This window comes from Oncorhynchus nerka, linkage group LG10 (genome assembly GCF_034236695.1).
Source record: "Oncorhynchus nerka isolate Pitt River linkage group LG10, Oner_Uvic_2.0, whole genome shotgun sequence".
NCBI lineage: Eukaryota > Metazoa > Chordata > Actinopteri > Salmoniformes > Salmonidae > Oncorhynchus > Oncorhynchus nerka.
In genome coordinates this window covers 26,056,248-26,128,336 of record NC_088405.1, presented here as the reverse complement: position 1 = coordinate 26,128,336, position 72,089 = coordinate 26,056,248, and the positions used below count along the sequence as shown (strand labels likewise).

Genomic DNA, 72,089 nt, shown 5'->3' with positions numbered 1-72,089 from the left:
GATAAGGTAGAAAACAATAGGCCTATCCTGTGTTATTGAATATTATATTGTTGGCATTGTTGCACACCTGTGGCCAAATGGGCATAGATAAAAGCACTTGGCTGAAGATAGGCTGATAAGTCTAAACCTGACCTCTACCTTTCCTGAAAAGGGTTAGGCCTACAATACAATTTCACATATTTTATTGCAACAAAGGTATGTGGAATACAATGTCAGCAATGTTGCTGATATAGGGCATCAGGACTTTAGTTGAGGAAATCCAAAACCCAACCAAGGCATATGCCTACGTGTTAGGCAAAATAAGCCCCAGCCTGGACTTAGGGTTAGGTGTAACATAGTAAATGTATATCCGGGACACTTAATTAGTATGATATGTATTAATTTGTGGATGTCCATCATCCATTTAGTATGATATTTTACGATTTACGATTCGTATGATATGTTACAAATGGCAATTCAAATTGGAATTTGTAGCATATGTTAAGAATTTGCGAAATGTAGGATATGTTACAAATTCCAATTTGTTGTGGCTAACATTAGCTAGGATAGGAGTTAGATTTATGGGTTAAGGTTAGGGTTAAGGTTAGAAGTTAGGTTGAACATTTAAGTGTGGTTTAGGGCTGGGGAATGGTTTGCTAACATGCTAAGGTACAAAGTGGTTCAAAAGTAGTAAGTAGTTGATGAGATTCTAACACACAACCTTTGGGTTGCTAGACATTGTTAAAAAAAAATAAGCCCCTTTCTCGGCAATCTGGACTCAGGGGTAGACGTAGCATAGTAAATGTAAATCCGGGACATGCAAATTAGTATGATATGTTACAAAATGCAATTTGTACAAAATGTTACGCATTTGCAAAACGTATATGTTCTAAATTTCAATTCGTTGTCGCAAATGTTAGCTAGGCTAGGGGTTAGGGGTTAAGGTTAGAGTTAAGGTTAGGAGTTTAGGTTAAAGAGTTAAGGTAAGGGGAAGGGTTAGCAAGCATGCAAACTATTCTGAACATTCTGAAATCTAAATGCAACAATTTTACTGAGTTATAGTTCATGTAAGGAAATCAATCAATTTAAATAAATTCATTAGGCCCTAATCTATGGATTTCACATTACTGGGCATGGGCGCACCCACTGTGGAGCAATGCCCAGCCAAGCAGAATTAGTTTTTCCCCACAAAAGGACTTTGTTACAGACAGAAGTACTCCTCAGTTTCATCAGCTGTCTGGGTGGCTTGTCTCAGACGATCCCATAGGTAAAAAAGCCGGAAGTGGAGGTCCTGGGCTGGTGTGGTTACACGTGGTCTGCGGGTTGTGAGGCCGGTTGGATGTACTGCCAAATTCTCTAAAATGACGTTGGAGGTGGCTTATAGTAGAGAAATTAACATTACATTCTCTGCCAACAGCTCTGGTGGAATTTCCTGCCGTCAGCATGCCAATTGCACTCTCTCTCAAAACTTGAGACATCTGTGGCATTGTGTTGTGTGACAAAACTGCACATTTTAAAGTGGCCTTTTATTGTCCCCAGTACAAGGTGCATTGTGTAATGATCATGCTGTTTAAACATTTCGGGGCGGCAGGGTAGCCTAGTGGTTAGAGCGTTGGACTAGTAACCGGAAGGTTGCATGTTCAAATCCCCAAGCTGACAAGGTACAAATCTGTCGTTCTGCCCCTGAACAGGCAGTTAACCCACTGTTCCTAGGCTGTAATTGAAAATAAGAATTAGTTCTTAACTGACTTGCCTAGTAAAATAAAAAAAATATTTAAAAAATATGCCACACCTGTCAGGTTGATCAATTATCTCGGCAAATGAGAAATGCTCAGTAACAGGGATGTAAAGAAATTTGTGCACAAAATTTGAGAGAAATAAAGCTTTTTGTGCATACAGAACATTTCGATTAGAAGATTTGATTAGTCTATAAGACAAGGTTGTTCTCGGTTGAACAGGTCCGCCAAAATAGTAGACCAACCCTTTGGCCTTTCCACTGCTGTTTCTTCGCTGCTCGTGTCCCCTTTAACATGTAGGCTACCACTTTTCAATTGATTTGGTTCAAATTCAATCAACCTATTATTTTTCAGATTGCTTTTGTGTGGGCGGCTTTAAAAGGCCTACACACGCAACGCTAACCCCTCATCTGGCATCTAGGACTATTAGGCTACATATCTGGAACCTATCCTATTTTGGTGAATGGTTTGTTTACTTTAGTTACATTGCTTTTGACTTTACATCTGCCTATAATAAATGCAAACCCATAGGCAAAGCCTACTTGAGTTAGAATCTGATATGCTGGTGGTGGCCTCTAGTCAACCACTACAGGCAGGTATTCAATCAATTGCAGATCGTGCCTTATAGCAATTTTGGAAGGGTCCGTGCTATCTGAGATTTGCTTGAAGAACAGTGCAGATGACGGTTTGTAATGTTTGTGCCATCATGCTGTTACCAAACTTTGCATCTGCACTGTTCTTTATGTAAATGTGTTTTTGTAAACTTTTCAATGGAAAGGCATATCATCAGGATAATGAGAATTTAGCACGCTATTTAGGCAAGTGAAGTTAAGGCTTTGTCTGCATCATTAACATAAAATGTGCATCTTTGTGCAATCAAATCAAAGGTTGATTATTATTAGGGAAATTATGTTGAGAAGAATATGCACAGTAGGGCGATGCATAAACTGTAAGGCAATATAGGCTTTTGAATAACCCTTAAATCTATTTTGAAGCTCCTCCGGTAGGCTACTCAGAGTTTTATATTATTTATTTCAAAGTGCCTGGATATTGATTATTTCACAAGGAAAATGACAAATGGCAGCAGGGAATGACACGGTCAGCAGGTTCTATTAGAGAAATGATAGTATTGCTCATGGTTTGTTAAAAGGTCCAGTTTAGATACTTTATAGGTTTACATCCATCATCGTCTAATGACCTATATGATGAAAAACAGGCGCTCCGGTGACGACGGCCCTGTGCAGCTAACTTCACTTTGTAATTGCCCCCATATTAAATATAGATTTTTGTTTTGATATCTTGTGAGAATTCCTTTCTTCGGGTCAAGATTGTGATAAAAGACATAGATTTAGAGGGGGGAAAACAAGAAACAATAGGTAGCCTATATAAAGATGGTGGCTTCTCCAAAAATGGTAGGCCCTCAGTACTGTTGTAAGCTACTGTTAGCATTTTGTCGACTGAATCTTTAAGTAAATGCAAGTCAACACTGAGTTTATTCAACCATTTTAATTACACTTTTGATGAGGATGATGATAGGTACCTTGACTGTTTTGCAAACTGTAGGGCTCATGGCTCTGTAACTACTACCTAAACTAAAAACAAAACAAGGCACAGCATCAGAGAAGACTCAGGTCAAAGTAAGAATGGGACACTGCTGTATCACATTCTCCATTTAGAGAATTGCAAAGCTTAAATCCAGCCAATCTCAGTGACCTTCACTAGTTTAATGGTTCGTTCAAACAGGCAAGGCCGTTAAAAGCCAGAGGGACACGTGATGGTCAGGTTACATTGACCGTTACTACTGAGATCATGTGCAGCTGAATATCTTTAACTTTACTGAACGACTGGGGTGAAGGTGCTCAGAAACGTTTCTAAAAGCACATGATCTCAGTAGTAACGGTCAATGTAACCTGACCATCACGTGTCCCTCTGGCTTTTAACGGCTTTGCCCGTTTGAATGAACCATTAAACTAGTGAAGGTCACTGAGATTGGCTGGATTTAAGCATTGCATTTAACTTCTAAAGGGTGGCCCCTCGATGACCTGGGAAGCCTTAATTGGGATTGTGCAGGTATTGATTGTTGAGTGGTCAACGAGGCCTGAGTTATAGCCTGATTAAGAGAAAGGTGTCTACTGCTTTCATCTGCCCCCCCACCAGGCTACAAACAATGGAGTAAGCTGGGAACTCAATGTCATTCAGAAAGTTGAGGAGGCTCTTACCATGCATTAGGACGATTGAAACTCTAGTGATGAAAAAATGTAAACAGGAAATTACATAGGTTGCCCAGTCAATGTTAAGTTAATCTATTGAACTGAACCTTAGCTTTGCTCTCCTTATATATGTTGTGGTGCGGGTCTGAGGTGAATTTATTGGGGATTTGTATAGTTGTGGCCTTGTTCCCTGCTGACAAAGCTTGTGGTGGATATTGAGGTCCTGAGATCATTTGTTGTACTCAGACTCAAAAACATTTCAAGTAATTCAAGTGGTAGTTCTATGAGGTAACTGTGGGGAATCATATTGTAAATAAGAATAACACTTTTCAAAAACTATAGGTATACTGAGGTAATATAGAGGGGTATGGGCTGAGCCGGGCATTCCACCCCTTTATCTGTCCTTCACTCTCTTTCTCACGTCCTCTTTCCATTTATCGCTTCTCCACAGAGATGATGACCTCTATGGGTTTCTGATGGACACAGTCAGAACGATGTAGTCCTATTTCACCATTATGAGCCGCTCTGACAGAGCCCTGCAGGCTCCCAGGCTCCCAGGCTCCCCCCCCCCCCCCCCCAAATGCCTCGAATCGCCACTGAGCCCTGGCTTTTACCCGCCCGCACTCAACCTGCCTCGACGTGTCATTACAACCCAGTAATCTGGTGCGGGCAACAGAAAGGTTCTCATCAGTGTCAGGCTGAGATATAGATATGGGCCGAGTAACAAATGGCCAAATGCACAGGCAGCAGAGCAGCCCATCAATAAAGCAATTTCTAGTGTCATAACAGCTGCGCTTTTCCTAAAGCCAACCTTTCAAAAACTTTTCCCTCTGCAAATCGCTGCAGCCCCACCATTAGAGTCCTGCCTTGTGAATTTAATGGATTCCGTACAAATAATATTCTACCATAATGGAAAAGGTTGAAGTCACTGAAGACAGATGAAGTCATAAACACGTATAATTGAGAATCAAAGACCGATAAATTTTAAACTGCTATCCATTTTCTCTTTTTAGATGATGATCTATGTCGTGGCGGTGGCTGGAAAATGGAAGAGATTATGGGGGAAAATTATAACAATACATTTTCTAAACATACACCTTGATTATGCTTCGATTTTTTGGGTGCGAGACGAAGGCTGGGATTGCTGATAGCTTGCTGGCTAAATGGCACCATAAAATAGGTTCCCTGCTCTTTTCCCTCCCAAGCACAGGCATGCCTGGAGGTGTGATTTTCTCCCTCTAAATGGGGGAAATGAATTGTGTAATTTATTGCAAACTCGAGCACAGTGAGATAAGATCAGCATATCCCATCAAAGGAACAAGAATCAATCAGCTTCTAGTTAACAGCTTGAAACGCATAAACCACAGCACCTAATGGCTTTCCAATCTAACAGATTGATAGACTTATCTGCTCCTAGGGGATGAATTAAGAAAATCGGGTACTTTCACACAGGCACTGACACTTTTGACAGGACCCCCCCCCCCCCCCTGCTTCCAGGCTTACTCCCCATCTTTAGTTTTAAACAAAGAGATATGCGTAACCGAAAGTTACGAGGAGTCTATTTTTGAGACAGCACTCCATACCTGATTTGTTATTCAGATGAGCCGCGACTGGAAGTGTGTCAGATGTGGGGAATGGTTTCATTTTAATGGGCTGATTATCGCGGGTCATTTGGAACTGTGAAATCGAGGGAGCTATTCAAAGCCACTTAACAAAGTCTAGATGTGACCCAAGCGACCTATTCAACCGAGTGTGTAGTAAAAAAAAGAGGCCCCATTTGGTTCAGTTCTCTTTAGTCACACCAAGGATTCGTTAGTGTATTGATCAAGTGAAAAATAAGCCAAACCACAGACCACTTCAGAATAAGAGACATTGCATGGGGCACTTAGCAAGCGTGTAATTAGCCTTTTAGTCATTGTGAAGAATTTCTAAGAAGAGTCTTAGCAACTAGCTCATTATGGGCAATCAATTTAGTAACATTAGTAACACTAGTGCACACTTTCTGATCTATCTGACCACAGTTATCTGACATACGGGACATTCAATAGTCACCTGCTACAGAGCTTGTTTGTGCAGGACTTGACATAGAGAACCAATGACACATGTACTCAATGTCACTATGTACCGAGGGCTAGATTCACTGGGCTAGATTATCTCTCTTTTGCACTGCATAATGAAGGAGTTGTTGGTATCAAGGATGTGATCCTGGGGAGTATAGGAAAGTGTTATTTTAGACTCACAGAAGTAGAGGACCTGAGCTGAGTGGTAGGGCCAGGAAAGGAGTGGGTATGAGTCAACACACTCAAGACAGTGACTCAGGACAGTTCACTACAAATAAGTGGCAGTAGTCCATAAAACATGTGACTGCACTCCACATTAAAATGGAACCAGATCTTCTTATTTGAACTAATTTGAAGAGGTCGAGTCAATATTGTCTAAATACAACTCTAGAATTAGATTACATTCATGAATTGGAGTGGTTTATTTAAGTGATAATGCCAGAGAATATATTGGCAAAGAAGTTGTTAGGCCCGACACGAAGTTGAGGGCCAGGCAAACCGTGCCAATATATCCTCCAAGGAATGGCTTCGAGGGCATTATCACTTTTATACAACTGGTTAACAACATATTCAAATAATGATTGACATATTTTCATTAAAAACATTATTATTATTTTATTTTTTAATATATATATATTTTTAAATGTGGTATCCAATTGTTAGTAATTACTATCTTGTCTCATTGCTACAACTCCCATATGGGCTCGGGAGAGACGAAGGAAACACAACCCAACCAAGCCGCACTGCTTCTTATTAACACAGCGCACATACAACCCGGAAGCCAGCTGGAGTAAACAACGTGCACCTGCCGACCTTGGTTAGCGTGCACTGCGCCTGGCCCGCCACAGGAGTCGCTGGTGCGCGATAAGACAAGGATATCCCTACTGGCCAAACCCTCCCTAACCCGGACGACGCTAGGCCAATTGTGTGTTGCCCCAAAGACCTCCCGGTCAAGGCCGGCTGCAACAGAGCCTGGGCGCGAACCCAGAGTCACTGGTGGCACAGCTAGCGCTGCGATGCAGTGCCCTTGACCACTGCGCCACCCTGGAGGCCCCTAAAAATGTTATTTTGATGAATTTATTCATACTATTTTATCCTTCCACAAGACATACGCCCGACACAAATCTAGGGTTGCTACCCAAACCTGCTGATCGTTGGTTCTATCGGCTTGGTTGCTAGAGACGCGACCCAGTCATTCATTTTTTTCTGTATCTATGGACGCGACCCAGTCGTTCTAAATGTTCCATTGCCATACTGGCTGGCAACATTCTTATCCCTTGCTTGCTAGCTAGCCAACTACGGCTAACTTACAGTCACATCAAAAAGTGCAGCCAGAATAACTGCAAAGTAGCTGCATTTGCATTTGTAACTCATTTCAGGAAAATAGGCATATGTAGGCATATGTCACTACTTCACAGAAATGCCTGCTGGAACATGTGAACTTGCATGTGCCTTAATAACAAACTTGTATGCCATCTGTAAATACAAATACAATTGTTAAATTACGAGCCTAGTCGGTTTAACCACAGAAAAAGACAGCAACCTTCCCGCTAGCCATGATTGGCTGAGATAATGAGTGGGCTGGACATAACAAGAGATGAGTTTGGATTGGTCTGCCATATAGCACCCTTCTGTCTATTTGAGCTGGTCAGTATGTTTGGGTAATCCTGTCTTACGCTGCTTTAAAACATATATATTGCGTAGAACTGCATAAGTGTTGCTCTCCACTTTCTGGTGGACCGAGTTTTAAAATCAGTGGAGTTAGAGTATGATAGCTAAGGAGATGGAGAAAACACCTATCTCCGGATTACATCTTCAAACTAAGGGAAACCATGGTATCCGTTACAGGGAGAAGCATCCATCCATGATGTATACGGGTAAGATAGTCTAGATGGCTACATTTTCCGATATTACAAGTTTCTAATTTTGACAGAAAGTCGTTTTCATTTCAAGTTCAAATGTACTGTTAGCTAGCTAGCTAACGTTAGCTGGCTGGCTCGCTAGCTAACATTACGTATATGATCTTATTATTCGTATTTCAGAGCCATTTTATTTGCTAGTTATAGCCTAATGTTAGCTAGCTAACATTGAACCTGGTTGGTTAGCTACCTGCAGATTCATGCAGGCTAGTAATGTCATGAATTTCTCTGGTCCCTACTGTTGCAGCCATGATGCAAGTGGCACTATACTGTCTCTAGAGAGACAGACAGCAAGGTTTATACAACTCTCCACTGGTGAAAACTAAATGTTAGTCTAAAAGAAATGTGAGATAATGTCCAGATGCCTTTTATAGTGGAGATCAAGTTTATAAAGTGCCTTGGTGGGGCTGATGGGATTACGCAGTCAGATGGAACAGAGTAAATAGGCATTTTAACATCATAGATTTAGCCAGTGGTAACTTGTGGAATAGACACCGGCTGGAGTGCGGTTTTAACCAATCAGCATTCAGGGTTAGAGCCACCCGTTGTATTACATTTATTATACCACAGCATTGTTGAATATTCGTTTCTGATTGGCTAGAAGGGTATTCTAGAATGGATATTAAAACGAGATAACGGGACAGTTGGAAAAGATATCGGGACAGTTGGAAAATATATTGGGACACCTTGCAATAATGACACAATATGTGCCTACACATGCATACTGTACTTGCTACAAAGTTACAGAAAGCTAAACCAACAACTTCACAAACTGAAATTGGATACATTATAAAGGCAGGTCCAACGAGGAAAAAAACTTAGCTAGCAAGCATTGATTTTTGCTGCTCCCGAGTGGTGCAGCAGTCTAAGGCACTGCTTCTCAGTGCTAGTAGGGGTCACTACAGACCCTGGTTCGATTCCAGGCTGTATCGCAACCGGCCGTGATTGGGAGTCTCATAGGGCAGCGCACAATTGGCCCAGCGTTGGCTGGGGTAGGCTGTCATTGTAAATAAGAATTTGTTCTTAACTGACTTGCCTAGTAAAATAAAGGTTACATATATATTTTTTAAATAACCTAATGTGGTGAGTAATGTGAAGAACATGAATTTCTCTGTTCCCTACTGCTGCAGTCATGATGCAAGTGGTGCTATACTGTCAAATCTTTCCACATTTCTAGTTTGACCAGCTGTTTTCAGCAACTGATTTTTAAAATTTGGTTGTCATATTGGCAGGTTTGCTAGCAACAAACTATTTAGCTAGCTTCTAGCCTAGTGTGTGATGTGCAATGCCATATCCTCGTAATTAACAGTCAGTGATGACGAGCGTCCTCATAAGAATGCAAACTTTTTTAGCTATGCCAGGCAAAATCAGGCATTATCAGCTCATTTTTATGGATGTATCCAAATTAATGTCAATAAAAAACAGCTACTTTGCTGTTATTCTGGCTGCAGAGGTCGTGACTGTGTTAGTTAGCTTATATAAATGTAAATATCAACAAAAAAAGGTTATTTCTACCAGTAAATGTGTGCTTAGTATTGTTTTCTTTGGTAACTGTGGTATAAGCTGGATAAACGCAACGGAATAAACGGTGCTGTTATTATGGCTGCAGTGGTTGTGACTGTATAGCCATAGCTAGTTAGCTAGCAGCAAGCAAGAGATAAGAAAATTGCTACTGGGCATGACAATGGAAAATAAAGAACGAATGACTGTGTTGCGTCCGTAAATATCAAACTAAGCTAATGAACAAATGGGTCACGTCTCTAGCAACCAAAAGATAGGTATGAATTCCCTAAAAAATGAAAATATCTTCTTTTTTTTACCAGTAAAATGTGTGATTCATATTGTTTTCTTAGGCAACTGTATAAGGGGGATAAACACCTCCATTCTGAACATTACCTTGGAAAAATGAAATGACTTGGCTCTGCCTCGTCCTGCTGCTTCGTCCATTATTTACAAGGTAACGTACAGAACGTCAGCGTTTATCCCTTACTTATTAATCAATTATTGATAGATTAGTCAGAAGTTAGTTATTAATACAGAAAATACATAACTAACAATACTAGGTGGTTCGAGCCCTGAATGCTGATTGGCTGACAGCCTTGGTATATCAGACCGTATACCACAGGTATGACAAAACATTTATTTTTACTGCTCTAATTACATTGGTAACCAGTTTATAATAGCAATATATATTGGCCATATACAACACCCCCTCGTGCCTTATTGCTTAAATATAGATCTCCCTCTACTGTCACCAGTTATGAAGGAAAGAGGACAATACAGAATAGTTTTAGTGTTTATATGACACTCATACTTATCTGTGGATTCAACTCCAACGACTAAGTCTGTGGAGAGCAGGGAGTGTATAGGATCACCCCACGCAGCAAAACATGATTGTCTCCTCCTTGGGAAAGACAATAATTGGTGTTTGTTCGGCTCTCTTGTCCTGGCGCTGTGTTAAAAGTCCTGTTTATACCTGGTGCTAACATGGTACTGATCTTGTCTACATTTTGATTGTGCCCATGTCTGCACTGTGACCAGATTTCCTGGTCCCTTCCTTTATGTAAATTATTTCACAGCTTTTTTTTCAAAATAATATTTATTTATTTATTGTAAGATTCATATTGATGTAAGCAGTCAATGGTGCCACCTGTCAATGATTTTAGAGTGTGGAATAATGATGATTCCAATGGTTTCTCTGTCCAGATCTGTCTACGCTTGTAAGATATCCAGACAAAATGCGTGTCTGACTACCTCTGGAGGTGGGGAGGATGATCTGATCACCAGTAGATCACAATGTGTATTTTGAGTGTGTACACCTATCTAAAAATGTGTGCACAGTCAGAATGTGGAAAAGATCAGGATGCAAATTAGAATCAGGTATAAACGGGTCTAAAGAGTGCTATTACAGGCAGCTGATTAGCATGAGGCCTCTGCCTCTTCCAGCAGCTGTCAGGACTGCCTAATGATGGGAAACTTGAGTGGAGACAAAACACACACACACACACACACACACACACACACACACACACACACACACACACACACACACACTTATACTTTTAGTATACTGAAATTACAAAATGTTTAGTGTCTAACCAGTCACCTTCATCTTCACCTTCTTCTACTGTATATACATTTTTTCTACTTCAATCCTGTGTCCAATCCTTAATTATGCATGCAATTTAAAAAAAATCTTTACAATAGGGAATGCATTTCAACTATTATTAATCTTTCAAAATCATTCTCTTTATTAATCATGCATTCCCACCGTAACTTCATTCTCACAACCAATTCACTACAAAGTCCTTAGGCAGCGGGGAAAAGTAACCATTTGATAGTCATAAATAAGTATTCTGGCTCAGAAGGATCCCAAAACGACCAAACAGACATACAAGTCATCCACACACACAGTATGACTGCCCCTCCCTCTCTCTCAGTTCATTAATATGAACATAAATCTTTGGGGAAAGGCATTACAGTAATAGGGGATCTTCTGAAAAATTCAGCATAACTTCAAGAGAAGGAAAAAGATGCTGTCTGTTTTAGGCTACAAGTCGTGTGGCGGCAAAAACCATACATCCTGGTACTTACCCCTTTTCTGTCTTTTGTCTGCTTTTACTTCCTCTCTCATTTCTTTCCCCTCTCTTGTTTCTGAGTAGGTGTGTTATTAGTGGTGCTCCTGCTAACCAGTCAAAACGGAGCATTGATTATTTGTAAAAACATAAGTGCAAATCAAATCAACATTGCACAATAAGAACAGATGAGGTCCTGCCTACCTGCACACACACAGGAAAATGGGGGCAGTTATTGACCAATTGATTTTGTATGGGGGCCATTATTCCCCCCCCTGGAAAGACCTTGACTGTAACGTTAACCCCTCCCTCCATCCCACCAGCATCACCACCACTAGCACCTAATTATGTTCTCAATCTCCCCACGCCAGAGAGGAATCCATTCCCAGGCCCCAGAATGTAACTTTTCCCATCAGCAGCGTTATATATTTGGCTTTCTATTTCACTTTAATAGCGAAAAAATTGGTTACATATTCTTTTACAACCCCCCGACACCATTAGAAGCCTGTTGTCATTTGGATTATTTATGAAAAACTATTTCATGCTTACTTACATTTCCTGCTTATTTTCCCCCAGTGCGACCTGCAGCAGATTCGGTTTTATTCGAAAGCCTTAAAGCCAATTATTTATGTCCATAGGTCGCCCCTCTCGATTCAGTCGGGATTTAAATGCTGCTGTGGGGGAGAGCTATGGAGAGGGAGACAGAAATATGGACATTGCAGTAAGAGTAAGGTAAGAGAGGGATGGAAGGGACACTTAAGAGCATGGGGTACAGGACAGGAGCCACAGGATAGATAGAGAGTGAGAAAGAGTAGTGAGAGATGGGAATGAAGGAAGGGTAGGATGAGGGCAGTAACAGAAATACATTGAAGAGGGAATATTTCGAGAGGACAAAAAGAAGAATAGAGGGATGGTGGCGGGTCAACAGAGAGAGGTCAAAGAAGAGGGAAAGGTTATGAGGAAAAATAACGTGAAACGAAAGTAACAAGTGAGTAGAAAATATCGACTGTAAAAGCTAAGACAGTAGGCCAACAGAGAAGGGCTAATACCAACAATGGGACGCAGGAAATGATGGGGCACATTACGATACAAAGAACACATGCTGAGGAAACACTGGGATAGGTTTACAGTGACTTAAATTTCAGTTACCAGATTTCCTTTGTAAATGTATCAGCATATTATTCTCCATATGGGGAAAAAAACTGACCACCACAAATATATCAAAATAAACAGCCTCAGTCATGTCTTGAAGTTAATGGTAGGGCCAGACCAAGCAGTGTTTACAATCCCCTGCAGAGGATGCATCTACACATTCACTATACAAACAAACGTATGTGGACACCCCTTCAAATTAGTGGATTCGGCTATTTCAGTCACACCAGTTGCTGACAGCTGTATAAAATCGAGCACACAGCCATGCAATCTCCATAGACAAACATTGGCAGTAGAATAGCCGGTACTGAAGAGCTCAGTGACTTCCAACGTGGCACCAACATAGGATGCCACCTTTCCAACAAGTCAGTTAGTCAAATTTTTGCCCTGCTAGAGCTGCCCTGGTCAACTGTAAGTGCTGTTATTGTGAACATGGAAAAGTCTAGGAGCAACAACGGCTCACAGAACGGGACTGCCGAGGGCTGAAGCGCGTGACAATCATCTGTCCTTGGTTGCAACACTCACTACCAAGTTCCAAACTGCCTCTGGAAGCAACATCAGCAGAACTGTTTATCGGGAGCTTCATGAAATTAGTTTCCATGGCCGAGCAGCCGCATACCAGCCTAAGTTCACCATGTGCAATGCCAAGCGTCGGCTGGAGTGGTGTACAGCTCACCGCCATTGGACTCTGGAGGAGTGGAAATGCGTTCTCTGGAGTGATGAATCACGCTTCACCAACTGGCAGTCCGACGGACGGATCTGGGTTTGGCGGATGCCAGGAAAATGCTACCTGCCCCAATGCATAGTGCCAACAGTAAAGTTTGGTGGAAGAGGAATAATGGCCCGTGGCTGTTTTTCATGGTTTGGTTTAGGCCCCTTAGTTCCAGTGACGGGACATCTTAATGCTACAGCATACAATGACATTCTAGGCGATTCTGTGCTTCCAACTTTGTGGCAACAGTTGGGAGAAGGCCCTTTCCTGTTTCAGCAGTACAATGGTACAGAAATGTACAGAAATGGTTTGTCGAACTTGACCTGCCTGCACAGAGCCCTGACCTCAACCCCATCGAACACTTTTGGTATGAATTGCTTGAGCAGGTGTGTTCACATACTTTTGGTCATGTAGTGTATAATCCTATACTGTATGTGATGAATCTCAACACCCCGCACACACACACACGCACACACACGCTCAAGGTTTGGTCTGTGTTTTATACAGTGACCCTAATAAACTGTGGTGTGGCGCGGCAGGTTTGTCACTGTCACAGGTAAATGATGTAATTAATGAGCGCGTATGGGAGCGGATAGGGGCCGGGGCGTTAGCTTTTAAACACCTCTCCAGCTCACTGGGTTTGGGGAGGCCCAGCTGGACACAGCCAGGGGATCGATCAGAGGTCAGGGGTACCATTATGCTCCGGGCTGCTCCCATCATCGCCTGGCTAACGATGCCTGCAGCAGCCTGGGCAGGGGCTGAGACTAGGGCTGGGGCTAAGCCTGGGTTAGGTTTGAGGCTTGGCCCTGACGTTAGAGTTAGTTATTCCGGGTTATGTGGTCGGTATGTGAAAAACTGCTGGTCCTGTAGGAGTGTTGACGGTTTTTATGTGTTTTAAAAATCACAGCATGACTGTGTCGACTGGATAAAGGCCTTGGGCAAACTTCATGAGTCATTGGATAGAATGGGACAGAGAGCAGCAGGGGAGCATGGGAAATCATTCCAGTCCAGATTGGCTTTGATCAATACACTCAAAGGGCAGAGCCCTCATTAATCTACAACTTCCCTTACATTAGGAAGACTGTCCAATTCAGACTACTCTTTCTTTACCTACCCTGACTCATTGACCACTCCATTCAATCCATTTAGTGATCCCCACAAAACTGTTAATTTAAAGCACACATCACGTGAGAGATGATAGCAACACTTTACATTTGGCCAAGGTGTCTCTGGCGAAATAACTTATGGAGTGTCTTATCTTGTACCAGGTAGGCAGCTAAGTGAATAGTGTATAATCAGTGCAGGCTATACTAACTATAACGGTGACTTGTTTCATGTTACTTCCGTAGGTTATATTACCATAGTAACACAACAATACATCAATGTACACCCATTTAAAAAAAATCTTAATTCATCAGTGTTGTATCATTGAAAAAATACTTTGTCCATTATATATGACCAAGAAACTAGGATTTGTTTGATGAATCCATTGGATTCAAAGGGATAGAACGAGTCCCCTTTTGTTTTGAGCAGTGTAGCTGACATGTTGTAAGCTGCTGCTTCACGAGTGACCAGAAACCTGCAGAGCATTGGTGTTTAAGGATGTGCCAGTGGATACACTATATTACCCTCCTATGGACAGGCTAATCCATTACTATCCTTCTTGCGGTGCGAGTGAAATGCTCATATTAGGGCAACTGTGCGTTCAGAGGCATCATTCAGGACAATGAGCTATAGCCACAGAGTGACAAGCTAGAAAAATGCCCCCACTTTTCAGGCTGTACAAATGATGTTTGGCCACGATAACTCACAACTGGACACTTAATTTCATGTCGGGTGCGAGCTGGCCAGTCAAAAGCTATGATACCATCTTCTTTATTTGTGGCCCATGGTTTTGGTAGTCAGGCTCTCAAATATATACTGCTAAAATGCCTCTTCAGTCAAAAATATTGGTCAATTCTTTATCTGACTTGACTGGGTCTGGATGGCAACCTGTTTCTGATGTTATAAACCTTTAAGAGTCATGTGATCAGGCACCAGGACATCAGTCCATACGACATTATAAGTATTAGGCTATGCAAGAGAATAGCAGTGACCAGTAGTGGTCCTCTGTGGCTCCTCGCCAAAGCCAGATAGTCAAATTAATTGATTAACAATTTATCATTGAAGAATTGGTCTCTTACAGGAATAATCACTCGCCTATGAAGAAGAAATGGCTTTGAATACATTTACAGAATGACAGTCTTTCAAGAGTAATTGTACAATATGTCACTGGTGACAGTCTATTTGATTGTTTTCAATATTTCAGTCCTTAGAAAAATCAGACAGAGCCGAACTGGGCTGTCACGGGTGAAGTGTGAATTCTTCTAGTGGGGCCTTTAATGCGGTAATAAGGCAGTCACAAGAACATTCAGACTTCATAAGGTGACAGCGGCTTTATCGCGCATCGCCTCATAAAGTCACATCATCTCTGTTCACCGCTATTATTAAATGTCTGTTTAACGCATGTCTGTGTTGCTGTGTCTGTGATGGGTGTTACAGACATAAACAGCTTCCTGTTGAAACACAAGGAGCATAGTCAGGTTTACATGATGCATAATAGTGTAGAAAGGATGCATGGCTGTGGCTGTTTGAATCACAAAACTAAGTCCTTTCACTGTCATAGAAGTGTCACATTTCTCTTTTTGCTCATTTCCCCTCCCAAAGCCTTGGCAGCTTTGGTCAAGCTCAGGTCAATAAAATGTCTGTCTGTCCACTGAGTTGCCTCATCTATCAGAAGTTGAAGGTTTGTCTTTTTCGAAAAGACAATTTAGTGAGCACTGAGAGAGAATTTTATTTGGCACAGGGAGGAAATGAATCAAGTAAATTGATTTTATGGTGTGCCTAAATAAAATATAATCCGTCCTGTTTGCAGATGTAGACGGCTCCAAACCTCACTCAACAAGGGCTACACAGTAGCTTTGTGAAAGACCACTTGTCCCCTGCATAATTGGGGGGGAGGGGGGGGCTTGTTTGCCCATGTAAAGTGTGATCCAGATAATAGCATTCTCATCAAAGGCGGCAATTATATTCATTACAGTGGTGCAAGGCGCTCCTGCAACCAAATTAAGCGGTGAAGGAAAACAAAAGCTTAATATATACCTCCTTTATCCTATTCCCCACCTCTTCACTCTTTTTCAAATGCTCCACTCAGAGCCAGAGATCTTCAAGAAAGGACTAGTCTCACTAGAAGAAGAAATCCTGTCAAAGTCCCCCTTCACCTTTCTGCCATAGTGACGGCTCTGGCTATCGTTACTATGGCTGCACTTGTCAGGGATTAAAAAGCCTTTCTTTGAGGCTAATGTCCAATGCAGCTTTTACAAGAGCCCAACATATGACTGAAGTCCTAGAAAACTGTTTAGGGGCCTTCTCCAAATTAAATTCCAATTTATTTCAGGAGGAGAGAAGTCATTGTTTAATGTTCTATACAACTACAAACAGCACATAAACCAAGCCGGTGAGAAGAGAAGGAAGTCTTCTCATCCAGCCATTTTAAATGTGAATTAGGGCAAGTGGATAACTCTTCAATCTCCTCAAAGGCAGGTGTTGACCATAGGTCTAGGCCTGTTTCATCCTGCCTACGCATGAGTAGCAGTGGCCTGGCACACAATGCTATAAACTACATTATCGGGTTTGTCTGCATGCAGATCATCCACTAAACAATAAGTATTCCTGGAGCACATGAAGTCATTACCATTTAATTTTCCAATGTTACCAAGTGCCTGGCTTAAGTATTAATGGCTGTAAATGTCAACCTGGGCATCAGTGTAGATCTGCTCTAAACCTCATTAATACACACTGCCCTTTACCATACAGCCTACTACATCATAGTGGGCATATCATTAATGTGAAATGAACAAGCATTTGGCTAATCATTCTTCCTGGGAATGAGACATGTGCTCCCCTAAGTCAAACTTTGGGAGGGGTCTCTATTGAACCATACTCCTATTTGTTTGAAATGTAATTTTGTACTGTTATAGTGGTAAATATGAAAATAAACTTATTCCAAATGAAACCAGTGACAGTTGGTTAAGGTTCTTTCATCCGCAGTCATCTCTCTACCCCGTCTGTTCGCCTGTCTGTCTTGAGCTTTCACTAGTAAACTTTCAATATTATCAACTGGGCCCTCTGTTTCCAGCGCTGATGAGCTCGGGAGAAGACACAGCTGTGTTTGCCTCCGATATTTGAGCCCCTTTTCAAGTGTGCCGACATTACTTTTGACAAAAAAAGGTACATTTGTCAGCAAGAGGCAACAGTTAATCCAGGCTACAAGAGTGTTGGCCTAATGACAATCACAGAATGTCATGGCACTTTATGTGTTTTGTAACAGATGTCTTTCCATTCAACAAATGGCAGGTTCTCTGCGCACTTTTTGGATGCTGCAATTATTTTGGAGTGGAAGAACGTGCACACTCGTAACCTATGTTTTGAAGTGATTTATTTAACAATCGGATGAAAACATCATGACTGGTTATGTTCATGCCATATTAAAAGGTACTACATGTTTAACTTTAAAATACATGTCTTTACTATTAGGCCCATATTTTTTCCCGCACAAATAGCAAGTCCTGTGAAATAATAGACCCCGGAATATCACGGTAGCCTATATTTGCACTCTGATTACCAACAAAGACTAGACGGCCTACAGGGAGGAGGTGAGGGCCCTCGGAGTTTGGTGTCAGGAAAATAACCTCACACTCAATGTCAACAAAACAAAGGAGATGATCGTGGACTTCAGGAAACAGCAGAGGGAGCAGCCCCCTATCCACATTGTTGGGACAGTAGTGGAGAGGGTAGTAAGTTTTAAGTTCCTCTGCGTACACATCACGGACAAACTGAATTGGTCCACCCACACAGACAGCGTTGTGAAGAAGGCGCAGCAGCGTCTCTTCAACCGCAGGAGGCTGAAGAAATTCAGCTTGTCACCAAAAGCACTCACAAACTTCTACAGATGCACAATCGAGAGCATCCTGTCGGGCTGTTTCACCGCCTGGTACGGCAACTGCTCCGCCCACAACCGTAAGGCTCTCCAGAGGGTAGTGAGGTCTGCACAACGCATCACTGGGGGCAAACTACCTGCCCTCCAGGACACCTACACCACCGATGTCACAGGAAGGCCATAAAGATCATCAAGGACAACAACCACCCAAGCCACTGCCTGTTCACCCCGCTATCACCCAGAAGGCGAAATCAGTACAGGTGCATCAAAGCAGGGACCGAGAGACTGAAAAACAGCTTCTATCTCAAGGCCGTCAGACTGTTAAACAGCCACCACTAACATTGAGTGGCTGCTGCCAACACACTGACTCAACTCCAGCTCACTTAATAATGGACATTGATGTAAAAAATGTATCACTAGCCACTTTAAACAATGCCTTTTAACATAATGTTTACATACCCTACATTACTCATCTCATATGTATATACTGTACTCTATATCATCTATTGCATCTGGCGATCTTTATGTAATACATGTATCACTAGCCACTTTAAACTATGCCACTTTTATGTTTACATACCCTACATTACTCACCTCATATGTATATACTGTACTCGATACCATCTACTGCATCTTGCCTATGCCGTTCTGTACCATCACTTATTCATATATCTTTATGTACATATTCTTTATCCCTTTACACGTGTGTGTGTATAAGGTAGTAGTTGTGGAATTGTTAGGTTAGATTACTGCATTGTCGGAACTAGAAGCGCAAGCATTTCGCTACACTCCCATTAACATCTGCTAACCATGTGTACGTGACAAATAAACTTTGATTTGAAAATATACATATTTAATCTTGTAATTTGCTACATATTTTATGGAAAACATCTATAGTAACTGCAGTAGGTCTACTACACTCGTCTAACTACACTTAATTTTTAGTGTTCACCGATATTAAAGTGTGATAATGTTTCACGCCCATCGTCCCTTATAGCCTGCTGTAGCCAGATGGCGCTATTAGCCTATTCCTTATGTTTGTCATTGCCATTGACTTTATGCGTTAAACTGCACAGCCGGTAATACACTAGCGTCCCCCAGCGACTGGTTCGCACATAAAACGTCCTCCATTCAGGCTGCAAAGGCTTCAGTTTCCTACTTAACTCGATTTAATGGCCCGCCGACCCAAACAAAAATGGGGAAAATATGCATACTGTCTTAATAAAACAAAATGTTACACCATTATGCTAGAGTGGATAATGCTACCTCCTTATTTTGTGAACTATGTTCAGCTAGGCGTACAAAAGACTGCTGCATGCGCTGTGCAACAAAACCCGAAAATGGTGGTGGGAAATTGTGTTTTACTAAGACACTACGGATATTTCACCCATTTTTCTAGACCGACGGGCCATTAAATCGAGTTGAAGAGACAGCGAAATATTTGCAGCCCTGAATAGAGAATGTTGCATGTACAAACCGGTCGCCGGGGAAAACCAGTGTTTTACTGGCTGTGCAGCTTAATGCAGGACATCTAATGGCAATGACAAACGACATAAGGAATAATAGCACCGTCTGTTGAAAGCAGGACGACGTTTCTTTAAAAAAAATACTGCTAAATGCATTCCCGGATTGTTTGTTAACTCGAGCTGTCGTGTATAAGTGAAGTTGCCTATTTATTCATGTTCAGATAAGAGCTTGTATTTGTAGCCTATAAGTTACTATGCATAGTGCTTCTTTAAATTCATGCTCAATTTGTCAAAAAACAACAGCTAAAGTAACTAAACAGCTTGAGAGTCTACTAGTGTTTGGGTACCTGTGTCGTGCGCACTCATTGTGCGGGTTAATCCATTCTGAAATGTCAGTAACATAGTAGCCTATGTTTTGTGCTGGTTAAAATGTATTATACTATTTCCAAATACAATTATTTGTTTATGTAAAATAAATGTATATTGTAGACCTATCTCGTTTTGAGGTGTAATTTGGTTTCATATGTGGATCCAGCCGTCGTTGGTATCTAGCCTAAGCTTACCTGGGACCCCCTGTTTCTGAACATTTGCTCTTGTTAGTCGAGAGGGCTGGTCGTATAAAGACAACTTCCTGTTCATTTAGTTCTCAGGTATTATATTAATACCTACCTAATATGATGATAATAATAATAATAGTAGTAGTATATGAGTTGTGTGGGTCTTTCTGCAGTGTTTGGGTGTTTTGCACAATAGCCATTAGGTTGCTACAGTAAGTAGCCTAGCAGGCTAAATAGGCTAAATAAAGTCTACATTGTATCCTTTTAGTCCACTACAGTTTTCTTGTCAACTTGAAAACATTTTTTGAAACTAAAACTATTTTTTTTGACCAACCTACATGTCCAACCTACAAAGCCGGTTGTCTAAGTAGGCTACTCCAAAACCACAACTAACTATGCTGCCAGGTCTCTTTTGATTAGGCCTATCTGGAAAACATGTAAATGTGGAAGAACTAAAAATGACACACTGCAAAAACAAAAACAGTTATGACTAAACAAATGACACACCCTAAAACAAAACTGTAATTCATCTTTACCAACTGACAAATTACTGTCAGTGTGTACATATCTTAAAGGCATCTGCCCCTATTAGAAACCTGATCATAATGAAATGGCAATAAAATAACTTTAGTGTCGACAAGCCATTAGAAGGTGATGTAATTGTCTGCTCTCTGGGTAATAGTTTAACCCAGTGAGATGGACTGTCATGTCTACCTTGGGCCCACGTCCCCTGGGACTGCTATTGTCAGTTGACTTGGAGAAGCCTGTCCAACTCTGTACAGGCGCAGACCTATTACCAGACGTTTTGATTCTCAATACACCTAATATCAACGATTGTCTTCACTAGTTTTCTATGGTGGAAGTTGATCTCAAGTTATAACCTTGTGTTTATGTACATGTCAAATGAGTGGATGGATGCATGCTGGACAGTTTGCTGACTTATGGACAATATATGCCATCTAGTGTACATAGACTGAACTGGAATGTAAAACAACAATGGAACTGTGATTGCATGTTTTCATCCATTGTATTTCTTAATCTGCTAAAGATAGTGCTGCAAGGGATAGACTTTAGATTTCATTGTAAGATTGAATTCTAAGTGGTCCCTTGGTACAACTTTAACAGGTCACAGTGGAGTGTATGACAAAGTTGTGGAGGTCAACTTTCTCTCTCTCACACACACCCACACACACCCTACAGTAGTCATGTAACTCTCATTGCAATGTAGTTCACGGTGTACATTACTTGCTGTACTGCTCTTGTAACACCACAAGGTAATGTGCCATTGAAAGGACACTGGCCTCAATCATACCGGTCGTTTAACACTCTTTTCTCAATGGTTTTCCTACAACTTGACACAAATGGAGCAATGAGATCTTGTCCAAACTTCTTAACTGTTTAATTATTGATAGTGATGAAACATAAATTAGTCAATCTAGCTATTTAAAGTGATGTAATTGATATGGCTTAGATTTAGCACTTTGGGTGTAATTATAGGCCTGTGTTTGGAAGTGTGGGTGGTTTTATCACCTAATGTTATGGGTACAAAATAGTCCACATTTTTTATTTGGTGGACACTTACATATTTAGGCAATTGTTTCCATAATTAAATGACAAAGTAATGCAATGAATGCAACTGAATGCATTCAAAAATCAATCTTATGCCTATCAAAAAAAAAAAAAAAAAAAATATTTTTTTATTTCACCTTTATTTAACCAGGTAGGCTAGTTGAGAACAAGTTCTCATTTGCAACTGCGACCTGGCCAAGATAAAGCATAGCAGTGTGAACAGACAACACAGAGTTACACATGGAGTAAACAATTAACAAGTCAATAACACAGTAGAAAAAAAAATGGGCAGTCTATATACAATGTGTGCAAAAGGCATGAGGAGGTAGGCGAATAATACAATTTTGCAGATTAACACTGGAGTGATAAATGATCAGATGGTCATGTACAGGTAGAGATATTGGTGTGCAAAAGAGCAGAAAAGTAAATTAAAAAAATTTAAAAAACAGTATAAAAACAGTATGGGAATGAGGTAGGTGAAAATGGATGGGCTATTTACCAATAGACTATGTACAGCTGCAGCGATCGGTTAGCTGCTCGGATAGCTGATGTTTGAAGTTGGTGAGGGAGATAAAAGTCTCCAACTTCAGGGATTTTTGCAGTTCGTTCCAGTCACAGGCAGCAGAGTACTGGAACGAAAGGCGGCCAAATGAGGTGTTGGCTTTAGGGATGATCAGTGAGATACACCTGCTGGAGCGCGTGCTACGGATGGGTGTTGCCATCGTGACCAGTGAACTGAGATAAGGCGGAGCTTTACCTAGCATGGACTTGTAGATGACCTGGAGCCAGTGGGTCTGGCGGCGAATATGTAGCGAGGGCCAGCCGACTAGAGCATACAAGTCGCAGTGGTGGGTGGTATAAGGTGCTTTGGTGACAAAACGGATGGCACTGTGATAGACTGCATCCAGTTTGCTGAGTAGAGTGTTGGAAGCCATTTTGTAGATGACATCGCCGAAGTCGAGGATCGGTAGGATAGTCAGTTTTACTAGGGTAAGCTTGGCGGCGTGAGTGAAGGAGGCTTTGTTGCGGAATAGAAAGCCGACTCTTGATTTGATTTTTGATTGGAGATGTTTGATGTGAGTCTGGAAGGAGAGTTTGCAGTCTAGCCAGACACCTAGGTACTTATAGATGTCCACATATTCAAGGTCGGAACCATCCAGGGTGGTGATGCTAGTCGGGCATGCGGGTGCAGGCAGCGATCGGTTGAAAAGCATGCATTTGGTTTTACTCGTTTAAGAGCAGTTGGAGGCCACGGAAGGAGTGCTGTATGGCATTGAAGCTCGTTTGGAGGTTAGATAGCACAGTGTCCAATGACGGGCCGAAAGTATATAGAATGGTGTCGTCTGCGTAGAGGTGGATCAGGGAATCGCCCGCAGCAAGAGCAACATCATTGATATACACAGAGAAAAGAGTCGGCCCGAGAATTGAACCCTGTGGCACCCCATAGAGACTGCCAGAGGACCGGACAGCATGCCCTCCGATTTGACACACTGAACTCTGTCTGCAAAGTAATTGGTGAACCAGGCAAGGCAGTCATCCGAGAAACCGAGGCTATTGAGTCTGCCGATAAGAATATGGTGATTGACAGAGTCGAAAGCCTTGGCGAGGTCAATGAAGACGGCTGCACAGTACTGTCTTTTATCGATGGTCAGTGACCTTTTGATGTCGTTTAGTACCTTGAGTGTGGCTGAGGTGCACCCTTTGAGGGGGATGACTGGAAACCAGATTGCATAGCGATATGAAAGAGAGGTTGAACAGGCTGGGGATGGCGGCAGATAGTTTCAGAAATAGAGGGTCCAGATTATCAAGCCCAGCTGATTTGTACGGGTCTAGATTTTGCAGCTCTTTCAGAACATCTGCTATCTGGATTTGGGTAAAGGAGAACCTGGAGAGGCTTGGGCGAGGAGCTGCGGGGGGGGCGGAGCTGTTGGCCGAGGTTGGAGTAGCCAGGCGGAAGGCATGGCCAGCCGTTGAGAAGTGCTTATTGAAGCTTTCGATAATCGTGGATTTATCGGTGGAGACCGTGTTACCTAGCCTCAGTGCAGTGGGCAGCTGGGAGGAGGTGCTCTTGTTCTCCATGGACTTCACAGTGTCCCAGAACTTTTTGGAGTTGGAGCTACAGGATGCAAACTTCTGCCTGAAGAAGCTGGCCTTAGCTTTCCTGACTGACTGCGTGTATTGGTTGACTGTGAGTGACTGAATAAAAACAAATTAAAAACTGGTTGAAAACTGCCTATGTGGCAATGTCAGTCAGAAACATCTATTACACTGTCAGAATTGACTACAGGATGATTTTGGTCATAAAATCAGTATCATCCAAAACTGAGATTTGCGATATGGAACCTAGGATAAGTAACAGTTTTCCTTGGGTTGGGTTTATTTAAATCCTGCCCACAGCTGGCAGCACTCAAGTAATCATCAGTTCGAAGCGCAGCTGCACATGACCCAATTGTAATGCCCAACAAAACGTGAGTGTCGACTTTACACCGACCGTGGTAAATTTGGTGTGACTATTTAGGGACTTTCAGCACAATATTTGTTCATGTCAATAGCTCCAAATTTCAATAACTTTACCTCAAACCAACTATATAGCGCATTCGGAAAGTATTCAAACCCCTTCACATTTTGTGTAAGAATGTTGTTCATTGATTGTAGCTCAGCATTCAACACCATAGTACCCTCCAAGCTCATCATTAAGCTCAAGGGCCTGGGTCTGAACCCCGCCCTGTGCGATTGGGTCCTGGACTTCCTGACGGGCCACCCCCAGGTGGTGAAGGTAGGAAACAACATCTCCACTTCGCTGATCCTCAACACTGGGTCCCCACAAGGGTGTGTGCACAGCCCCCTCCTGTACTCCCTGTTCACCCAAGACCCTCACAAACTTTTACAGATGCACAATTGAGAGCATCCTGTCGGGCTGTTTCACCGCCTGGTACGGCAACTGCACCGCCCACAACTGCAGGGCACTCCAGAGGGTGGTGCGGTCCGCGCAACGCATCACCAGGGGCAAACTACCTGCCCTCCAGGACAACTACACCACCCGATGTCACAGGAAGGCCAAAAAGATCATCAAGGACAGCAACCACCCGAACAACTGCATGTTCACCCAACTATCATGCAGAACACGGCGTCAGTACAGGGGCATCAAAGCTGGGACCGAGACAGAAGCTATTATTCAACAGCCATTTAACAGCCATCAGACTGTTTAACATCCATCACTAACACATAGAGGCTGCTGCCTACATACACAGACTTGAAATCATTGGCCACTTTAATAAATGGAACACTAGTCACTTTAATAATGCCACTTTAAATTGGAACTCATCTTATATGTATATAGTCACTTTTTACTGTATCTTAGTCTATGCTGCTATGGGTCCAAATATTTATATATTCTTAATTCCATTCCTTTATTTAGATTTGTGTGTATTGGATCTATGTTATGAAATTGTTAGATATTACTTGTTAGATATTGCTGCACTGTCAGAACTAGAAGCACAAGCATTTCGGTATACCCGCAATAACATCTGCTAAACACATATATTTATTTATTTATTTTTATTTCACCTTTATTTAACCAGGTAGGTTGAGAACAAGTTCTCATTTGCAACTGCAACCTGGCCAAGATAAAGCAAAGCAGTGTGACACAGACAACAACACAGAGTTACACATGGAGTAAACAAACAAGCTAATAACACAAACAAGTCAATGGCACAGTAGAGAAAGGAAAGTCTTTATACAGTGTGTGCAAAAGGCATGAGGAGGTAGGCAATAAATAGGCCATAGGAGCGAATAATTACAATTTAGCAGATTAACACTGGAGTGATAAATGAGCAGATGATGATGTGCAAGTAGAGATACTGGTGTGCAAAAGAGCAGAAAAGTAAATAAAATAAAATCATTATGGGGATGAGGTAGGTAGATTGGGTGGGCTATTTACAGATGGACTATGTACAGCTGCAGTGATCGGTTAGCTGCTCAGATAGTTGATGTTTAAAGTTGGTGAGGGAAATAAAAGTCCAACTTCAGCGATTTTTGCAATTCGTTCCAGTCACTGGCAGCAGAGAACCGGAAGGAAAGGCGGCCAAATGAGGTGTTGGCTTTGGGGATGATCTGTGAGATATACCTGCTGGAACATGTGCTACGGGTGGGTGTTGTTATCGTGACCAGTGAACTGAGATAAGGCGGAGTTTAAATAGACTTATAGATGACCTGGAGCCAGTTTGGGACAAATATTAGCGAGGGACAGCCGACTAGACTATACAGGTCGCAGTGGTGGGTGGTATAAGGTGATTTGGTAACAAAACGGATGGCACTGTGATAGACTGCATCCAGTTTGCTGAGTAGAGTGTTGGAAGCTATTTTGTAGATGACATTGCCGAAGTCGAGGTTCGGTAGGATAGTCAGTTTTACTAGGGTAAGTTTGGCGGCATGAGTGAAGGAGGCTTTGTTGCGGAATAGAAAGCCGATTCTAGATTTGATTTTGGATTGGAGATGTTTAATATGAGTCTGGAAGGAGATTTTACAGTCTAGCCAGACACCTAGGTATTTATAGTTGTCCACATATTCTAGGTCGGAACCGTCCAGGGTGGTGATGCTAGTCGGGCGGGCGGGTGCGGCCAGCGAACGGTTGAAAAGCATGCATTTGGTTTTAGTAGCGTTTAAGAGCAGTTGGAGGCCACGGAAGGAGTGTTGTATGGCGTTGAAGTTCGTTTGGAGGTTAGTTAGCACAGTGTCCAAGGAAGGGCCAGAAGTATACAGAATGGTGTCGTCTGCGTGGAGGTGGATCAGGGAATCGCCCGCAGCAAGAGCGACATCATTGATATATACAGAGAAAAGAGTTGGCCCGAGAATTTAACCCTGCGGTACCCCCATAGAGCCCGCCAGAGGTCCGGACAACATGCCCTCCGATTTGACACACTGAACTCTGTCTGCAAAGTAGTTGGTGAACCAGGCGAGGCAGTCGTCAGAAAAACCATATTCGACCAATACAATTTTATTTTATTTTATTTTATTTACAGCCTTATTCTAAAATGGATTTGATTTTTTAAAAATCTACACAGAATACCCCATAATGACAAGGCAAAAACAGGTTTTTATAAATTTCTGCAAATTAAATTTACAGAAGTATTCAGACCCTTGACTCAGTACTTTGTTGAAGCACCTTTGGCAGGGATTACAGCCTTGAGTCTTCTTGGGTATGATGCTTCAAGCTTGGCACACGTATTTTGGGGAGTTTCTCCCATTTTTCTCTGCAGATCCTCTCAAGCTGTGTCTTTTTGGATGGGGAGCATCGCTGCACAGCTATTTTCAGGTCTCTCCAGAGATGTTTGATCAGGTTCAAGTCCGGGCTCTGGCTGGGCATCTCAAGGGCATTCAGAGACTTGTCCTGAAGCCACTCCTGCTTTGTCTTGGCTGTGTCCTTAGGGTCGTTGTCCTATTGGAAGGTGAACCTTCACCCCAGTCTGAGGTCCTGAGCACTCTGAAGCATGTTTTCATCAAGGTTCTCTCTGTACTTTGCTCCTTCAACCTTCCCACGATCCTGACTATCCTCCCAGTCCCTGCCGCTGAAAAACATCTCCACAACATGATGTTGCCACTACCATGCTTCAGCGTAGAGATGGTGCCAGGTTTTCTCCAGATGTGACACTTGGCATTCAGGCCAAAGATTTCAATCTTGATTTCTTCAGACCAGAGAATCTTGTTTCTCATGGTCAGAGAGTCTTTAGGTGCCTTTTGGAAAACTCCAAGCGAGCTGGCATGAGCCTTTTACTGAGAAGTGGCTTTGGTGGTTCCAAACTTCTTCCATTTAAGAATGATGGAAGCCATTTTGTTATTGGGTACCTTCAATGCTGCAGAAATGTTTTGGTACTCTTCCCCAGATCTGTGCCTCGACACAATCCTATCTCGGAGATCTATGGACAATACCTTCGACCTCATGGTCGCTCCCCATACAATCTGACAGAGCTTGAGAGTATCTGCAAAGAAGAATGGAATAAACTCTCCAAATACAGGTGTGCCAAGCTTGTAGCGTCATACCCAAGAAGACTCAAAGCTGTAATCGCTGGCAAAGGTGCTTCAACAAAGTACTGAGTGGGCTTCCCAAGTGATGGTGCGGTCTAAGGCACTGCATCGCAGTGCTTGAGTCGTCACTACAGACCTGGGTTCAATCCCAGGCTGTGTCATAGACGGACATGATCAGGAGACCCATGAGGCATCATATAATTGGCTCAGCATCGTCCGGGTTAGGGGAGGGTTTGGCAGGCTGTGATTTTCTTGTTCCATCATGCTCTAGCGATTCCATGTGGCGGGTCGGCTGCCTGCACACTGACTTCGGCCGCCAGCTGTACGGTGTTTCCTCTGGCACATTGGTGCGTCTGGCTCCCAGGTTAAGTGAGCAGTGTGTCAAGGAGTAGTGCGGCCTGGCAGGGTCTTGTTTTGGAGGACGCATAGCTCTCGATTTACGCCTCTCCTGAGTCTATACGGGAGTTGCAACGATGGGACAAGACTGTAACTACCAATTGGATATCATGAAATTGGGGAGAAAAAGAGATAAAAAGTACAACAAATAATTTAAAAAATTGAGTACAGGGTCTGAATACTTATATAAATGTAATATTTCAGTTTATTTTATATTTTAGACATTTGCCAACATTTCTAAAAGCCTGTTTTTGTTTTGTCATTATGGGGTATTGATTGTAGATTTTATTTTAAATAATTGAATCATTTTTAGAATAAGGCTGTAACGTAAGAACATGTGCAAAAAGTCAAGGGCTCTGAATACTTGCTAATGCACTGCCTACCTATATCTCCTTATTAAAAAACAAGTCATCTTACTTACAGGTTCATCTTACTTACATGTTCGCTTGAGAACCTTGAGGATCTCGAAATGGAGTCAATCAGCAGTGGTGAGCGCTCTAAATATGAGCCAGTCCAGGATGTAGTGGGCCTACCTGTGGGGACAGGTGTGGTAGAGACTTCCAACATTTGTCCTGAGAATCCTACCAGACATGATTTTGAACTGGTAGGAGTGAGATTTTTGGAAAAAGTGGATTCCTGCTTTTTGGCTGACCCATACAGTATGTTGTGTCAGGCTGGGTAAAGGACAAACTGGGAATGGTTACATTTGTGAAAGTTTTTAGAAATGGAATTGTTTAGATTTTTTGTGTATCTTCCTCCCAGAGGAAGCAGGCACTTCGAGTCACGTGGCTCGAGAAGCAGGGCACCGCTAAAAGGGTTGATCAGTGGGGTAGTGTGATTCCTGCCATTTGTTGAGACATAGACCCGGTAGCAATGGTGAGGCTGAGAATACCCTCTCTGTCTTGTTGGGCTTTCACACAGAGTTTCTACCTGATAAGGTCAGGTTAGGTTATATTTGTAATTCTGTGAGGGCCTTTGTTCCGAAGCTGCTTCAGTGTTTTAGGTACCAAGGATTCGGACATGTTGCAGCTGTGTGTAGAAGGGAGATCCAACGATGTCAGAAATGTGTACAGTTGGGATAGAGAAAGCACTGTGTGACAACTGTGGGGGTGCCCATGAAGCTGGGAATCCAAAGTGCCCTCTGAGAGAGAGAGAGAGAGAGAGAGAGAGAGAGAGAGAGAGAGAGAGAGAGAAGAAGACCGCACCACCCTCTGGAGAGCCCTGCAGTGCAGTTGCCGTACCAGGCGGTATTATCTGTAATTGGGGCCAAGACACATTTCTTCAGCCTGCTGGGGTTGAAGAAATGGGGCCATACGGGCCCTCACATCCTCCCCATAGGCTGTCTCATCATTGTTGGTAATCAGGCCTACAACTGTTGTGTCGTCTGCAAACTTGATGATTCATTTGGAGGCATGCATAGACACTGAGTCATGGGTTAACAGGGAGTATAGGAGGTGGCTGAGCACGCACCCTTGTGGGGCCCCTGTGTTGAGGATCAGCGAAATGGAGGAGTTGTTTCCTACCTTCACCACCTGGGGGCTGCCCGTCAGGAAGTCCAGGACCCAGTTGCACAGGGCGGGGTTCAGACCCAGGGCCCAGAGCTTAATGATGAGCTTGGAGGGTACTATGGTGTTAAAGGCTGAGCTATAGTCAATGAACATGAATCTTACATAGGTATTCCTCTTGTCCAGGTGGGATAGGGCAGTGTGTAGTGAGATGGCAATTGCATCGTCGGTAGGTCTATTGGGGCAGTATGCAAATTGAAGTGGGTCTAGGGTGTCAGGTAAGGTAGAGGTGATATGATCCTTAACTAGCCTCTCAAAGCACTTCATGATGACAGAAGTGAGTGCTACGGGGCGATAGTCATTTAGATCAGTGAAATTTGCTTTCTTGGGTACAAGAAAGATATTTTGAAGAAAGTGGGGATAGGGAGAGATTCAATGTATCAGTGAACACTCTAGCCAGCTGGTCTGTGCATGCTCTGAGGACACGGCTAGGGATGCCGTCTGGGCCGGCAGCCTTGCAAGTTTTAACTTGTGTCTGAGCAGTTGAATCGCAACTCCACTTTGTCTATGTACTGATGTTTTGCCTGTTTGATTGCCTTATGGAGGGAAAAACTACACTGTTTGTATACGACCATATTCCCAGTCACCTTGCCATGGTTAATTGCGGTGGTTCACACTTTCAGTTTTGCGCAAATTCTGCCATCTATCCATGGTTTCTGATTTGGGTAGGTTTTAATAGTCACAGTGGGAACAACATCCACTATACACTTCCTGATGAACTCAGTCACCGTGTCAGCATATATGTCAATGCTATTCTCGGAGGATACCTGGAACATATCCCAGTCCGCGTCATCAAAATAATCTTGAAGCCTGGAGTCCGATTGGTCAGACCAGCGTTGAATAGACCTTAGCACTGGTATTTCCTGTTTGAGTTTCTGCCTATATGAAGGGAGGAGCAAAATGGGTCATGATCTGATTTGCCAAAGGGACGTTGGGGGAGGGCCTTGTAGGCATCCCAGAATTTGGAGTAGCAGTGGTCAAGTGTTTTAGCAGCACCAGTACTACAGTCAATGTGTTAATAGAACTTCAGTAGCGTTTTCCTCAAATTTGCTTTGTTAAAATCCCCACTACAATAAATGGATATGTAGTTTCTAGTTTACACAAGTCCAGTGTAGTTCCTTGAGGGCCGTCGTGGTATCGGCTTGAGGGGGAATATACACGGCTGTGACTATAAACAAAGATACTTTTCTTGGTGAGGTAATGCGGTTGGCATTTGATTGTGAGGTATTCTAGGTCGGGTGAACAAAAGGACTTGAGTTTCTGTACGTTATCACAATCACACCATGAGTAGTTAATCATGAAACATATACTCTGCCTTTCTTTTTCCCGGAGAGTTGTTTATTCCTGTCTGCGCCATGTACTGAGAAACCCAGCTGGCTGTATGGACCGGGACAGTATATCAGAGCCATGATTCCGTGAAACAGAGTATGTTTCAGTCCCTGATGTCTCTTTGGAATGAGATCCTCGCCCTGAGCTCGTCTACTTTATTGTCCAGAGACCGAACATTAGTGAGTAATATACTGTGAAGCGGTGGATGTTGTGCACACCTCCTGAGTCTGACTAGAAGCCCACTCTGAATACCTCTACTTCGCAGTCAGCGGCGTCTTGGAGCAGCCTCTGGGATGAGTTCAATTGCCCTGGGGAGTACAAACAAAGGATCCAATTTGGGAAAGTCTTATTCCTGGTCGTAATGCTGGTGAGTTTCCGCCACTCTGATATCCGAAAGTTATTTCTGGCTGTATGTAATAACACAAAAAACTCTCTGGGCTAATAATGTAAGAAAAAAACACAACCCCCCCCCCGAAATACAGCCAAGTTGCTTAAGAGCTCGAAGCAGAGCTGCCATGTCTGTCGGTGCCATCATGTGGCACCATCATGCGGAGTGTCTCGGATGAAATTGTAATGACCCTGGGTTTATAAGCACGGATATCGACTCTGCTGTTTGAGCATACTTTTGCTGCACAGTCGACAGTGCGCTGGACTTCGGGCTAGAAGGTCAAGGGTTCAAGACCTGCTCCCTGCCTGTGTCATTACACTGGTGTCAGAAGTGATCGGACCTTGCATCCATGACAGTGCGTGGGCTTGGTCAGTGAGCGTGTTCCTATAAGACTTAGAGTCGCAAACTAGTGCGAGGACGCACTCTTTGAAAGGAGGGAGTACTGTAAGGACCCTGGGTTTATAAGCACTGATATCGACTCCACCGCCCAGTTGACTTAGGGCTAGAAGGTTGAGGGTTCGAGACCTGCTCCCTGCTGTTTCATTACAAAATGTTCTGAGACCGGGTTGCAACAAGAGACACAGATCAAAGCAGGCCTCCAAGACCCAAATATTGTTCTCAGTCGCAAACCGAAGCTAAATAAGTCAGTTCAGACCCGTTAAGGTGATTCATTACAGGTGACTATTATTTAGCCCTGACAAAAATATATATAGATATTTTTAGTATCTAGTTAGTTAGTGTAGTCTACTTGCATTGATTAGATCTTGAGAAAGAATTAAAGTCACCCTACAGTTCTACCACAGATTTTATTTTAAAGAACTAGGCTACTAGCTACAGCAGTTTACACGTAGGAACAGAACTTCGTGACATTTTTGCACATCAGGCGGGAGGAATTTCGCAGGTGCACTGGATGAACTTTCACCCCCACAAACGGATTCATTGTTTTGATTCAGCTAGCGTTGCATTGCATATTTATGTGCTTAGAGACCACCCGATTGATAGCTTCCATAGGAACAGCCGTTGTTGAGTGATGCCTATATAGCTAGACGGAACCGTTGTGTTGTCCGAAAGACGAACAAAAACAATGTCTCTGGAACGATATTATAGCATAGCTAGCGAACTGGCTAACCTGACCTTTCGCAACAACAACATGGGAACGCTATTACAACGGAGCTGATCAATAATTTGTCGCCACTGGTCAATTAACGTTACTTAGTACAGACAAATTCATGCTTACTTACACTTTGCTAACATTTTGAAAAGGTAAGTTGATTCGCCAGCAAACTTGACTAGCTACGAAAGTTAGCTCCTTGGTTACCAGGTTACGGTCAGCTGTTCCAGCAATCAATGGTGGATGATGTTCCAGCAATCAATGGTGGATGATGTTCCAGCAATCAATGTTGGATGATGTTCCAGCAATCAATGTTGGATGATGTTCCAGCAATCAATGTTGGATGCTCTCACAATGATCGATGACATTGGTTAGCTAAAAGGAACTGCTAAATAATACGTTATGTCAATATGTTGTCATGTTTTTCTGTCATCTGTCTGCCAATTGATAATATTTAATAATGTGTTGTGATGGATACAGTTTTATTAACGTGATTTCACCTGAAACAGTCACTAACTTCCAATGTGCGAGGAAAAGCCAGAGACGTTGGACTTCGTCAAAGACTTCCAAGAGTATCTCAGTCAGCAGACTCAACATGTGAACATGATCTCAGGCTCTGTCAGTGGCGTCAAAGAGGTGGACGAGTTGCCAGCAGGTAGGCCTAGCCAAGAATGTCCAAGGAACTCTGTTAGTTTGAGGTAGACTGGCTCTGGCACTCTAAAGAGCCAAATACTCCACGAAAACAATGTAATTTGCGATACAGTTCTAGGAACATAAAGCCATTTACTTTCATATCACATCCAGGCTTTATCACAGTTGCAGCCAACAGTATTTTTCAGTTATAACACATTTCTGATTGCCTTCTTCCGTTACCCACACAGGTGGTCACCTTCCATCTGTCTTCCATAAACACTCTCTGTAACATGGAGATATGGCCATGTGGGAACTCTAACTCTATACATTTTTTCATCACTAATATTTCTCACTGATATGAAAGATACGTTCCTTATGTTTCCAAAACTGTACCGTAAGCGATGTGTGTTCCCGTTCAGACCGAGCGTAGGAACTCTTAACAAATGTCCCCCAGGAAGAAGATAGCTTTATGAACAGGCGCGAAAGGTAGTTGGCGTCTATGAATGGTGTACGGTAGGCCTAACTATGGCATCAACACGCAGACCATAATTTGACTATCCAAACTGTTATATCCATGTCTCTGTTATCATTCTAAAATCCATTAATGTGAGCGAATGTAATTATTTCTCTATAATAGATATTTCCCTTGAAACTGTGTGTTGTGATTATTCCTGTACCTGTGCAGACTGCAGTCGGAATGGGCTGGACCACCCCTCAGCAGATATGTCCCTTGACGACGGCTCAGGGATGCTGGTGGATGGCTTCGAGAGAACATATGACGGCAAACTCAAGTGCCGTTACTGTAACTATGCCACCAGAGGCACAGCACGATTAATTGAGCACATCCGCATTCACACAGGTGAGCTTGAATGGACCCGATAACACCATGCACATGCTACCAGGTGATATGACTAGATTCATCACTAGTTGAGCATTTTCCCTTATACAAAGCTGGCACCCTTTATTTTCATTAGGCCTAGTTAGAGCAATCAATGCCAAAAAACATTTCATCCTAAGACCTTATTCTTCCTTCTAATTCTTTATCTCCCTCTTTCCTCTTCTCAAACAGGAGAGAAACCCCACAGATGCCACCTGTGCCCCTTCGCCTCTGCCTATTTGCGCCATCTAGAGGCCCACATGCGCTCCCACACAGGAGAGAAGCCTTACAAGTGTGAGCTGTGCTCCTTCCGCTGCAGTGACCGTAGCAACCTGTCACACCACCGCCGCCGCCGGCACAAGCTCTTACCAATGAAGGGTGCTCGCTCCTCTCTCTCCCACAAGAAGATGCTGAGCGTCTTGCAGAAGAAGACCAGCCTGGGGTACGGTCGCCGGCTCCTCATCAACTTCAGCCCCCCCTCCATGGTGGTGCACAAGGCTGAGCACCTGGATGACTACTCCCACGAGCTGCCCCACCTGCGCCAGGAGACCTACGACAACCAGGGCGCTGGTGGAGATGGTAGGTCAATGGACGACCACCACAATCATCACCACAACCTGGTCATGGAAAACCCCCTCAACCAACTCTCGACCCTGGCCGGCCAGCTGGCCAGCCTGCCCTCGGAGGCTGAGGACCAGACCCAGCAGCCTCCCATGTCTCCAGGTGCAGAGTCCTGTGTGGACGAGAAGCCCTTCCTCATCCAGCAGCCTCACCCAGGCACTGCTCCTGCTGCTGTGTCAGCCAGCACTGCCCATGCCTCTTCCTCCTCCATCACCCCAGAGCCCAGGCCCCCACCACACAGCAACTGCAGCCCCGGGGCAGATCCCCGCAGTGAGCATAGTGGGCGCACCAGTACCCCCAGCATCACCAACAGCCAGCCCAGCACACCAGCCCCGGGCCTGCCCTCGTTGCATCAAGACCCCCAGATGCTGCACCACTGCCAGCACTGTGACATCTACTTTCCTGATAACATCCTGTACACCATCCACATGGGCTGCCACGGCTACGAGAACCCCTTCCAGTGCAACATCTGTGGCCACAGGTGCAGGAGCAAGTACGACTTTGCCTGCCATTTTGCCAGAGGGCAGCATAAGCAGTGACTTGTTGCCGGGTCAGTGACTGGAGGGAATGAATGGAGGTTGTTTTTATTTAATTCCATGATGGTGATTTTATTTATTGCTGTTGAACTTTCTGAAATTGGCCTTGATGTAGCCTCTGAAAATTCCATGTAGTGAATTAGATTTTATAGGGGGATAATAACACATTTGACAGTGCCCATGCATTTGTAGCTAGAGTGTAGGGATGGAGTGGTTTTAGAGGTACATGTCACTTGGCCTGTTTGATCATGAACATTCCTCATGTGGGTTTTTGACATGAACACTATTTTCCGCCTTACGAACATAGTTCTAGATGATGCTAACCCCTTTGTGAGAGTGCTCTTTAGTGGCTGTAACCATAACCAACTAAACCATTTCAGAGTGAAAGACTGCACCATTCATGCCTCCCAACAGTGCCTGCGATATTCACAATCTCTTTACCCGTACTGAAATGGACACATCTTATATGTTGAGATGTTTTTGCGTTCGTTTTCTTCTTGTCATTTGTGATGGATCGGTACACAGTGCCCTACTTTAACCACCGGTAGGTAGCCTAGCGGTTAGAGCGTTGGGCCAGTAACTGAATGGTCGCAGGTTTGAATGCCGAGCTGACAAGGAGAAGAATCTGTGCCCCTGAGCAAGGCACTTAACCCTCATTTGCTCCAGGGACACCGTACTACTATGGCGGACCTTGTAAAACAAAACATTTCACTGCACCTCTCCGGTGTATGTGACAATAAGTGCTTTTCTTATTTGAGCAACTTTTTGTTATTTGGATGTTGCATAGAATAAAGCCTAACCTATACATCATGTTATATTCTGACCTTTAAATAACATATGTCATTGCGAGATCTAACACGTTTACTGTCAAAGCAGTATCACCATATCTCTCTCTTCTCCTTTGTCATGTCTACTGAGTTCAAAATTGCCAAGTAGCACCAGAGATGCCATGTTTTAGCATACATGCGATGCCTTGGGATTCCTCCTGTCCTGCATTAATCAAGGCATTGCATATTGTGGATCTCAATGCTTTTTTTGATATTTATTGAGTATTCTATTCTACATTTTCTGGCCTGATGGGTGTTGTCAATGACATTGACATTATGCTGAAGTGAAGACTACTGCCTTAGCAGGGTTGTTTTATATTGGAAACTGTTGTCTGTTGCATAGCAACATTTGTGAAGAATAGTTACTTTTACTAGGACTAGTTGCATGTCAACATGCGTACAGGCATCCAATGTTGGAGGGGGAAGTTCACAGAAGAAGAAACACCTGTAAGGAAATTTGTTTGTGTTGTGTCTTTTATGGGACAGGTGAATGTTGAAGTGTTTTGGCGGTCAAATTTTATGTGAGAGGAAATATTAACACATTTCTGAGTAAAGTGTTTTCTAACAGATCGTTTCTTTGTCTCAACTGTCTTTTGTCCGTTTTCTTGGTGTCTCTGAATGAACATTCTGTCAGAATGCAAAATGTCACATATTTGATCTGTTTCAATGCTAGCACATGGAATAAGATGTTCAGACACCAATAATTGTCTTTTGAGAATGCTTTTAATCATTTTGCCAAAGTAGCAAAGACATACATGATTGTGTACAGTAGCAGTGAATATACTTCATTGCCTCAGGTGAACTGAATTGATAGTTTAAATAATTATAGTTTGTTGAGGCTGGTCAGCTTTGTCTTACGCTTCCACCTTAGCCTGGAACTCTTCCTTATCAGACACTTTCTGATCTGGCTTCTCCAGGTCTGAGGAAAGGAAGACCTGTTTATGTCGACATTGTGTCTGAACCAGAGAGATAACATGCATAACATTCAGAAGATTATGACGGTGCTCCTAATTGTTTGAGATTTTTCAACAGCCTAAAGCAAACATCAGCAGCAAATATTAGCCCATACAGATCTGTGCCCAGGTTAGTATGTCCATGTATGTCTAGAGAAATCATGACTTCATGGCCCTACTAAGAGTTGACTTCTGACCTTTGAGCTGGATGGGTCCTAGGACCAGGGTGTGGCTCTCCTGGGAGGGTCCCTGGCCTTACGGCTGCGGTTGTCTCGGCGGCAGCTGGAGTTTGTAGTCGGTGGCTTAACAAATGGTGACCTACTGCAGGTACACAAACCTGTGGGCTCACAGGAACTTGAAGGCCTGGAAGGTGAAGCGGGTGTCGCCACTGGTACCAAAGGTGTAGCTGCGGGTGTATCAGAAACAAACTTTTATTTTATCAAGATCCTTGAAGAATAAGAACTTGTTGATAAAGTATAGGACCCAGAATGTTTCCTTCTCCACGATATCTCATGGCTCTGCAGGTCAGCAGTCTGTTTCTTACCTGTTGCTCACCAGGTTGTAGGATCTGGTTTGGAAGTCATGAGGGGAGGGAGAGGCCACACAGGTGTCCAGGAACATGTAGGCTGCTGTCGGACCCCCTCAGATGGACCTGGATGTACAAGTTCTGGTTGAGGGTAATTTCATATGGAGTCTGGGCTATCTGGGTGTAGAAGTTGCTGCTGGTAAAGAGGGCCATTGTGCCATTGAATCTGCCCATGCCTGTGATGGTACTCTTATCCCCATCATGCTTGGTCTTGTACATAATCTAGAACATGGTGTCCTGCTCCATAAGACATACCACTCGCAGCATGAAATGAGAAAGGTGTGTGATCTCGCCTGAGTCGGACCGGTAGGGTGGCGTTGGTGTAATCTACTCTCCCATTCTCAAACTGTTTAGAGTGTTAGGCAAAAAAAAGGTATTGGACAAGAAATAGAAAGTGATTGGAAAATGTAGATGCTAGTCGATGTAGCAATATCCACTGTTCATAAAACATAAACATTTGCAGCACCATAGATAGAGCTCTATGTAGATTTGTACATACCAAACATAGTAGTAATCGCTTTGCTTTTGGTGAGTTCATTTACCGTTCGTTGGGTCCCACAGGTGTTGATCGGGAAGCTGAGCACCACCTGCTAGCTGTTGACCTGAGGTGCTGGTCGTTCAGGAACAAGTTGTAGGCATCGTAGCCCCTTGAGTTTGGGTTGGATCTTTGAATCACTATGTTCATGTTGTCGGAGGAGCAGTCCATTCGACCTGAAACACAACAAAATAAATCAAATCAACCTAAGTTCCTAACATTTAATATCGATGTCAGAATAACTGAGATAAATGTGTTCGATAACTGCATGTGAGGGAGCTGCTGAACATGGCCCTGAAGCCCCTGCTGACCCCTGAGTAGTCAGAGTGGAAGACAACCGTCATTTAGTTAGAGGAGTGGTAGGCATCCGAAGAGGTGCCATTGTTGATGTCAGATTGTACGTATCAGACAGACGAGTAGACAGACGACCCATCGTACACAGAGATGTACGACCCATCGTACACAGTAGCAGCAGTTCTCCAACCTGAACCAACAAAGAGCATACATTTACTGTGTAGGGGACTGAAATAGATGTCAATGTGAACTCCATTTCGAGATCTGTCTTCATGCACATTCAGAATGATTGAAATCCATTAGATTGTTCTTGAAAGGGAACTGTCAAGCTGAAGCTTTACTCAAATCTTTTACATTAAGATTAAACAAATGAGGTTAATCACAGGAACCATTTCTGAAGAGGAATCTTCACTCACTCCAGGTCAGTGAATGACAGGAAGATCCTGAGGCCAGAGGGAGCTGATAGATCCCATACACAGTAGGTGTTGTCATGGTAATATTCTGGATAGTAGGGACTGGAGATGAAACCAGAGCCATGCAGGTTTCTTCCACTGGTGGTGCGAGTTCCTGAGACTTGGAAAGAGCAATGAAACACAAAATCCATTTAAATGACTTCAAGAGAGATCTTCTTGACACCATATGTGATTTACTACAGTAAATCATTTTTGGTGTCAAAGGTTTATTTAGTTGCACATTGATCTTTACTTGTGTTCTGTCATTCTACAGCTTATTGAGTCAACTTTTTTAATGGATGTTATGGGAAGTTGAAATAGCTGATATGGATGGAATATCTGGTGTGGTGGTGGGGCAGTTTGCTGTGTGAATGAAAACATAAGAATGAGAAATATCCAAACCAAACTGGAGTAAATGCAACGGTGCTTAAAGTCATTGAGGGGGTGTGTGACTGGTACTACTGCATTCATTTTTTAAGATTGTTCAAAGCTAAACTTCAACTGCATATTAACAGGATGTATGACTCAATATTTTTTTCAGATTATCTGGTACATATTTTACATAGGCCTACTTAGAGTGGATGCGCAACCCAAGTCTTGGTAGCAGGGGTTAGTATTTCTGCCCCGAATTATCTTTTTGTGTGCAAACTTTGCAGTGTGCTCTTTCACAGAGAATCAAAGGACTCATCCAATCTACTGTCTGTCTCGGACACTTACTGCTGTAGTCATGGCAACAGTTTCCATAGTATTGACAGGAACAACTTCCAAAATTGTAACCACAGTTGTACTTACAGGAAGCCCCTGCAGGACAGAAAGTCATTTCCTTACTAAGTTAGTTATAATAACACCACACTACTCAAAGTTACTGGAAATCCAGTGAACTTTTTATCTGTCGGACCAAAGCTTTGATACATGAACAAAGCATTTGATTATTTATGATTCATTTTTTTATGTTTGCATTATGTTACATTCTCCAAAAAGCTTTGAAATATGAAAAATGATTAAAGTGAATTTTGTTGAACTACGCTAGTTGTACAGCAACATTCTGACACAGCTGAAGAAATGGCTCCGGTTGCTACACCCACTGTTACAATATTATTTTCGGATTACCTGGGACATTGCATACTTATTTTAGAGTTGAAGAACAACCCAAGTCTTGGTGGAAGATACAGTATTTGTATTCTTACCCAGAATTGATCCACATTCAAATAAAAAAATCTAATCAAATACTGCAAATCAAATCCTTTCAAACTCTGTAGTATGCTTTCTCACAGAGAATACCTGAACCATCTGATCTACTGTATTAGACTCATACTGTTGTAGTCATAGCAACAGCTGCCATAGTATTGACAGGAGCTGGAGCATGAACAGCTTCCAAAATTGTAACCACAGTTGTACCTCCAGGAAGCCTGACAGAAAGCAATTTAGAAACTATAATATCACTTGTGAGGCCAAATGTTTAAAACATGCACATTTTACTATTGTTATGGTCAGCATTTTCTACACGGGTCGCCAAACTATATGCTGGCAAAGATGAAAGTTTTACAGGTTTCAGTTTTGGGAGAGAAAAAATTGTGGTTGCAGGTATTTCGGTTTGAGCATCGGTGTTGGGTTCTGCGGTTGTGCCAGGACAGTACTCTATACAAAGTAGATCAAATGGCACAAAAGCTAACATTTTAACGCCGGAAGAGCACTCACTGTTACAATATTGTGGTTGTTGATAGTCCTGGCAACAGTCTCCCCTGTATTCACAGGAAGACGAGCAGGACCAGTTGCTGACCTGATAGCCACCGATGTCACGTTCTGACCGTCGTTCGTGTGTGTTTTCCTTGTTTTAGTGTTGTTCAGGACGTGAGCTGGGTGGGCATTCTATGTTGTGTGTCTGGTTTGATTATTGCTATGTTTGGCCTGATATGGTTCTCAATCAGAGGCAGGTGTTAGTCATTGTCTCTGATTGGGAACCATATTTAGGTAGCCTGTTTTGTGTTGGGTTTTGTGGGTGATTGTTCCTGTCTTTGTGTTTGTGGCACCAGATAGGACTGTTTTGTGTTGGGTTTTGTGGGTGATTGTTCCTGTCTTTGTGTTTGTGGCACCAGATAGGACTGTTTTGTTTTTTTCACGGTTCTTGTTTTGTAGATTGTTGTAATTTCATCTTTATTAAAGATGTACAAAACTAATCACGCTGCATTTTGGTCCGCCTCTCTTTCACCAGAAGAAAACCATTACAACCGATGTATCTACAATAACCTTCACTTCTTATAATACAGCAATTATAACAAGCTTCTAAATTAGTATTAGTATTATCATGAGTAAAAGAGAAGGCATTTTATATGGCCTGATCATTTTTTATATTTGCATATCTCACCTCTGACATCATATGCAATGAATGTCTTTATGAATGTTTCCCTCGTCTCAGTGCCTTACCCACTGCATGATACTCTGCCTGAAATCCCTTGTATGTTGAGGAGCTGTCACTTTTGAATTGTTGAATTTCCAGTGGCGTAAAAAGTTGAGCTCTGTCCTCCACACAGCTTCCCCAGCAGTCAGTAGTTGATGGAAGGGCCATCGTAGACAGAGATGACATCATACCAACAGTTGAAGTCACCTTCAAGACTATGGTCGAAGACAGGAAAGATGAATGGAATACCATGATGGTGACTGTTTTAGACCTTCCCCATAGGCTATTAATTGATACATTACCTACTTTATGATAACTACTTGTTGCACTAACACTCACACTTGTCTCATCTTACAAACACTGACTACACTTGTCTCATCTTACAAACACTGACTACACTTGTCTCTTCTTACAAACACTGACTATATTTGTCTCATCTTACAAACACGGACTATATTTGTCTCATCTTACAAACACGGACTATATTTGTCTTATCTTACAAACACTGACTATATTTGTCTCATCTTACAAACACTGACTATATTTGTCTCTTACAAACACTGACTATATTTGTCTCTTCTTACAAACACTGACTATAATTGTCTCTTCTTACAAACACTGACTATATTTGTCTCATCTTACAAACACTGACTACACTTGTCTCTTCTTACAAACACTGACTATAATTGTCTCTTCTTACAAACACTGACTATATTTGTCTCATCTTACAAACACTGACTACACTTGTCTCATCTTACAAACACTGACTACACTTGTCTCTTCTTACAAACACTGACTATATTTGTCTCATCTTACAAACACGGACTATATTTGTCTCATCTTACAAACACGGACTATATTTGTCTTATCTTACAAACACTGACTATATTTGTCTCATCTTACAAACACTGACTATATTTGTCTCTTACAAACACTGACTATATTTGTCTCTTCTTACAAACACTGACTATATTTGTCTCTTCTTACAAACACTGACTATAATTGTCTCTTCTTACAAACACTGACTATAATTGTCTCTTCTTACAAGCATTGACTAAATGTGTCTCTTCTTACAAACATTGACTATGCTCATTGCTACTTTATTGAAGAAAAAGGTACTTACTATGACTGAAATGTGGTTGTCTCTCCTAGCTATCTTAAAACAATTCACTTCTGCTCTGTAGGCCAAATTGACGCACATTGTGTTTTGCACACAGTCTCTATCAGCCTGTTCTAAAGTAATGGTTTGTCACTATCATAAACAGACAACCAGTCTCTTCCAGATCTGCCAGCCAGCCAGGATTTACCGGAGCCTACTACCTGTCTGAGCTTCATCTCAGTACTGAGCTTCCTCTCAGTGCTGGGATTCCTCTCAGTGCTGGGATTCCTCTCAGTCCCGGGCTTCCCCTCAGTTCCGGGCTTCCCCTCTGCCCCGAGCTGCCCCTCTGCCCCGAGATGCCCCTCTGTCCCGAGATGCCCCTCTGTCCCGAGATGCCCCTCTGTCCCGAGATGCCCCTCAGTCACAAGCTGCTCCTCAGTTATGTGGGGATCTGGGTGAGGACTATTAGGCCATGGTCGGCGGAGAGGGTGGATTACCCCATGACGCGAAGGGGAGGAACTATTACACTAATGGAGTGGGGTCCACGTCCCGAGCCGGAGCCGCCACCATGGACAGACGCCCACCCGGACCCTCCCTATGGTTTTGAGGTGCGTCCGGGAGTCCGCACCTTAGGGGGGGGGTTCTGTCACGCCTTGGTCATAGTGTTTTGTGTTTTCGTTATATAGTTGGTCAGGCCAGGGTGTGACATGGGTTTATGTGTTGTGTTTCGTATTGGGGTTTGTATTATTTGGGATTGCGGCTGATTAGGGGTGTGGTATAGGTTTGGCTGCCTGAGGCAATTCCCAATCAGAGTCAGGTGCTTGTCGTTGTCTCTGATTGGGAACCGTATTTAGACAGCCTCAGTTTCGCTTTGTATTTCGTGGATGTTTGTTCCTGTCTTTGTGTAGTGTGCACCAGATAGGCTGTAATAAGTTTCACGTTCCGTTTGTTGTTTTTGTAGTTCACAGTTATTTCATGTATCGTTCATTTTTCCTTTATTAAAAGATCATGAGTAACCTACACGCTGCATTTCGGTCCGACTCTCTTCTTTCCACAAACGAAGAACGCCGTTACAACACTAATATATGTTGATTAGATAAGTATCCATCCCCCTGAGACATTACATGTTAGAATTACCATTGGCAGCACTAGAAAGACCTAGTTAAGCTGTAGCTGGCCCAGAACAGAGAGGCACATCTTGCTCTTCATTGTAATCAGAGGGCTGATATGAATACCATGCATGACAGTCTCTCTTGTCTGAGAGTTGGGGAAAGACTGACTGTGTCTCTTCTTGATTTTATAAGAGACATTAACTTGCTGGAAATTCAAAATTGTTTCCATAGTGAACATATTTTATGTGTCTGGATGGTTTACTACATCATTCCCAGCACAATGATTAACTTAGCCATGCTTAAATATATATCTAATGTCTGATTTGTTATATTTACCCATCTACCAATCACTGCCCGTCTTTATGAGGCTTTAAAAACACCCCCTGGTCTTTGTAGTTGAATCTGTACTTGAAATTCAATACTTGACTGAAGGACCTTACAGATGGATAGATGGATAGATGTATGTACGTACGTGCGTACGTACATATGGGGGACAGAGGAAGGGGTAGTCGTTCAAAAATGTTACTTCTGAACTCTTTTAGGCTTGCCTAAACAAATACTTGGTGAATACTTATGCAACGACTATATTTTAGGTATCTAATTTTTTGTTAATTTGTAAACATTTGTAAAATGTTCTTTTCACGTTGTCATTATGGATTATTTTGAGTAGACCAATTTAAATCTATTTCAATCCCACTTTGTAACACAACAAAATGTGAAAAAAGTTCAAGGGTGTAGATTTTTCTATCAACACTGTATTTGCACTGACTATAAGTTTGCAGAGGTTTCCTCCGCTATTTTGAATGTAACCTAATGACATTTCTATTTCCCACAGAACCTTGGCCAGATACAGATTATTCCATATCAGATATTCCAACAGGTGTTCCAAACTCTGCATTTTGACAATATTTCTGAGCGGTGTGTCTATTGTGTGTTGCTCTGTTCAGCAACAATTTTGATGATCTAACCCATGTGTTTATTCACCTTTATCATTAAAACAAATTACTTTATCAAAGTAATACTCTTCTCATTGTGCCAGTTAGCACCGTCAGTCAGTTACTGGGTTGTTTAATATATCATTCACAGCGTAATTATTAACTTGACCATTGTTCCTATAAGAGTCTAATCCTGTCTAAGACTTTGGACATCCTGCTATTAGCCCATACAAATGCATTGAATAACAGATTGACGACATGGAACAACAGATGGTCCATAAAAAAATCATCAAAGGAAGTTTGTTCTGAGGTGTCTGTCCTATATCTGAAAGATACAGTATAAGAAAGATCAGGAAACATTAGTTTCAAAAATATATATGTTTTGAACCCCTTATTCTTTGCACTAAACAGCTTGGAAAATTCCTGAAAATGATGTCATGGCTTTAGAAGCTTCTGATATGCTAATTGACATAATTTGAGTCAATTGGAGGTGTACCTGTGGATGAAAATCAAAAGAAATTAGCCAAGACCAAATAAATTGTAGACCTCCAAAATAATGGTTCATCCTTGGGAGCAATTTCCAAACGCCTGACGGTACCACATTCATCTATACAAACAATAGTACGCAGTATAAACCCCATGGGACCACGCAGCCATCATACCACTCAGGAAGGAGACGCATTCTGTCTCCTAGAGATAAACGTACTTTGGTGCGAAAAGTGCAAATCAATCCCAGAACAACAGCAAAGGACCTTGTGAAGATGCTGGAGGAAACAGGTACAAAGGTACCACAGTAAAATGAGTCCTATATTGACATAACCTGAAAGGCCGCTCAGCAAGATAAAAACCATTGCCCTAAAACCGGCATAAAAAAGCCAGACTACAGTTTGCAACTGCACATGGGGACAAATATTGTATTTTTGGAGGAATGTCCACTAGTCTGATGAAACAAAAATAGAACTATTTGGCCATAATGACCATTGTTATATTTGGAGAAAAAAGGGGTCGCTTGCAAACCGAAGAACACCATCTCAACCGTGAAGCACGGGGGTGGCAGCATCATGTTGTGGGGAGCTTTGCTGCAGGAGGGACTGGTGTACTTCACAAAATAGATGGCATCATGAGAAAGGAAAAATATGTTGATATATTTAAGCAAAATCTCAAGACATCAGTTAAAGCTTTGTCGCAAATGGGTCTTCCAAATGGACAATGTCCCCAAGCATACTTCCAAAGTTGTGGCAAAATGGCCTAAGGACAACAAAATCAAGGTATTGGAGTGGCCATCACAAAGCCCTGACCTCAATCCTATAGAACATTTGTGGGCAGAACTGAAAAGTGTGTGCGAGCAAGGAGGTCTATAAACCTGACTCAGTTACACCAGCTCTGTCAGGAGGAATGGGCCAAAATTCACCCAAGTTCTTGTGGAAGGCTACACGAAACGTTTGACCCAAGTTAAACAGTGGAGTTCCGTCTTCTGAATTAACCCAAGTTAAAAGGAGTTCCGTCTTCCGAATGAACTCTTAGAGACCTAAAGAGCTCTTACATTTCAGTCATCAATCAGTCATTAATTATTCTTTACCTTCTATCAGTCTCATATGAACGTCTTAAATTCTTGGTTATCTGCACGAACCCTAGTTTCCATAATGAATCAGCAATTTACAAAATTGGCTTAATTATTAATTTCCTAACTAAATAAATAATCACATAGAAATACTGTACATAACAAAAAAACAGTAGATATTGGTTACAAACAATAATAGAAATGTCCCTAGAGGGCTAAGCCGATATGATGGCTTGGTAGACAAAGGGAAGGGGGTGTGGACTGAGAAAAAGCGGGAAACACAAAATGGATTCACTACACACAGTCTCTAATTATATTAATTTAAATGCTAATCCTTTGTACATGAACGGCCACTCATTAGAGAATAATTGCAATTGATATATTTACGCCCGTATGTCGTGGTTGTCTTCTCTGTTTTAATCCTCGATCGTCCTGTAGGGTTCATCAGTTTCTGGTTAACTTTACCAGAAGTCACAATGTCTTTTGTGGTTTTAGGTTAGAATGGATACTTCAGAGTACCATTCAGAAATGTTGTCATAGATAGGTGCTTCGGTGGTTGTCTGTTTTTTAGTTCTAGACTTATATAATTTCTAGCGACAGACTAGTAATTACACATCTAAGATTTGCTCTCATTCTGTAGTGAGCAATAGTCTCAGAGTTGAACCATTTGCAACCTTAACTTACACCAGGGTTTGCGTGGTCGAGATGTCCGGCTTACCGTGGGTCTCTTTGGCATGAAGTGTACATTTTGTCACGGGTGGTTTTATACCTTTCAGGCGAAAAGGGCGGTTCCATGACGCCAACGTAATGTCTATGCTCACGTGGGTGTGGCCACTGACTAGTTCATCTTTATATGAAAATCCATACTCTCCTTTAGAAGATTAACATCACATTACATCTTTTCACAAATAGTTTCATGTTTAATCACATACGTTTCACAATATTTAGATGCAAACCTGACAGCTGGGAAATGTACAATTTAAGAGATACCGTTATGTGTCTTTCCTGTCCTTGATGAGATCACCAAATGAAACACACTCTACGTAACTGTCCCTTAAGTGTCCACGGACCATTCCCACATTCTCAAAAGTAGAGATATTGTTTAATTCTCCCATTTTAGGGATTAGGAGTTTGGCCAAGTCTCGTGCTTTGTTCTCTCTTTCCCGCAATACTGCATGTCAAAAGGGGAGAGGGTCCCTTACAGATATTTACGACCTGTCGTTAAGTCATAAAACTGTGGAGAGAGAGAGAGAGAGAGAGGAAGAGAGGGGCTATGATACTCCCCCCAGGGCATGTCATGAGCGTCGTACCCGAGAACACTCAAGGCTGCAATTGCTGCCAAAGGTGCTTCAACAAAGTACAGAGTAAAGGGTCTGAATGCTAATGTAAATGTGATATAAATAAATTAGCTAAAATGTCTAAAAACCTGTTTTTGCTTGTCATTATGGTTTATTGTGTGTAAATTGATGATAGGAATAAACAATTTAATCAATTTTAGAATAAGGCTGTAACGTAACAAAATGTGAAAAAAGTCAAGGGGTCTGAATACTTTCCGTACCAGCATGTACCTGGTGGCACTGCAGAAACATCAACACACCCCTGACCAAGATGTCACAAGTTCAAATTCCTTTACATCGTGTCCCTGTGCCCTGTGGTTTTTATGTTGGTGTTGTCAGATAATCTGACTTTGCCCGCCCCCAATGTCATGCCTAGAGACCTTGTAGAGTAGCAGGGAATTCAGGTTGCTGGCAACCAAGAGGTTGCAGTAAAAATACAGTTAATATTGTAATTTAGAAGATTTCACTGTAATCAGATTACAGCCATTTTACAGCAATTACCACCCTACTTCATCTGAAGTCAATTGTAGATCCTGTATTTTTTTCTCCAACACCAGTAGCCAGTAATGTACTGGGAACCTTTAGCAAAGTGCTGAAATATATGGTCCCAATTCATATGTGGCCGATCTCTATCATACCCACAAAGCACAAAAATTCAGGTCGTTGGCAACCAGGAGGTTGTAAGTTCAAATCCCAGGTGAAGTTGAATCCCAAGTGTCATTTTACAGCAATAGCATCTTAATAGAGATATAAAAATAGTAAATGATTGTATATTTTCTGTATATTTACTGCAACCAGTAGCCAATAATTTACAGAAACATTACAATTAGTGTTTAACAGTGAAGTAACCCATTAGAATTGCTTTATAAATCAGGAATCTTGCAGCTTTTATATAATAATATAACTTTTTTGGTAGTTGTATGGCAGAGACATTGTGCTACAAAGTAATTGTTTGTTTTATTGTTCTTTACAATTAATAGACACAGAAACTAAATAACTTCATAAAGCTTGCCAGCTGGAAGATTGGATTTTTTTGGGGGAGGGAATAGTAACCATGATCGTTGGTTTCCAAGTAGCACAAGGATAAGAGATCCATTTGCATTGAAGCTTAAAATAGCTTAGAGTAAATGTCTTGAGTTAGTTTAGTTTATTGAAACATACCAAACCTGAATATACATGTAGATATTTCAATAAAATAAACAAACTACCTAAGAAGCAAAACACCTTCATATTTATGCATTCATGATAAATATGTATTTTCATTTAATTTCATTTCAACAGTATACAATTATTATATTTAATAGATAACATTACTTTAAAAACAGAATATATGCCAACCTATTTTGTTTGTGTACATTACAGCTGTAAAACTGATATGTTAAACGTGTCATCGTTCACTGGAACTTTACATTGAAGTATACAATACTTTATAAAGGGTTTATAGGTAGTTTATTAATCAGTACCAATTGAACAGTTATTTGCTTGAAAAACATTATTTCACATAAAAGATTCCACCAATTAGTTATAACAATGTTTTACATAAAGTGTTACCTTACCATTAGTTTCATTGTATGATTATTCCTGACATTCACGCATTTGTCAAATGGCTAGTTTCTTTCTTTGGTGCCACAAATTTAATCCTAAAATTTCATTACCCTGGTACTGGTGCATAAAGTGATATATTTTATAGACACTGCCAAAAAGAGAGATTGAGGAACTACCAGCCTGACAGCAAGACCATGGCAAGAATGGGGAGAAAAAAATAAAATAAGAGTGAAAGAGAGAGGGAGCTGGGGGCTGCATTTCCTGTGTTGTTAGGGACAGTGGTTGTTGACGGGGTGGGGAAGTCACTGATCATCTCATTAAAAAAGGACATGAATCTGGAGGTTTTGGGAAAAATATGCATCTTGGTCGTTCGCAAATTGGTATCATTTCCATCCTTATTCATTGTTATCACTCCAGCCTGGAACCATGCCAACCCAGACTTACACATCAGGGGACCACCTACATCTCCCTGTATAGAAAACAAAGCAGAAATAAATAGAATTGGATATGAATGAGAATCACTTAAACAGAGAGAATACCTCTGACCTACACCAAACAGCAATGCCTAGCACTCTCCGCCATACATACAATTTTGAAGAAATAAAAATAAATCATCCAAGTGTAATTCTTTATGACTTGTTATAAGCATGTATGAGCCTTTATAATGCCTTATAACATGGACTATACAGTATGCAATGGTTCTCTATGCATTCAATTCACATCTCTCAAACTGACTGTTATTTTGTCCCGGTCATTAAGATATGTTCATAAGACATTATAAAGAGATTGTACATGACAAGTCTTACTATGCATTATAACTGTATCATAATGCATTATACCTGGATGCTTTAAGTCAAGTAGCCCTTGCTGTAGCCCTTGTTACCTGTTCCAGGTTCATCGCTGCAGTGCAGATGTTCTCAGTGGAGGAGATGTTGCCACACCCCATCACATTAGCCTGCTGCTCCCGTAGACCTGTCCCAGTGGTGCCGTTCACGAGGATAGTGATTCATTTAGTTGGGTTAAAAACATCAGCTAATACCAATTAAGTAAAATTACACGCATAGAAATATTCCACCACATGCCTGTGGTAGAATAAACTAACAAGGAATGTACTGATAATAATGAAATGTCCTAATAATATGGTGAACAAAACTTAACTGTTTTCATCATCTCATTTTCCCTAAAGAAATGATGAATTATTGAATCATGTGCATCCATTACTTGAACACTGAATGGCCTTCCAGCATCTTGCAAACAAACACAGTTTCTTACCCCTGCCTTTGTCCTGGTTTCCCCAGCCTGTCACATAGCACGGAGTTCCAGGTGGGAAATTTCCATTATTGCTCAGGTCTACACATATAGGCTGAAGGCAGCTGCTGAAGTTCACAAAGTTTTCCAGCTGCAGCAGCGCAATGTTGGTCCCAGTTAGGTTGGTCAGAGTGATGTTCACAATGCCCAATGAAGCCTCAAATACATCAGATCCTTTCTGCTTGCGCTCTCCCAGAAACACAGTCCACTCGTCGGGATTTAGATGTGAACTACAGGAACAGAAAACAGATATGGTCTTCGAAAAGCATTCAAAAATAGATTTTACAGGCCAATCTTTCTCCTCAATGTTGATTACAATGCATGTACACATATACTGCAATATGACTGGATTATGAGTAATTATGCTTGTTTAAAATGCAATATAAACTCAGCAAAAAAGAAACGTCCTCTCACCGTCAGCTGCGTTTATTTTCAGCGAACTTAATTAACATGTGTAAATATTTGTATGAAGATGACAAGATTCAACAACTGAGACATAAACTGAAGAAGTTCTAAAGACATGTGAATAACATAAATTGAATAATGTGTCGCTGAACAAAGGAGGAGGTCAAAATCAAAAGTAACAGTCAGTATCTGGTGTGGCCACCAGCTGCATTAAGTACTGCAGTGCATCTCCTCCTCATGGACTGCACCAGATTTGCCAGTTCTTGCTGTGAGATGTTACCCCACTCTTCCAACAAGGCACCTGCCCCGGAGATTTCTGGGGGGAATGACCCTAATCCTCACCCTCCGATCCAATAGGTCCCAGCCATGCTCAATGGGATTGAGATCCGGGCTCTTCGCTGGCCATGGCAGAACACTGACATTCCTGTCTTGCAGGAAATCCTGCACAGAATGAGCAGTATATGGCTGGTGGCATTGTCATGCAGGAGGGTCATGTCAGGAAGAGCCTGCAGGAAGGGTACCACATGAGGGACGAGGATGTCATCCCTGTAACGCACAGCGTTGAGAAAAGCTGCAATGACAACAAGATCAGTCCGATGATGCTGTGACACACCACCAAAGACCATGATGGACCCTCCACCTCCAAATCAATCCTGCTCCAGAGTACAGGCCTCGGTGTAACGCTCATTCCTTTGGCAATAAACGCGAACCCGACCATCACCCCTGGTGAGACAAAATCATGACTAGTTAGTGAAGAGCGACAGTGGGGTTGTGCCCATAGGAGACGTTGTTGCCGGTGTCTGGTGAGGACCTGCCTTACAACAGGCTTACAAGCCCTCAATCCAGCCTCTCTCAGCCTATTGTGGACAGTCTGAGCAGTGATGGAGGGATTGTGCATTCCTGATGTAACTCGGGCAGTTGTTGTTGCCATCCTGTACCTGTCCAGCAGGTGTGATGTTCAGATGCACTGATCCTGTGCAGGTGCTGTTACACGTGATCTGCCACTGCAAGGACAATCAGCTGTCCATCCTGTCTCCTTGTAGCGCTGTCTTAGGCGTCTCACAGTACAGACATTGCAATTTTTTGCCCTGGCCACATCTGCAGTCCTCATGCCTCCTTGCAGCATGCCTAAGGCACGTTCACACAGATGAGCAGGGACCCTGGGCATCTTTCTTTTGGTGTTTTTCAGAGTCAGTAGAAAGGCCTCTTTAGTGTCCTAAGTTTTCATAACTGTGACCTTAGTAGCCTACCGTCTGTAAGCTGTTAGTGTATTAACGACCGTTCCACAGGTGCATGTTCATGAATTGTTTATGGTTCATTGAACAAGCATGGGAAACAGTGTTTAAACCATTTACAATGAAGATCTGTGAAGTTATTTGGATTTTTACAAATTATCTTTGAAAGACAGGGTCCTGTAAAAGGAACGTTTCTTTTTTTTGTTGCTGAGTTTAGTTATGGGTTCATAGAAAGTGTTATCCAACTGTTCTCTGTGAAGCTCAGTGCACCATTAATTTACCCATGGAAGCATTGGGCAGCACTAAGGACAAATTCCTCTGTAATAAGTGTGCCGCTGCAAATATGGATCCCATTTCTGTGTAGATTGACCATCCAGGGCCAAGTTCCCTCCGCAACATAATAACTGTTACCCCCTAGACAGGGACTCATAGGAGCACGGCCACATACTCGCCCTGAAAGGGAAAGAAGAAAACGGTAAGTAATGATACAAAGTAGTGTCGTAGTCTTTCACAGCTCAGAAAATAAAAAATACAAGTTAAGACACCACACTCTTATCACCTTTTTTTCTATCTAGAATCTAAAAGGGTTTATTGGCTGTCCCCATAGGAGAACCCTTTGAAGAAGCCTTTTTGGTTCCATGTAGAACTCTTTTGGTTCCAAGTAGAACACTTTTGGGTTCCATGTAGAACCCTTTCCACAGCAGGTTCTACCTGGAACCTTAAAGGGTTCTACCTGGAATCCAAAAGCGTTCTTCTATGGGGACAGCCGAATAACCCTTTTGGAACCTTTATCTAAGAGTGTAGCCACAGAGGTAGGAAACGTATGTGCAGCAGTGGTGGCTGTACTTCCAGTTGGGATCATGGTTGGTGGCAAGCCAGGACAGGTATAACTACTGTCAGCATCTAACCCACAGGAGGTAAACAGGACAAAGCCTAGCTTGTCGATGCTGAACCTAAAATGAAAAACTCACCTTCTGCAGTTGAAATGACAGCGATATCTGGTGCTTTAGTTGTTGTTGTTTTTAGTTGTTGTTTAGTTGGTACAGTTGTAGCAGGAGGTGGTAGGCCAGGACATGTGTAACTGCTGTCAGTATCTACCCCACTGGAGGTAAACTGGACAAAGCCTGGCTTGTCGGTAGTGATCTTGGAGTCGATCCAGGGCTGGTAGCGAGACACTCTGGTGTACACCCCAGGGAGATTGGGCCGAGCGCAGCCAAAACCCCAGCTCACAACCCCAGACTGGATCCAGACAGAGTTCTGTTTGGCCACCATTGGACCTCCAGAGTCACCCTGAAATGATGGAGCAAGGTAAGTCTTCCAATCCAGTAAACAACAAACAATAGTTTAGGAACAGAGCAATAATGAAATGGGTTAGCATGGACTCTACCTGACATGAGTCCTTGCCTCCTGTCAGTACACCAGCACAAAGCATGTTGTCTGTGACTGAGCCGACCCTATTGAGGCAGTTACACTGTCTATTACCCAGAACTGGAACCTCCACTTCCTGCAGAGCCTGAGGGGAGGGGAGGAATTCTGAGGTAGAGGATGAGAGACAGACTCGTTATGAACATTCCATTTTCATTGGAAAAATAATGTTTTTGGTCTGCAATGTACTGCTATTTCTCACAACACAATATGTCATTGACATCTCCATGCAAAGGTCTCCTCACTTCCTTCGTTGATTTTGCCCCAGCCAGTGACCCAGCTATCAGTTCCATTGTGGTAAAAACTATCACTTGCTGCCAGACAGACGGGTCTGATATAGTTTGTGAAGTTGACTGGTGAGGTGAGTCTGAGCAGAGCAATGTCGTTGTCATTGGTGTCACTGTCGTAAACTGGATGTAAGACGATCTGAGCAACAGTTCTGGACACTTCGTTGGGGTTACTGCCCTCCTGGTTCTGTCGACCTAAGATGATGTTCCAATCGTTTGGGCTTGAGCTTTGTTGGAACAGGAAGATTATATATATTTTTGCATCATATGAGAATTTGACAAAATATAATAATCCCATTAAACTAAAGTTGATTTTTCAGAAACTTATTTCAAGTAAGAGTTGCACTCAGCTGCATTACAGAGAGTTTGACATATTCCTTGAGCTACAACCTTTACGTCCTCTGTATCTCACGCTAACTCACCCAGAAAAGCAGTGGGCTGCAGACATCACCCACTCCTTGTTGATGAGGGACCCGCCACAAACATGGCTACCAAATTGGTGTACGCTAGCCTGCCAGGGCCAACTTCCTGCAGGGGCATCCTCACCCCCCACTATTTTGTTGTTGAATGAAGTGGTCCCACACACTTAAACAGAGATAAACAATGATGAGTGGAGTGGTGCCACATACTGGAACATAAGATATAATCAGAGTCTGAAATGAGTCACTAAGCCATAGAATACAATATGAAACCATGGGTAACACTTTACTTGACACCCAGCATCATAACCATGTCATAATATGTCATAACAGCTGACATAACCTGTCATAACCTGTTATAATATGGTCATAACACTGTCATGAAACATATATTTAGACCTGTTGTGACATATTGCGTTATTTTATGGCTGATTATGACACCTACATAAGAGTGTCAAAAAAATAAAAATACCACACAAGGCAAAACAATACATAACACCATAGCCTGTGTGTCAACAGTATGGTTATGTTATATATATATTTTTTTAATTTACCATATTAAATTGTCATTGTAATTGCACACACACTGATATGCAGCTACCCCAATGCGCAGACTCCCCAAAAATATGGAAGGTACTCTGGTCAGATGATATTAAAATTGAGCTTTTTGGCCATCAAGGAAAATGTCTGGCGCAAACCCAACACCTCTCATCACCCCGAGAAGCCTATCCCCACAGTGAAGCACGTTGATGGCAGCATTATGCTGTATGGATGTTTTTCATTGGCAGGGACTGGGAAACTGGTCAGAATTGAAGGAATGATGTATGGTGCTAAATACATGCATTTTCAAAGTGGTAGGCATGGCGTGTAAATAAAATGATACAACCCCCTCAAAAAACTATTTTAATTCCATGTTGTAAGGCAACTGCCACGTTCTGACCTTTATTTCCTTTGTTTTGTATTTATTTAGTATGGTCAGGGCGTGAGTTGGGGTGGGCAGTCTATGTTTGTTTTTCTATGATTTGGGGATTTGTATGTTTCGGCCTAGTATGGTTCTCAATCAGAGGCAGGTGTCATTAGTTGTCTCTGATTGAGAATCATACTTAGGTAGCCTTGGTTTCACTGTTTGTTTGTGGGTGTTTGTTTCCGTGTCTGTGTTTTTCACCACACGGTACTGTTTTGGGTTTCGTTCATTCCACGTTTATTGTTTTTTGTATTCAGTTGTTCATGTGTACTATTTCCTATTAAAAGAACCATGGACACTTACCACGCCGCATATTGATCCTCCGATCCTTCTCGCCTCTCCTCTTCGGAAGTAGAGGAGGAAATCCCTTACAGAGACACCCACCAACCAAGGACCAAGCGGCGTGGTAAAAGACAGCGACGACAGCAGCAGCAGCAGCAACAACAGCGGCCAGCATCACAGGACTCCTGGACATGGGAGGAGATATTGAACGGAGAGGGACCCTGGGCACAGGCTGGGGAATATCGCCGCCCCAAAGCAGAGCTGGAGGCAGCGAAAGCTGAGCGGCGGCGATATGAGGAGGCAGCACGGCAGCGCGACAGGTACGAGAGGCAGCCCCCAAAATAATTTTTGGCGGGGGCATACAAGTGTGGGGCTAAGCCAGGTAGCAGACCTGAGCTCACTCCTCGTGCTTATTATAAGCAGCGCGTTACTGGTCAGGCACCGTGTTATGCGGTTAAGCGCACGGTGTCGCCAGTACGTGCCCATAGCCCGGTGCGCTATAGGGCAGCCCCCTGAAAGTGTCATGCGAGTGTGGGCATTGAGCCAGGGCGTATGGTGCCTTCTCAGCGTGTCTGGTCGCCGGTACGCAGTTTTGGTCCAGGGTATCCTACGCCGGCTCTGCGTACTGTGTCTCCGGGGCGCTGGGAGGGTGCAGTGCGTCCTATGACTGCGCTCCGCTCGTGCCGGGCAAATGTGGGAGTGGAGCCTAAGGGAGAGGTGCGCGTAGTAGGCACTAGATCTCTCGTGCTTACCCACAGCCCGGTTTAACCTGTGCCTGAACTCTGGAGGGTCCGGGCTAGAGTAGTGATCCAGCCTGGGGGAGTAGTGCCAAGGCTGCGCACCAGAGCTCCAGTGCTCCCCCACAGCCCGGTCCTTCAGGTGCCTCCTCCTAACACCAAGCCTCCTGGAGGTCTCCCCAGCCTGGTGGGTCCTGTGGCAGCCCAACGCACCAGGCTGTCTCTCTGTCTCCTACCTACAGGTGTTCCCGCCTGTCCGGCGCTGCCGGAGTCTCCCGCCTGTCCGGCGCTGCCAGAGCTTCCGCCCCTCAGTCCAGAGGCGCCAGAGCTCCTCCATCCAGCGCTGCCAGAGCTTTCCTCCTCTCCAGCGCTGCCGGAGTCTCCAGTCTGCCCAGCGCCGCCTGAGCTACCCGTCTGCACAGCGCCATCAGAGCCGCCAGTCTGCAAGGAGCCGCCAGAGCCGCCAGTCTGCAAGGAGCCGCCAGAGCCGCCAGTCTGCAAGGAGCCGCCAGAGCCGCCAGTCTGCAAGGAGCCGCCAGAGCCGCCAGTCTGCAAGGAGACGCCAGTGCCGCCAGTCTGCAAGGAGCCGCCAGTGCCGCCAGTCAGCCAGGATCTGCCAGAGCCGCCAGTCAGCCAGGATCTGCCAGAGCCGCCAGTCAGCCAGGATCTGCCAGAGCCGCCATTCAGCCAGGATCTGCCAGAGCCGCCATTCAGCCAGGATCTGCCAGAGTCAGCCAGGATCTGCCAGAGTCAGCCAGTACGGGCTGCCCCTCTATCCCGAGCTGCCCCTCTGTCCCGAGCTGCCCCTCTGTCCAGTGGGGTCATTTAGAAGGGTCGCCATGGTCAGGAAGCCACGGAGGCGGACAATGAGGCGGACTAAGACTATGGTGAAGTGGGGTCCACGTCCTGCGCCAGAGCCGCCACCGCGGACAGACGCCCACCCAGACCCACCCCTATAGGTTAAGGTTTTGCGGCCGGAGTCCGCACCTTTGGGGGGGGGGGGTTCTGTCACGTTCTGACCTTTATTTCCTTTGTATTTTATTTATTTAGTATGGTCAGGGCGTGTGTTGGGGTGGGCAGTCTATGTTTGTTTTTCTATGATTTGGGGATTTGTATGTTTCGGCCTAGTATGGTTCTCAATCAGAGGCAGGTGTCATTAGTTGTCTCTGATTGAGAATCATACTTAGGTAGCCTTGGTTTCACTGTTTGTTTGTGGGTGTTTGTTTCCGTGTCTGTGTTTTTCACCACACGGTACTGTTTTGGGTTTCGTTCATTCCACGTTTATTGTTTTTTGTATTCAGTTGTTCACGTGTACTATTTCTTATTAAAAGAACCATGGACACCTACCACGCCGCATATTGGTCCTCCGATCCTTCTCGCCTCTCCTCTTCGGAAGAAGAGGAGGAAATCCCTTACAGCAACAAAATAGGAAAAATGCCAAGGGGGTGAATACTTTTGCAAGCCACTGTACGTGATAGGGCTATTTGGCTTATATGATTATGATGGCAGTGTCATAAAGTGTATTTTCTTAGTCCAAGTAAAGTGACACAGGAGGGTCGTAATGCTTCTTGAGAGTGTCATAAAGTGTATTTTCTACAAGTTATACAAATATGAGGGAAACAGATGTCTGTAAACAATTTATTACAAAAACAACAAACAATTTAAGAAACAAACTTTCAAACGAAAGGAAACTTTTTGTCAGGGAAAAAACACATTTGAATACATATAGGTGTCATATCCAGCCATAAAATAACGAAATATACACTATATACACCCCTTCAAATGAGTGGATTCGGCTATTTCAGCCACTCCCATTGCTGACAGGTGTATAAAATCGAGCACACAGTAACGCAATCTCCATAGACAAACATTGGCAGTAGAATAGCCCGTACTGAAGAGCTCAGTGACTTACATCGTGGCACCATCATAGGATGCAACCTTTCCACTAAGTCAGTTCGTCAAATTTCTTCCCTGCTAGAACTGCCCTGTCAAGTGTAAGTGCTGTTATTGTGAATTGGAATCGTCTATTAGCAACAACGATTCAGCGGCAAAGTGGTAGGCCACACAAGCTCACAGAATGGGACCGCCAAGTGCTGAAGCATGTAGAGCATAAAAATGGTCTGTCCTCGGTTGCAACACTCACTACCGAGTTCCAAACTGTCTCTGGAAGCAACTTCAGCACAAGAACTGTTCGTCTGGAGCTTCATGAAATGGGTTTTCATGGCCGATCAGTCGCACACAAGACTAAGATCGTAATAATCAAATCAAATCAAATGTATTTGTCACATACACATGGTTAGCAGATGTTAATGCTAGTGTAGCGAAATGCTTGTGCTTCTAGTTCCGACAATGCAGTAATAACCAACAAGTAATCTAACTAACAATTCCAAAACTACTGTCTTATGCACAGTGTAAGGGGATAAGAATATGTACATAAAGATATATGAATGAGTGATGGTACAGAGCAGCATAGGCAAGATACAGTAGATGGTATCGAGTACAGTATATACATATGAGATGAGTATGTAAACAAAGTGGCATAGTTAAAGTGGCTAGTGATACATGTATTACATAAGGATGCAGTAGATGATATAGAGTACAGTATATACATATTCATATGAGATGAATAATGTAGGGTATGTAAACATTATATTAGGTAGCATTGTTTAAAGTGGCTAGTGATATATTTTACATCATTTCCCATCAATTCCCATTATTAAAGTGGCTGGAGTTGAGTCAGTGTGTTGGCAGCGGCCACTCAGTGTTAGTGGTTGCTGTTTAACAGTCTGATGGCCTTGAGATAGAAGCTGTTTTTCAGTCTCTCGGTCCCAGCTTTGATGCACCTGTACTGACCTCGCCTTCTGGATGATAGTGGGGTGAACAGGCAGTGGCTCGGGTGGTTGTTGTCCTTGATGATCTTTATGGCCTTCCTGTAACATCGGGTGGTGTAGGTTTCCTGGAGGGCAGGTAGTTTGCCCCCGGTGATGCGTTGTGCAGACCTCACTACCCTCTGGAGAGCCTTACGGTTGTGGGCGGAGCAGTTGCCGTACCAGGCGGTGATACAGTCCGCCAAGATGCTCTCGATTGTGCATCTGTAGAAGTTTGTGAGTGCTTTTGGTGACAAGCTGAATTTCTTCAGCCCCCTGAGGTTGAAGACGCACTGCTGCGCCTTCTTCACGATGCTGTCTGTGTGAGGGGACCAATTCAGTTTGTCTGTGATGTGTATGCCGAGGAACTTGAAACTTACTACCCTCTCCACTACTGTCCCGTCGATGTGGATAGGGGGGTGTTCCCTCTGCTGTTTCCTGAAGTCCACAATCATCTCCTTAGTTTTGTTGACGTTGAGTGTGAGGTTATTTTCCTGACACCACACTCTGAGGTCCCTCACCTCCTCCCTGTAGGCCGTCTCGTCGTTGTTGGTAATCAAGCCTACCACTGTTGTGTCGTCCGCAAACTTGATGATTGAGTTGGAGGCGTGCGTGGCCACGCAGTCGTGGGTGAACAGGGAGTACAGGAGAGGGCTCAGAACGCACCCTTGTGGGGCCCCAGTGTTGAGGATCAGCGGGGTGGAGATGTTGTTGCCTACCCTCACCACCTGGGGGCAGCCCGTCAGGAAGTCCAGTACCCAGTTGCACAGGGCGGGGTCGAGACCCAGGGTCTCGAGCTTGATGACGAGCTTGGAGGGTACTATGGTGTTAAATGCCGAGCTGTAGTCGATGAACAGCATTCTCACATAGGTATTCCTCTTGTCCAGATGGGTTAGGGCAGTGTGCAGTGTGGTTGAGATTGCATCGTCTGTGGACCTATTTGGGCGGTAAGCAAATTGGAGTGGGTCTAGGGTGTCAGGTAGGGTGGAGGTGATATAGTCCTTGACTAGTCTCTCAAAGCACTTCATGATGACGGAAGTGAGTGCTACGGGGCGGTAGTCGTTTAATAATATGCAATTCCAAGCGTCAGCTGGAGTAGTGTAAGGCTTGCCGCCATTGGAGTCTGGAGCAGTGGAAATGCATCATCTGGCAATCCAAAACCTGCCCCCATGCCTAGTGCCAACTGTAAAATTTCATGGAAGAGGAATAATGGTCTGGGAATGTTTTTCATGGTTCAGGCTCGGCCCCTTAGTTCCAGTAAAGGGGAATCTAAATGCTACGGCATACAATGATATTCTAGACAATTCTGTGCTTCCAACTTTGTGGCAACAGTTTGGGGAAGGCCCTTTCCTGTTTCAGCATGACTATGCACCCATGCACAAAGCAAGGTACATACAGAAATGGTTTGTCGAGATCGGTGTGGAAGAACTTGACTGCACAGATCGCTGACGTCAACCCCATCGAACACCTTCGAGACGAATTGGAACGCAGACTGCGAGCCAGCCCTAATCGCCCAACATCAGTGCCGACCTTACTAATGCTCTTGTGGCTGAAAGGCCACAAGCAGCAATGTTCCAACATCTAGTGGAAGGCCTTCCCAGAAGAGTGGAGGCTGTTATAGCAGCAAAGGGGGGACCGGCTCTATATTAATGCCCATGATTTTGGAATGAGATGTTCGACGAGCAGGTGTCCATATGCTTTTAGGAATGTTGTGTACGTCACAACAGGTGTAAATATATGGGCCATGACAGTGTTATGACCATATTATGACAGGTTATGACAAGTTATGTCAGCTGTTATGACATATTATGGCATGGTTATGATCGTGTCATAAAGTGTTATGACACTGGGTGTCAAGTAAAGTGTTACCAAAACCTGATTGTTCACACAGTGTGGAAATGAACCTTTGGCTTCACAGTAACATGATACACAGTATACATGATACATAAAATAATCAGACATCAAAACATTAGCAGCACATCATTAAGATCATGACAGCTGTCAAAATGTGCATGCAGGTATGTGGACTGATGACATTTAGTCAATAACGAAGAATATCTCAAAGGTTGACATTTATAGTATGTTCTAATCGATCATGCTCTTTAAATGAAACAAAAAGCAAAAAGAAATGGCAGCAATGGGAGTGATGACCATGAATTTCTGTACACGTCTGGAGAATAAAATGTAGATCATGTTCTTACCTTCAAGTTGACAATATGATTCTGAGAAAGAGAGGAAGTAATTGAGTTAATTCATTGTCCGATTGTCTCTGTTAAACATGTTTGCTTTTGTGAAAATGCAGCTTGTGTATAACCATAATTGTTGAACATGTCACACCTCATTGCATGCTAGCTTGCATCAGCTGCACCTTTTCTTCAGTAGTGGATCAAACAAATAAAGCTAAAACATTAAATTCATGTTTTCATGAAACTGAAAAGTCTCTGAAATGGAATGCTGTTGTAATATGAGTTGGATTAGAGTGTTTTATTTCATATTTTATTTAGGGGGCAGTTTAGCTTTAATAGTGCAGATAGACTGTGGCTTCCATCAATGTAATTGTCTGCATAATTTACAATCCCCCATACATATAAAAATATATATATATTCCTTTATTATTTTCTCCTAACCCTAACATCCTTCCCCTAATTGGATTAAACGAATGCACAACAACAATTAGGCTTCTACTTTCAGTTTATACATACTATATACATTTTATAGACACAGTATATTTTACAATCGTTTTTAGTCCCAGCCTTCAGCTACCCTCAACCCCTCCCATCTATCTCTGAAGACCATCCAGTTTTGATTTCTATTTGCCATACATTTTTTGGTTTTTCAACTCATAAAACTGAAAAGACTCTGAAATGGAATGATGTTGTAATATGAGTTGGATTGTAGTGTTTGTAAGGTATTTTATACATGTTTATTTTACAAGTATCTAAGTATATTTTTTAAAGAATGTGAGTAGTTAAATGTTGCAATATGTAACTTTTTGTGTGATCCGACCAGTGGCGAATTTAGCATGTCAATCTTGGTGGGGCAAACCATTTCTTTATAGATGCAGGCCAGCGAAGCCACTACACATCTCTAAACTGTACATTAAATGCACTTTAATGGTGTCAAACGCTGCCCACAAACTCTTAGGGTCTACATAAAGCTGTTCCGAGAGTGGAGCTTATGGCTGACTTGCTTAATATGGTTTCTACTGACTCCTTGTGGATTTGTGTACAGTAACTAGATAATAACCACATTCTCCTTCAATAATAATGGATGTCGACATTTTGACTTTTGAACCATACACAAACTTTATCACATTTATGTTCAGTAAATTCACAATATTTGTTCTTATGTAAATAATACGTAGCTCGTAAGTATAAGCAAGTTCAAGCAAACGAGCTGCGATGAGGTAGGCCTACTGGTTCAGCACTTGGACAGCGACAGAAATTCAGAGAGATATTAGTTCAGATAAATTCAGCAAGATGTTGAGGCCTTAACTTTACGCTTTTTTAAGTCACCACGGAGAGAGAAAGAGAGAGAGAGAGACCCAGACTCAGAGGTTAGACTGCCATTTGAAGTATTTTATTAGGCCTATGTGATGTAAAAAGGAAGGAGAATACAATCACAAGGATCCACTTTTATAAACAATATACAGAAGCACTGACAGAGCATTGCACAAACAAAACAACCGCAATATGAACTGGAATTACATGGGTCTATTACTGAACTGTTTGTTGAACCAAAGTATTTCAATTGGAAGAGACCGTCACTGGCAAACATGGTAACGAGAAGGGGATACTATAATATAATGTTGTTGGGTCTGTAACTTACCACCCTCCTTATGGAGAAAAGCACCTGAGCTAATTATAACACACAAAGTAAGAAAAACAATTAAATGCATCATTCTAACATTGCCTAAAATGATTAATAAGATACTAATGACGTATACCTATATAAGCAATATAACAATGCAGATGTACAAACTATGGCATATAAACTCAGCAAAAAAAGAAACGTCCTCTCACTGTCAACTGCATTTATTTTCAGCAAACTTAACATGTGCAAATATTAGTGTGAACATAACAAGATAGATTCAACAACTGAGACATAAACTGAACAAGTTCCACAGACATATGACTAAAAATGGAAGAATGTGTCCCTGAACAAAGGGGGGGGGGGGGTGTCAAAATCAAAAGTAACAGTCAGTATCTGGTGTGGCCACCAGCTGTATTAAGTACTGCAGTGCATCTCCTCCTCATGGACTGCACCAGATTTGCTCGTTCTTGCTGTGAGATGTTACCCCACTCTTACACCAAGGCACCTGCAAGTTCCCGGACAATTCAGGGGGGGAATGGCCCTAGCCCTCACCCTCCGATCCAACAGGTCCCAGACGTGCGGATTGAGATCCGGGCTCTTCACTGGCCATGGCAGAACTCTGACATTCCTGTCTTGCAGGAAATCACGCACAGAACGAGCAATATGGCTGATGGCCTTGTCATGCTGGAGGGTCATGTCAGGATGAGCCTGCAGGAAGGGTACCACATGAGTGAGGAGGATGTCATCCCTATAACGCACATCGTTGAGATTGCCTGCAATGACAACAGGCTCAGTCCGATGATGCTGTGACACACCGCCCCAGACCATGACGGACCCTCCACCTCCAAATTGATCCCGCTCCAGAGTACAGGCCTCGGTGGAACACTCATTCCTCCGACGATAAACGATAAACACGAATCTGACCTTCACACCTGCTGAGACAAACTGCGGCATGTCAGAGAAGAGCACTTTTTGTCAGTAGGTAGAGTGTTGGAGGTTATTTTGAAAATGACATTGCCGAAGTCGAGGATCGGTAGGATAGTCAGTTTTACGAGGGTATGTTTGGCAGCATGAGTGAAGGATGCTTCGTTGCAAAATAGGAAGCCGATTCTAGATTTAATTTTGGATTAGAGATGCTTAATTTGAGTCTGGAAGGAGAGTTTACAGTCTAGAAAGACACCTAGGTATTTATAGTTGTCCACATATTCTAAGTCAGAACTGTCCAGAGTAGTGATACTTGACAAGCAATGAGACAATTGTAAACTCGAGATGATTAGATGGCCATGTTGGTATGAAGGTCAGATTGTGAATTTAGCCATAGAATGAATTGCCTCTTGCTGATTATCCCTTTCTTAGTTCGTTTGTAAATTCACATCAGAATAACTGATGAATTTACGAACGTTCAACACCTGTCAAAATATTTTGGTGTCAATAAACGTCGGCAAAAATGCTTAATTAAATTGTTGCCAGCTGCACAGTTAGTAAACAACGCTCTGCACAACATGTAACCAGCCTAACTAGCCTAATCATCTGATTTGATTTGACCAGCTCTATTAGGGTGCACTCTGGCACACCAAAGTGAATTTACAAACACACCCCAATTCAATCTGAAACAAGTATTCAACAATGGCAACTATTCAAAATATTTGTGGACAACAACTCCCATGTATCTTGTCACTATACCCATAATCTTTGATAGTATGCAACATTTCTAAAATCAAATATGGTTTAAATTCCAGGATGTATCACTAATTTCAGCTCTTCCTCTAGTAGAATTGAATGAATACTTTTCCACAATGCATTGGAGGTGGGGGGCTGTGAGTGATAGGCCCTAGTTCTCTTCAAGTAACCAACAACAAAACTAGGTTAGTTCATTGGGAAGTTTCCCAAAGATTCTGTGGTGGTGCTCAAATGTATTTTTTATTTTATTTTTTTACCCAAAGTGGATTTCTGTTTTCTCAATGAAAAGTGTTTATTGTTCTCGTCAGAGCTTTTCAACTAAATAGTAAACCATATTTTGATTTATGAATGTGTCGTCTTGTTATTGATGTGATGTTATTCAGGCCTTTTGATTTTAACAGATTGTTTTAGTTTTGTAGACATGCATTTAATTTATGGATCAAGCCTTAGCAGTCATTCTGATCTCGTTCCCAATGATCAGTGCTTTAGTTTGTAATGTTGCTCTCCAGTGGTTCTGAATTTGTGACCGAATTTGCACCCGACTGTCCACGTTTTTCTGTACAATAACATTTTGATTTGAACAGTTGAAAAATGTTGGTGTGTGTCCTAGGCTTTTTATATTTAGCCTATATATGTTATAGCGCTTTGGTTTAACTAATAAATATGTTGATATGGAACCAAATAATCTGTTTCAGTAGGCTTGTTGCTTAATAGTATGCAACGATGAGTAAATAGTATGTAGTTTAAGTATGTGGTACACTAGTATGGGTATTTGGACAAGTCCATAGACAATCCCACTCCTGCCACAGAAAAGTATAGTGGTCAATCTAATACGCTCAAAAAGACTTACCTTGAATTAGGAGACTTGCCACCGTCAATAAACATACCAATTTCTTCACAGACATTTCTTAAGTGTTATGTACAAAGCCCATGTTTTTGCTCTTTAAATATCCCTCATGCTATCCTTCATTGCCTACACCCCTCCCTTAGGACACTACACCCTCTTCTTTTGTTCTTCGAATCACAACTTTATTTCCTTGTTGGTCTACATTGGCTATCCTGAGGCCACTCATTAGACAGGTATGGCCAAACACTGATTAGCTGTGATATTCGTTTGTGCTTAGGTCATTCAGTAAGGCTAGAAAGGCTAAGAATAGTGTACAGTGGTTTCCATTCATCTCCATAAATTAAACATTAACCCTACATTCTCAAACAAAGTGATAGTTTCTACCAAAACAAGGTTATTCATTTTGTAGGGGGAAACACTTTTTTTGCGTTGTGGAGAACCTTTTTATATCAGTTCTTTGAATAAGCCTTTGTGTATGGTTCTTCATTACACTGCTAAAGATTTCCCGGGTGGTTGCAGTGAAAAAACTGTAAATATACAAAAATGTCATGTATTTTTAGAACTGGATAAGGTATTATTGCTGTAAGGGACAGTATGCTGCTGTATTCTGATTACCTCTCGGTTGCAATCAACCTGACTTTCCTACGCCACCGGGCCTGTGGTTATGATAGAGATTATTAAAAGCATATTTGGGGGCATGGTCTAAAATATGTTGTATTTGTGCCAATGTGTTTTGGTATTTGTCTTTGTTCTTTTGATGAAGGTTGAGCACCTCATTGTCTACTCCCAGTTCTACCGTCTTTGTAAACGCTTGTGACAATCAACAACTGCACTGTTGAGTGGTTACTGCATTTTCAAGGAACTTAATGGGAGTTGGTCATCAGGAAGTTAATGTTTATTTTTCAATAATACTGTCAGCTCGCTGCAAGTAGTTAATGCATAAACTTGTTCTGGCTGATCTTTTGCACTCACTGACCTGACAATGTGTCAGGAAAGTCAGTTCGCTGTCTACCAAGAGGTTGAGACCAGGTGAGGCTGAGTCCCAAGTGTGGTTACCTTAAAGAATGCTTACTAGTTGTCAACTAATGTTAAACAATCTTGTAATCAGTAATGTCCAGTAAGTTACTGACAGCTAGTTGCAAGTTACTAGCAGTTACTGACTATTAAATTAATGTGAATTTTAAAATAACTTACTGACAGCTAGTAATGTAAAATTCACAGCAACTTCCAGGCAACTAACTGCAATTAAGTTACTGTGAAATGCACACTAACCTCTTAAAAGTGTAGCTCTTTGTCACATGTTCTTGCAAAGATTGCAGAACTGACAGTGTTAAAATTTGTGCTCAAACAACATAACCATCAACTACTTAAACTTGAATAACACTTTCTTGTTATTGTTTTCCTTACTTTCACCACAACCAGTAGGCTTTAGTAGAGGTCGACCGATTATGATTTTTCAACACCGATACCGATTATTGGAGGACCAAAAAATGCCGATACAGATTAATCTGGCTGATTTGAAATAATGACAATTATAACAATACTGAATGAACACTTTTATTTGAACTTAATATAATACATAAATAAAATAAATGTAGTATCAAATAAATAATGAAACATGTTCAATTTGGTTTAAATAATGTAAAAACATGGTGTTGGAGGAGAAAGTAAAAGTGCAATATATGCCATGTAAAAAACCTAACGCTTACGTTCCTTGCTCAGAACATGAGAACATATGAAAGCTGGTGGTTCCTTTTTAACATGAGTCTTCAATGTTCCCAGTTAAGAAGATTTAAGTTGTAGTTATTATAGGACTATTTCTCTCTATACCGTTTGTATTTCATATAACTTTGACTATTAGATGTTCTTATTGGCACTATAGTATTGCCAGCCTAATCTGGGTGTTGATAGGTTTGAAGTCATAAACAGTGCTGTGCTTCAAGCATTGCGAAGAGCTGCTGGCAAACGCAGAAAAGTGCTGTTTGAATGAATGCTTACGAGCCTGCTGCTCCCTACCACCACTCAGTCAGACTGCTGCCGTGTCTTTACTATCATTAACTGAAGACTGATAGTTTTTATCAAAGATTCTCTGTAATTAGTTATTACGCATTCAACTGATTAATCACGTAACTAATTAACTAGGAAGTCGGGGCACCAAGGAAAAATATTCAGATTACAAAGTTATAATTTCCTAAAATAACTTTTCAGATATTTTATCTGATCAATTAGTCTTCGAATTAATGAATTATTTACTTTACCTCACATTAGTCTCATTCCAAACGTCGTAAATTGTTGGTTATCTGCACAAACCCAGTCTTCACTATGCGTCATCCATACATCAATTGTGTTAAATAATGTATTTTTTACTAACTAAGTAATTCACAGAAATGCATAAACAAACAAACAAACAAGGTAAATGTGCTTACATGAAATGATAGGAGAATGTGGGCTAAACCGGCATGGCGGCTTGTTAGACAAAAGGGGAAGTGGGGGTCGACTAAGAAGTCACTCATTCGGGAACAATTGTAATCAATATATATATTTACGCTCAGTGTGTCGTTTTGATTGCTGGTGAAAAGTTCATTTATTTTGTTGAATTGTCTGTCTCTCTCCCTCTCTCTCTGTCATGGTTATTGGCGATTGTTCAGAGTAACATTCGTTATAGAATGAATGTTTTTGGCGGTTGTCGTTCTTCGCGTTCAATGATACCGAATTCCTAGCTGCAGACTAGTAATTAATATCAAAGACTAGTTCTTACTCCGTCGGTATCGATAGTCTAAGAGTTTAACCACGTGGTATGGTTAAAAGATTCAGCAATGGTCTGCAACCTTTTGTCCTCCCTTGATTGAGAGAATCATGGTCTGCAACCTTTAACCATCTCGTAATTGAGGTAAGCTCGGTCTGCTGATCGAAAACCCGAGTGAGGGTTTTATTCGGAAGGGCTGAAGCGGGCTGTCCCAGGATGTCTGACCCTAACAGGGCTCAGGGGCAGTCCTCTGATTTAGTTAAAATCAAAAGGGAATTGTATTTTTCTTCATTAAACAGTCCAAAGTCATATTACACAATTACACAAACAGTATCATGCTCACTCATTCATCTTATACAACAATTAGATGTAAACCTCATATCTGAGGCTATTATATAAACTGCGTTATGGTAATGTGGCCCCACCGTCTCCCATGAGGTGTCCCAAGTTGTGACAAACGGACCAGTTCGTAGCTGGATTCTTCACCGATCGTTTATACTTTCTCCGGAACATGAAATTTGTTTGTACCTCAAGTTCTGTGAGGTGGAAGGATTTCCTTGGTCCTCTATGAAAATGTACTCTCTCTCTACTATGTGGCCATGTGGCAGGGTCTTCTCAGGAATTTACGACCTCTGACCACAGCAGCCTAGTTGAAGGAGGCAAGGGGGAGGCAGGGAGTGGGGGATGGGGTTGCTATACCCAAAGAGGCCAACATCATGACATACCCCCCCCTGCTGGTTTGGATCTTGTTTGTCCTGAAAGTTACAAATCAACATAAAATCATGAACATGTGATGTCCTGTTTTTAGATCATCGTTGCAGTCCCCTCTGGTGGTTGAACTTGGTAGGCTTCTCTGAAAGCGGAGCAGTCCACCACAAGGATGGCAGTTGACGTCCGGTTGGTTATCGCCATTGCGGTCCCTTCTAGTGATGTACCTTGGTAGGTTCCCTGGAAGCTACAAGGACCAGGGGATGTCCTGGTTGGTGATCGCCGTTGTTTGTTTATGGCTCTATCACTTCCTAAGTGTCAAAGGAACTGAACCGAAAAGGAATGAAAGCATAAACAAAAGCTATACAAAATATAGTTCTCACACAAAAATCATCTAATTGGACTGTATTCTATATACGTCTAATGTTCTGGCAAAATGACTATCATGGCATTGTCTCTAATGCCATATATAGGGTTTTCCTACTATTATTATTGTTGCCATTTGTTGTGGAGGTGGACAAGTCCACTGGACTTCCTTTATGACCAGTGTGGTTGATAGAGGAAATTATGGTTGAAATGACTAATTATGTATACATTCCAATCAAAACTGACTAGTCCAAATGCTATAATGTACTGTACATGTGAATTTTCTCTCTTGCTCCCTTTCCCAATTGTATATAATGTAGTCAGGAATTTAGTAACAATGAAGGTCTGTTCCTTAGTTCATTCAGTTGTACAAATCTCCAGGTGGTGGGAACGGGCCATCTCCAGATTGTCGGGAATGTTGATTTATGCTGACTGGCCTTGACTTCGTGCTGATAACGCAAGGGCTCAAGAGCTAGAGGGGCCCTCTGTTTGTGAAATGGAACGTTTGGAAAACGCTGACGTCATTTTCAGTTTATAACCTGTGGAAATGTGTGTAAGCATTTAGTACTCTCTGGAATAAAACGCTCTTACCTGGCTTTTAAGACTGGTCTCGATCTACTTCATGCATAATTAATGAACTTACACCTCATTAATGAATTAGAAACGAGTGCGAATTTGGTTTTGGCAACAAAATACATAGGAATCTAGAATTCCTCTATCAGTGGTACACCTCAGTACTATCTTAGATGTGTTCTAAGATAATCCCCGTCTAGGGGCCTGTCTGCTCCTCACTGTTCTCATAGAGGAGTTTACAACTAGATTTAATTTATGCTCTGGCGGCCTCGTACGGTGTTGTCCGTAGTCTCGACCCCCCCACCGGCCTCGATGAGGCTCATCATGGGTCTGGGCTACTATTCCCCCCTTTGTGTCTCTGGACCCCCCTACCAGCGGATGGTGTTGGTGTCTGAGGCGCAAACGAAAAGGTCGGACCCTATGTACGAGTTGTCAGCGGCCGCGTTGTCATGAGAATGGCTGTAACCTTTCAACCAAATCTCCTGGTGTTTGTGCTTCAAAACGCTCAGAGGCATGTCAGTCACCACCGTGTCAGCGTGTGGCAACCTCTTCAGTACCTGCGAACTGAGACGAGGATATCGGTCTGTGATATCGCAAAGAGTTTCACTAGTGGGAGTCATCGGGTCAGTTGCTGGACTGACGCCATTAGTGTCATTGTAAGGGGTGACAGTCCCCAACAAAGCGGAAGGTGTATCATGGGAAGCAGAGTATACTCTGCGCATCAATGCTTTTCTTGCTGAGACGGGCCGCAGTGATTGCGGAAGTGTCCTAAGGGCAAGAGGAGTTCATCTCAACTACCGTATTACACGACTACATGGTGGAGGGAAGTTGCGTACTCACAGAGACAGCTGGCTCGAAATCATGAAAAGAATGGTCAGTCAAGTTGGCTGATGGAATGTGTCGAGATATCGTAAAATCTCCTTGGATCGGATTCTGCCCCAAGAGGTTTCTAAACGTCTTTTTCCCAAGGGGTGCTTTCGACAGATACCCCTCGTGAATGACTGCATTGCAGCTAGCGTTAGGGGAAGACAGTGTGGTCAGTGGAGAAGGCATGGTGGCCTGTGACCATACCTGGTTGGTTTTCCAATCCATCAGTGGGAGTAACTGACTCCAATTAAAATGGGAGACCATGCTGCTTTCCAAGAATTCTCCCTGGCTGTCCAATCCCTGACCTCGATGCTCCAATCCGTTGAAGGAGAAGACGGGAACGAGCTGAAATGTGGCTCCCACGTGGACAGGCTTCTTAGCAAACTTCCAGTGTACCTCAGAGACAGTTTCATTGAACATTGTTTGAATAAGGGCATCCTGAAAGAGGGCTCGAGAAGCACCTATGCTCTCGATGGTTGGAGGTGAAGGCAAAGGCGAAGAGCATCGCTCACCAGGCCACAATCTCCGCCATAGCCACAGGGGGAAGGAAGGAGTTTGAACGCCAGCAGGGACAGAAAAGACCAAATCCCACTACCATGTACTTAAATAGTGAGGCCGGGGAAGAACCCGGGAAGAAGACCCCTCTCAAGAGCAAGAACATCAAATTCCAACCTTACTGCCCATATTGCAATAGTAAGGGGCACTTCCTTGGCTCATGCCCCAGAGTAAAAAAGCTCACTCAAACTCAATTGAAGGCCTGGATCACTTCAGGCGAGCGATGCTACAAGTGTGCCCGTAGCCATAAGGTGGAGACCTGCACATTGAGGAAACCCTGCAACCGCTGTAAAGAAATCCATCTCACCGTGTTGCATGATCCAATTCCCCAAGCACAGAAGGAGCAGAGTATGCTCATGGTAGGAGCTGCAAAGGAGCTGTATCTCGACCAGCAGAACCGGTCTCAAAGGGTCATGTTGAAGGTGGTCAAGGTCACTCTGCAAAGTGAAGGGAGAAGCATTGATACATTCGCCGTTCTAGATGATGGGTCAGAAAGAACAATCATCGTCACAGCGGCCACCCGTCAGCTTAACCTGGAAGGGACCCCCGAGACCCTTAATCTCAGAACGGTGCGACATGATGTTATCCAAATGAAAGGCTCTGCTGTAACCTTTAGCATTTCACCTTCAGGAAACAGGGACGTGGCCTATAACATCACCAATGCCTTCACGGCAGATGGCTTGAATCTCGCAGAGCACTCCTGCCCGGTAAGTGTTCTACAGAAACAATATCCTCATCTACGAGGATTGCCTCTTCCTAACCTGGCCAGAGTAGCTCCACTTATCCTGATTGGGTCAGACCACCCACATCTCGTCACCCCGACTGAGCCTATACGAGCTGGACCAGAAGGAGGACCCATTGCTGTCCATACATCCTTGGGTTGGGCTGTGCAAGGTCCATCCCATCTACTTCTCTCCACCCAAGCTGTACAGTCACAGCAAGTCCTCTTCACCAGAAGCAATCCAGATGCAGCCACTG

The 72,089-nt window shown here is 42.7% G+C and overlaps 2 protein-coding genes across 4 annotated transcripts; one reads left to right on the top strand and one right to left on the bottom strand.

The window, feature by feature from the left end:
• Positions 1 to 32,493: 32,493 nt before the first annotated feature.
• On the top strand, positions 32,494 to 36,794 carry LOC115135066 (zinc finger protein Pegasus-like). The gene is made up of 4 exons (XM_029669309.2): positions 32,494 to 32,878; positions 33,236 to 33,381; positions 34,045 to 34,218; positions 34,429 to 36,794. The coding sequence occupies exons 2-4, from the start codon at positions 33,249 to 33,251 to the stop codon at positions 35,394 to 35,396; spliced, it is 1,275 nt and encodes a 424-aa protein (XP_029525169.1). The 5' UTR covers positions 32,494 to 32,878; positions 33,236 to 33,248; the 3' UTR covers positions 35,397 to 36,794.
• An 11,626-nt stretch (positions 36,795 to 48,420) lies between these two features.
• Positions 48,421 to 65,538, bottom strand: LOC115135065 (transmembrane protease serine 9-like). Of its 3 annotated transcripts, XM_065023171.1 has the most exons (12): positions 65,300 to 65,538; positions 61,158 to 61,178; positions 57,437 to 57,500; positions 55,374 to 55,537; positions 54,110 to 54,272; positions 53,646 to 53,914; positions 53,363 to 53,508; positions 52,947 to 53,265; positions 52,257 to 52,428; positions 50,300 to 50,565; positions 49,911 to 49,999; positions 48,421 to 49,496 (listed from the first exon to the last, which is right to left on the bottom strand). In XM_065023171.1, the coding sequence occupies exons 1-12, from the start codon at positions 65,352 to 65,354 to the stop codon at positions 49,200 to 49,202; spliced, it is 2,025 nt and encodes a 674-aa protein (XP_064879243.1). In that variant the 5' UTR covers positions 65,355 to 65,538; the 3' UTR covers positions 48,421 to 49,199. The 3 variants fall into 3 exon arrangements, with proteins under 3 accessions (XP_064879243.1, XP_064879244.1, XP_029525165.2); XM_065023172.1 differs by lacking the exon at positions 57,437 to 57,500 and having other exon boundaries at positions 65,300 to 65,347; XM_029669305.2 differs by lacking the exons at positions 55,374 to 55,537; positions 57,437 to 57,500 and having other exon boundaries at positions 65,300 to 65,535.
• Positions 65,539 to 72,089: the final 6,551 nt, after the last annotated feature.

What these genes read in the sequence shown, in the direction of transcription:
- LOC115135065 (XM_065023171.1), bottom strand. Translation starts at nt 65,354, where the DNA reads ATGTCTGTGAAGAAATTGGTATGTTTATTGACGGTGGCAAGTCTCCTA. An exon ending in GAGGACCAATATGCGGCGTG is followed by an intron (nt 55,538 to 57,436) that starts GTAGGTGTCCAT and finishes TCCCATGTCCAG; the next exon opens with GAGTCCTGTGATGCTGGCCG. An exon ending in CAGCGATGAACCTGGAACAG is followed by an intron (nt 49,497 to 49,910) that starts GTAACAAGGGCT and finishes TTTTCTATACAG; the next exon opens with GGAGATGTAGGTGGTCCCCT.
- LOC115135066 (XM_029669309.2), top strand. Translation starts at nt 33,249, where the DNA reads ATGTGCGAGGAAAAGCCAGAGACGTTGGACTTCGTCAAAGACTTCCAA. An exon ending in GGTGGACGAGTTGCCAGCAG is followed by an intron (nt 33,382 to 34,044) that starts GTAGGCCTAGCC and finishes GTACCTGTGCAG; the next exon opens with ACTGCAGTCGGAATGGGCTG. An exon ending in GCACATCCGCATTCACACAG is followed by an intron (nt 34,219 to 34,428) that starts GTGAGCTTGAAT and finishes CTTCTCAAACAG; the next exon opens with GAGAGAAACCCCACAGATGC.